Raw genomic sequence first — 72,089 nt, 5'->3', positions numbered from 1 at the left:
TGACATTTTAAGACATTAAAATCAATTAAATAACTTGTTGAAATTTTTCTATCCTTTGATAGTATCAACCAATTTGTTACTGTAAAAATTAAATTAGTTAATTTAATTTCCTTTTAAATTTTAAAATTTTATTTTATGTTTCCAGATTATTCTTAAGGAAATCAACTCAAAAAACTCATATTTAATAATTGTCTCAAAAACTTAATTTTCTTTTGATTATATAATCTTGGATCTTCTGCTAAGCTAAACGCAAAGAAAAACATTGCAATTAATTTAATGTTTGTTCCTCATTTGGGTAAAGAAGTGATGAAAATATTTTTAGGTTTTGTTTGGCATGGAAAATAAAATTAATTAATTGCAAGAATTTTTCTTTACTTTTAGCTTAGCATGGAAAATTCAATATTATATAATCAAAAGAAATTTTGGTTTCATAGATAACTATTACGAGTTATTTAAGTTTATTTTAATTTGGAAACATAAAATAAAATTTTAAAATTTAGAAGGAAATTAAATTAATTAATTTAATATTATATTAACAAACCACCTAACACTATCAAGGGATATTTTTTTAATAACTTATTTAATTGATTTTTTCGCTTAATCAAAGTACAACGGCCATATAACTAATACATGGCAAAAACAAAACAGCAGGAACAAGCAGTTCCAATCAATGAGCAAAACCCGAACACTGACAGAAAATAACAATCACTCCACCCTAAACCCCCCTTAATCCCGTCTGATAAACATACCTCAAAACTAAAAATAACCTGCTCTATATACCCAAAAAACCTCAACACTGCCAACAAAAAAAATCCTACTAACACCACACAATAAGCACAACAAGGTCACCACCATGACTTAAACATACCTTGCCTTTTCAGACCCGCACCCGCCAATGCCACTGCCATCTTATTCTCATTCTTGTCTGCTATCAAAAAGGATACAAAACCAATTAAAGACAACCTAGAATCAACTTCCTTAAAAAGAGAAGACAACAACCATGGTCTCAAACTTTTAATCACCAACCAGTTGATCACCTCTATTGAACCAACCTCTATGACTAAAGAACATTTACCCTTCCATCCCATCTCTAAAAAAAAATCCAAAGCAATGCTAACCGCCCTCCCCTCCACTTCAATTGAGACTTTTGCTGAGATCGGACCAGAAAATAAAGCTCTTGCCACGCCATCCGAATTTATTAGCACCCCTCCACACCCTGCTTCATCCTCCACTATCACACCACAAACGTTAAATTTAATCCCTCCATAATACAACGAACACCAAAACTTACCTCTCAAACCTGAATTTTTAATGTTACACCAACTTTTATATGGACAGACCCACCAGATTCTTTCATCCACTTTCCATTCCTCATACACAGATCTAAACCACATTAATGCCCGAGTCTTTGAAAGAAAAACCAAGTTGGACATTTCAGCCACTTTCTATCGAAAACGAGCTCATTTCTTGCTATCCACACAGACCAGCAAGCTACTAACACCGAGATCATCCATAAACTTGTGATCACACCTGTATAGGAGACATTCTTACAAAATGTGAAAAAATCAGAGAAACCTTCAAATGGTCTCCATTTCACCTCTCACCAATCCAGAATTTTCCACAAAAAAAAACTCGCAATGTAATTACAAAAAAAGAATAGATGCATCGCATTCTCCTGATCTCTATAACACCAAGGGCAACCGTCCCCCAAACGATTCAACTTAATGCCTCTTCTAATAAGGAACACCTTCGTAGGAAGACAATCAATATAAATCATCTATAGAAAACTTCTCACTCTAGGAGGCACCTTTAACTTCCAGATTTTATCTAAATCATTACACTGTCTACCTCCCCAGCCGTGAGTAATGGCAAATCCACCAACTTGTAATACTCTATGAATTCCCAAAATCCCTCGAACCTCTTAATAATCCTACACAATTACTTCTCTCACTTTTGTATCTAATTGCGTTAAAGTCACCACTCAAAATCTAGTGATTTGTAATCTTTTCTCTTATCTCAAGTATTTCCTCCTAAAAAATTCTCTGGTCCCTCAACTTATTAGGCCCATAAAACATTAATCAACACCCCTTCCCACTCTTCCTAACACCATAACCCCTCAACCACAATCTACCGATTAGAGCACATATCTTTTTACAAAATAAAACTTGCTTTGTCCCAGATGGTTATCAACCCACCTGGCCGGCCCACAGCAGCTGTAAATCTAAAATCAAAATTATCATCGCCCCACATTCTACTTATAATTTCCTTTGACACTTCTTTTAATTTTGATACCAGTAAAAACAAACATCCACCCTATGAAGTCTAACCAATCTGTTTACCATTGTTATCTTTATATCCGAACCCAGTCCCCTAACATTCCACGAAACAATTTTCATCTATTCCAGCCAAAATACATTCACAAATAGTTAATCTCAATAGAACCACTCACCAGAATTTGCTTTTAATTTTATGGTTCTGGGCCTCCTTTATTGTTGCTCTTCAAGTCTCATGATGTCCTCTATTATATCTCTTTCATCTCCCTTCACACTAAGTCCTAATTTTGATGTTTTGAAATTTAAATTTTCAATATTAAATGAACAAAAATTTGGAGCTTCTAGCAATGGGGTAAACAAGTACAATTTGACAATTTTTTAAAGCATTATTTTAGTTTCTACCTCTTTTTCACTTTAATCATTAAAGTTTTCTACCCCAATCAATACATAAAAAAAGGATAGTCTTTTGGATAGTTTTTAGGTGACTAAAATGAAAGCGACTTAGAAGTTGGATGACCAAAATGAAAGAGATCTAGAAGTTGGGTGACCCAAATGAAAGTGTAAACATGATATGGTTTGTATAGTCAACCGCCATTAAATATTTAATGATTGGGTTACTAAAATGAAAACGTCCCAAAAGTTATGTAACACCCTCAACCTAATCCAATTTTTCGGATCCAGATCTTGGGGATTACAACAAATACAAGCACAGGCTTTGTAACACCCCTAACCCTTTTCGACATCAAAATGGGATTACGGAGTATTACTAGTCACTACAGTTTATAACATGAATCAAATAAAATTAAACATTGTATAGTTTAGTAATATATCTTATTAACCCTTTTTTGGTACATTATAGGCTCATGGAATATGTTAAGAACAAACCGGAACCCAATCAAAATCTTATAAACTTTTTCGTAAGATTTTCCAAGACATTTTTAATGAATAGTATCACACGCCCATGTGGTTTAGAGACACGCCCGTGTTGTCACCCCGTGTGACTCCCACGGCTAAGACACGCTCGTGTCCTCTACCCTTATACTTCTCTATTTGTTTCTCATGAACAAACTAGTTTCACACCGCCAAGACACACGCCAGTGTGCTTAGCCCGTGTAGAATTATTTTGAATTTGAATCTAGTGTAGTTTTCACACGGCCAGGCACATGCTCGTGTATTGTGGTTGTGTACCCCAAACGGTTGAGACACACCCCCGTGTCTCTGCCCGTATGGTAAACCTGAGCATTCTATTTTACAAAATTTAGTTGCAAGGGACACACGGCCTAACAACATGCACGTGTGCAAGCCGTATGTCTCACACGGTCTTATCACATGCCCGTGTGCCAGGCCGTGTGGATTCAAAATGAGCCTTATAGTCTAAGTTTACCAACCCTGCAAACTTCAGTAACAAGCAAAATTTAAAACCAATCTTTCAACCAATCCAAAACATGATTAAATACATCTCTTTCACATTATAATCATCAAAATGTTACGATTGAACTCGAGTGTATTAGTAAGTGTTTAACCTAAAACTTCCAGACAATATACTTTGGTACTAATTAAATCACTTCAACTAGACTATATAAATGACCATATTGTAAACATAAACTTTACATTCATGGGTTAACCATTATCATTCTTACACTATTAACATTCACATTCAAAATGATTTCCAAAAGATAACATAGGTACATGCCATTTCTCAAAATAAGATACATCACCAAGTATTTGAGTTCAGGCTTGTCTTGGATGCTGAGTTGTTAGTCGCTTTCGTATTTAACCTGTGCACGGAAATAAACTGTACACTGAATATACACTTAGTGGTATTTCCATAAACCAATACTTAAATTTAAATCTATATTTAAACCATAGATTTTAATAAATAAACATATCATAAATATTCAATCAATTGTCTTTATTTTATAAAACATATATCATTAGAATCAAAACCACTAAGATTTTCAGTTTAGTCGGTATCATTCAATCTTCAGTACAATAGTTTACCCCTATTAATATAACTCAGACCTGGACGGATACACGGATCCAACCCACACATTAGTATAGCACATAGTGCTTCATCGGCCGAAGCTGAAAAATAACAGTACAGTACAGAGTACCTCGTCAGAATTTAATACGAAACAATAACAATAACAGTATGACACACGGGATGCCTTATCGACTCAAGGTCGAATATCTCTGAACACTTCCAATCCTATGGCATGTCAATTATATCCGACTAGCCCGACATTGTTAATAGGGTTTTTCAGTTCCTTTTTAATTTAAATTTCACGTTTCAAATCAGTACAATAAGTTAACAATACTTACCTCATTTTCATTTTTCATGTAATTTAAATAATAAATAATACAGTAAATAACTATTAAGTTCTGTTTATAGAAATACAAATCGTAGTTTTCGAATTACTCTTCGTCAACCTTCTTTTTTCCTTTTTTCGTCAATGTCTCAAGTACTACGTTAGCTACGAAAATTAAACAATTTATACTATTAATACATTAACAATTTACAATAACTAATTGAATTTTCTATTCAATTCAAACCTCAATTTCAATTTAATCCAAACTAATTCATTGATTTTTACTACTCAATTTACACTTCAAATCTATTCAATTTTCCTATCACATTCACCTTATCAATCAATGTTCATAGTAAAACCCTAATCTCAATTTGTTTCAATTTAGTCCCTCAATCATAAAACTTATAGCTTCCTTTACAATTTAATCCTTTAATCAATTCTAACTTGAAATTCATTCAATTAAATCCTTATTTCAACAATTTATTCAACATAACCCATGTCTAAAAATCATTTAACTTTCAAAATTTCCACTTACATCAAGTAATATTTGTCTCCAAGACTCCAAAAATATCAAAATTGCAAGAAAAATGACTAAATTGACTTACCAAATTAAGCTTCAAGCTTCAAAACCCTAATTTTCCCTTTTTCTTTTCTTCTTTCTTTTTCTTTCCTATTTTGTTCCACCTTCTCTATTCTCTTTCTTTTGTTTCTTTATTTTTTTATTTCTTTTATTTCTTTTAAATTTTATTATATTATATTATTATATTAATATATTATTATATTATACACTTAAGTATTAAGTATAAATATATGCATTTTATACATACACATGGAATAATATTTTCCATACATTTGGCACTATTCCCTTTTATTGGCTATTTGCTAATTTAGTCCCTTTAATTTTCTTTAGTCTATAATTAAATTTTTATATTATATTCAATCTAGTCCTTACACTAAATTAACCTTAATTCAAGCTAATTCACTTAACTAAAATCTAATTAATCACTCAACTAGCTTCATAAATTTTTCTAATAAATATTTACGAACCCAATTTTCTAAAATAGTAAGCCGGAAATACGATTTCTGATACCTGTAAATTTCAGGTCATTACAGACTTAGTCTACATATACAAATTACAATCAATTATAACTTATTTACTTACAAAATTTCTAACTTGAATACATGAGCATGTACAAGAAGCGAATGCAACTACAATACATGATAACTAAAATACAACAATATTTAATTTGAAGTCTTAATCTATTACAGACATCCCAAAGTATGGATTTCTCAATGACGATTCATACTTGAATGCGCCGCCAAACTTGCTATGTATGAATAATAACCTAATACGCCATTTCCTTTAGCGTAATCCTAACATCGTTCCTCTTGGCGTACTCACATTCAACCTAAAACAAAGCATACAATTCATGTAAGCTCATAAGAACTTATTGAGAGAAATGTCCTTTACCTATGCAATAGCTGCTCATTGTTACTGATGAATCGTTATGACAATCTCAATGTTCTTGTCCTTCAACTTGTCTCTGGCGAATGCTTTTCTCAAATCTTGTTCTCCATTCATTATAGATTAACATGCCTTACTCTGAAATTATTACTTACTCATCAACATCTCCAATACATCACTTACATTCTTCAATATGACCTTTCATAAATTTTTATCCATTACTTTTCTAGAGGTCCTTACAACCAAAACACCGTTACTCTTGCATGCATAACTCTAAGCCATTTTTTTATCACAATTTGTGAATGGTCATGTACACAAATAGCAGATACCTCCTTCAAATATCAAATTTGGAATCCTTACTCAGAAAGCACTTTTCTTAAGTTAACCCATCACCTCTCTATATCTATAAAGTTAACCCATCACCTCTCTATATCTATTTAATTCATTATTCATAATTAAATCATGGTCTTGTTTATTTCTTTACCATAGCCTATAAAGACACCATTCCTTATTGATCATTCTTATCACACTTGCGAACCATATTGAACGCGCCAAAACAATTTAATATAGAGTCTGCCAAAAGAACCATTCCTTTAATGTACACACCATTGAGAGTCTTACTATGATATGTCACAATGACACTATTTTCATAATTCGCCATGTAAGTCGTTCTTTCAAAGTGCGTCACAAGGGCTTATCTCTTAGATTATTGGAAGGTTCGCTACAGAGACTATCCCTTCATCATTCACCACAAAGGCGTTTCTCAAGATTCGCCACGAGGGCATTTTATTTCTTGACATGTTTGTAATAAGTATTTTCCTAGACTCATATTTTTGTGAAGTTTGCCCATCATCATCCTAGAACACACAGAAATCCGCATTGGGTAACAACCATCATTTAGTCCCTTAAAAAGAGTGCCATGACCATAGACTTTTCCTTTTAGATTTTGTGCTTGAAGTCCCAATGGGCCCCTTTAGAAAATACAACGAAGACAAATACAAACTCTTAACAGAATGTATTACATAGCATACGTCTGAGACATATATACATGATCATACATCCCATCACATTATTTGAACTCATCATATCTTTACCAAATGTATATATCATCCTCAACAAACAAACACACAACCACAAATATCCTTAAATAACCTCTTATATAGTCACATACATATCATACTATAACTTGTTAAATTCATACAAACTATACATGCAAACCCCAGAAAATATTCAAACTATACTTTTTTTTGTTTCTATTTCATAACCCGGTGAATTACCATGGAAATATCTTGTATGAAAAATATACATGCATGAGTTAGTATAGAGACTCACTTGACACCCACAATTAGTAGCTTGAACTTCAGACCCAACAAGGAACTAAAACAACCATTGCTTGTAAAACAAAAGAACACCATTAAAACTCATTCATAACCTTTACCATCATCACAAACCTAAATAACCCTTATATGAAGCCTTACTTCTTTATCTTACTATTGATAAACCGTAAATTATACATATTTTTACCCCATGTTTAATGCATTTTATGGATTATTTCTCATTAGAATTGGTGAATTTGATGCTCCTAATGCTTAAATTTCATGTTTTATACTTAGGAGAGCATAGGGGAGTGAAAGGAACGAGAAACGGGCCAAAAACAGAGAAAATGGGCTAAAGTACGAACTCAACACGGTCTGGACTTCTTCATACGGGTGACCCACACGGTCGTGTCAATTTGGCAAAATCAAAGCACGATTCACACGGGCAGACCACACAGCCATGTCAATTTGGCAGGCTCGAACATGGCCTGAAGTAAGCGTACACAGGCGTGTCACACGGGTATGTCCCTGTCGAGCCCAAGTTGAGTCCAATTCAAAAAAGGCTAATTTTGAGGGCTTTTAGGCATTCCAAAGTCTATAAATACCTAAAGGAGGAAGAAAAGGGAGACGGAGAAGGGGGAGTAAGGAATTACTCCAAGGAAGCCAATTGATCCATCTCGGAAGTCGGATTCATCATCAAGACTGAAGATCTCTCCTCAATTTCCCTTCAGGAGTTTTAGGTTTTCTTTATGTTTTTTATTCTTTATTCTTCTAAGATGTTTTCTTATTTAGTTATGAACTAAAATCCCTAAATACCTAAGGGGAATGAAACCTAAGATGAATCTTGTTATTATTTTCTGAATTGTATGATAAATATTTAACTTATTCTTAATTATGTGTTCTTAATTCTTGTTTTGATATCCTAGGATACTGATTCAAGACATTCTCTTATTCAGTGGAGGAATAGACCCTGTCTAAGAGTACTTTTGTCATGTTTAAGCGGAGTTGATTGCGCGCCTAAACATAGGGTGGCAAGATTTTGCCGGATTAGGGTGAAACCTAATAAGGGGATCCATAGATCGAGTTAATGCAACCCTAGAGTGTTAATTAGAGGAAATTCTGGTTATTCAATTTAGGGATTAGACGTTGTTAGTCTTGAATAGGGATAATAACATAACTTAGGGATCTCTACGGAACAAGTTGAATGAATAAATCGTCCGATTCAGAGCCAGAATAACAAGTAAAGTCTAGGTGGATTTTTTCTTAGGTATTGTCTTAAGTCAATCGATTCTTCCCAAAAGCAATTCCCCAATTCTTTTCTCTATGCGTTCTTAATTTAGATAATTAGTTAATTAAAACAAAAACCTCTTTATTCTTAAGCTAGATAATAAAAAGGCATTCATTACTGGTACTTTTAGTTCCTTTGGATTCGACAATCCGGTCTTGCTAAAACTATACTACTGTTCGATAGGTACACTTGCCTACATCACGATAATAGTTAGTTCAAGAACGGGTAATTATAAATATTTAAAACCTATCACAAAATCACGCGATCAATTATTCTCAAACTTATTCCGACCTAATCTTTTATAACTTTAACATAGAGTAGTTATTAACAAAGATTCTTATCTGTAACTTTAACTTAGAGAGAAGGTAATACTTTAGGTTTTTCTTAAGATTTTGATAGTAGTGCTTCTTGAAGAAGAAAGAAGAAAACTCCCTCATTCTTTAACTTGATTATCCATTAATGTAATCCAAGTCTTTATTGGGACTTGACAAATTTCACATCATTACTGAATTGTTTTATCCAAGGTCTACAACTTTTAAGAAACCTAATTCAGTATCCTCTTATCTATTAATTATCCTGGTTCACATTCAGTTGGTTTCTAATCAGCTTACCTTGCACTTAACTTGTATAGTATTATAGTAAAAGGGCGTACTATACTTCTGATGTGAACTCATACCCTTTATATTGCTTTACTTGGCTACTATCTTATTCTAACTAACATAGAAATCTAACATAGAACCTTTGTTAACTTAAACACATAACTGTATACGCCTACTCTATATGCCAAAAGATGTACTTGGGCGAATACTACTTCGCCAATTATACTACATTAAGACTATATGCCAAACCTTGTACCCGCCAGAACTGGGGTGTTACAAGTTAAGTACTAAAACTGCAAAGATTTCAATTTGGATGAACAAAATGAACGAGTCTAAAAATTTGGTTAACCAACTAAGTAGTTTACCTTTATTATATTACAAGGTTTAGCACTCAAAACTGATGTGGACAACTTACTTAATTAACACATGAACAATTTACTTTTACATTAAATTATTATATTTTTTAAACGATTTTAAATAAATAAAACTAAAATTTATTTGAACTTTATCTAAACATATTTCATAGAATTTCATAGAATCAAAATTGATAAATGTAGGCTAAAGGGATATATAAGCCCCTAAACTTAAACGAAGAAATCAATTAAGCTTGTAACCTCCCCAACCCAACCTAGGCATTAAACTGAAATTCGAAAGATTACATTGGCCACCTAAATGGCTTAGTAGAACTATCAGAGTTTTAAAAGTAGTTGTTTAAAACATTTGTTTTAATTTCTAAAGAAAACTTAGTGTGTTTCAAAAGATTACGATTTAGTTTCAAAAACCTGTTGATGTACCACCAGTATTTAAAAAAATTAGTTTGTGGACAAGCTGCCACTTGTCATGGATGCACAACGTATTTGTAAATAAAAGATGTCAGTAATTTATGGATAAACAACTAGTAATATGGAGATAAACTGCCACTTGTTGTATGTGTACAATATATTTACAGATAAAAGTTGTCATTAACTTGTGTATGAACCACCACTGTTGCAGATTATTAAACTGCTAGTACTTCCTCTGTATAATCGTCCCACCCTATGTAGTGCAATATGACATGCTTGAAACACTATCATGTAAAAATGGTAGATATGTTTAACATGTTTTCAGCTCAACATTAGCATTAGAAATGCTTATCATGTATTCAGTTCAACAGTAATAGTAGGCAAGCTTAATATGTATTTGGTAAAACAGTGGTGTGAATAACAATAACAGTTCATCAGAAATACAATGACAATAAACATGTATCGTTCACATATCAAACATTATAACAATAGTATTTCAGTTATCAATTCATAGATTCTAGCATATTCATAATATCAGGGACTCAATCAAGTGAATAAAATCTCTAAAAGTAATTTGAGGATATATAGGGGCTAAACTGAACAGTTCATAAAATTCTAGGCAAAATTGTAAATAGGGGTCACACTTATACGGACGTGTGGCTAGGTTATGTAATATATTTTTTCCATTTGAAAAAAGCAAAAATTAACCTACAAAAGAGGTACGGTTGTGTGGCAGGCCATGTGGAAGAGTTGTGGTCGCGTGGTTCATGTACTAGCCTAGGATTTGCAGGGAACATGGTCGTGTGGAGGGTCGTGTGGTCCACACGCCTATGTGGGAGACCATGTGACCCTATTCATATACATGATCACCATTAGTTCACTTGGGATAGAACACACACCTTTCGCTGAGGGTCTGATCAATGTACCCTACATTCAATTCTGGTCCAATGGATCAAGATTTGTAAAGAATTTATCAAGATTTCAAATGGATCGATTGATCGAATTAAAGATTAACATTTAGGGATTCGGACGATGGAGTTACTAAATCAAATCATAGGAATGAAATGTACTTATCGACTCTTGACAAGAAAAGGAATGTTATTGATGAAGAATACTAATATGGTAGGAAAACAATTGAACGAGAAATGATTTTCATTTGAGAAAGCAAAAATAGTTTTTAGCAAAACGGTGAAAAATATGATACAAAGGAGAAGAAAGAAAAGAAAGAGGAGAAATAGAACAGATGGAAACAAAATTCTAAGTAGGGTTGAAAAAAGAGTAAAATCCTAGTTTAATTAGAAAACAATGGTTAAATAGTCTAAGGTTTGAAACCCTAGGGCGACAAGGGTAAATATCCCAAAGTTTTGGGCCAAAATAAAAAAAAGAATAGGGAAGAGTGTGGCTAAACTTGGATAAATGGGAAAGATACTAACATTTTAACCATTATGCCTAAAGCCTATCTCTTGTCTCAATTTTAATCCCAGGAATATATATTTCAGTGTGATTTTTATCCTAGGTTGTTTAAAATAAAAAGAAGAGAAATGGGAGAAGGGTAGCTCTAACCTAAGACCTCTAAAGAGGTTACAATCTACTTAACCATAAGGCCTAATTCATTTCTTGGTTAATTATTTTACCCCCATAGTTTGGGGCATTATAACTCTCCCCTTTATAAAGAAATTTTGTCCTCGAGATTTACTTGATTCGAACAGATGAGGATACTGTTAATGAAAAGTATCTTTTAGTTCCCATATCACCTCCACCATGCCATGGTTCTACCACAAAAGCTTAACAAGTGGGATTCATTTCCTTCTCTGAAATTTTTCTTCATGATCTAGAATTTCTACGAGTTCCTCCTCAAAGGACAAATCTGATCTTAACTTGATTTTCTCGATTGCAACAATATGGGAAGGGTCAGATCAATATTTTCTCAATATAGAGACGTGGAATACATCATGGATGCAGTCTAATTCAGGAGGCAATTCTAATTGGTATGCAACTGGGCCGAATCTCTTAAGAACTTTGTATGGTTCGATGAACCTAAGACTTAACTTGTCCTTTGTCTGAACCTTAACAGTTTCCACCATGAGGACACTTTCAGGAAAACTTGATCTTCGACACTATATTCAATGTATTTTATTTTTAAGTTTACATATGACTTATGCCAATCTAAAGCCACTTTTAGTCTATCTTGGATTAATTTAATTTTCCCCTCAGACTCTTGTACCACTTCTGGAGCCAAAATTTTCTTTTCACCAAATTTGATCAAACATAGTGGTGTTCGACACTTGCGACCATGCAAGACTTCATAAGGTTCCATTTGAATGTTTGATTGGAAGCTATTATTATAGGAAAATTCTACTAAAGGTAAATGTTCCTCTCGATTACCACGAAATTCGATAGTGCAACCCCTTAACATATATTCCAATATTTGAATGAACTGCTCGAACTGTCTATCATTTGCAGATGGAAAGTAGTGCTAAAATCCAAGCAAGTATCCAGTGCCTCATATAGCTTCTTCCGAAATTGAGATGTGAAATAGGGATCTCGATCTAAAATAATTGGTACGGGTACCTTATGCAACCTTACAATCTCCAAAATATATAACTTACCCAGGTTTTATAAAGAACAATTCATGCGGATAGTTAAGAAATGAGCTGACCTAGTTAGTCGGTCTACTATTACCCATATTGAATATTTCTTAATAAGTGTTAAGGGTAACCTACTAACAAAGTCCATCGTTATTCGCTCTCACTTCCACTACGGTATTTTAATTGATTATAATAGATCGAAAGGGAACTAGTGTTCAGCTTTCACTTGTTGACACGTTAGACACTTAGCTACAAATCTAGTCACCTCACGTTACACTTAGCTACAAATCCAGTCACCTCACGTTTTAGTCCAGGCTACCAATATAGTTCATTTAAATCTCGGTACATCTTATTTTCTCTAGGATGCATGACATATGGGCTAGCATGTGCTTTCCAAAGTATGGTCTATTTTAGAACCTTATCGTTTGACACATAATACCTCCCATGGAAGCACCAAATACCATAATTGTTGAACCCAAAATCTTCAATTTTTTCGTCCTCTACTTACTTAATCCTTAGCAACAATGACACATCTAAGTTCTTTAGCCTTAATCTCACTAGCCAATGTGGGTTTCACTTTTAATTTAGCTAGTAAACCTCCATCATACACTAGACTTAACATGAAAAACATTGTTGTTAGGTCGGTCATCTGTTTTCTAGTTAAAGCATCCACCACTACATTGGCTTTTCCAGGGTGGTGTTCAATTACACAAACATAGTCCTTTAACAATTCTATCCACCTTCGTTGCCTCAGGTTCAACTTTTTTTCGGTGAGAAGATACTTGAGACTCTTTGATCAATATGGATATAGAACTTCTCACCATACAAGTAGTGTCTTAAGATTTTCAAAACAAACATCATTGTTACCAATTCCAAGTCACGAGTCTGATAGTTGTACTCATATTACTTCAACTGCCTTGATGTATAGACAACTACTTCTCCTCCTTACATCAACATACATCTAAGTCCAGTTTAGGACGCATCGTTGTATGCCACATACTCTTTTCTTGATTTAGGCTGAATCAATAGGAAAGCTTGAGTTAACATAGCCTTTAGCTTTTCAAAGATAGCTTGTTGATTTTTTTCCATTTAAACATAACATTCTTTCTCAAGAACTTAGCTGGTGTAGTGGAGTTTAGAGAGACCCCTTTAACAAATCTACTATAGTACCTGACTAAACTAAGGAAACTTCAGATTTCAAAAACATTTTTCGGTTGTTTCCATTCTAGGATGGCCTTTATATTTTTCTGATCCACATAGATACTCTCTAGAATACCAAATGTCCTAGAAACATAACTTCCTTAAGCTAAATTTCGCATTTACACAGTTTGACATACAGTTTCTTTTCGCGGAGGATTTGCAAAATTTTCTTCATGTTTAGTTTCAGTTTTTGAATAAACTAAGATGTCATCGATGAACACAACGATGAACTAATCAAGGAAAGGATGGAACATTTGGTTCATTAAATTCATGAACACGGTAGGAGCATTGGTTAATCCGGAAGGCATTATTAGAAATTCATAGTAAACATACCGAGTCCTAAATACAGTTTTGGGCACATCTGGGTCCTTTACCTTTAGGTGATGATACCCTGACCTTAACTTTACCATAGAAAATATTGTTTCACCTCAAAATTGATTGAAAAAGTCATCGATCCTATGCAAAGGATATTTATTCTTAATGGCTAGTTTATTCCATTGTTGATAATCAATGCACAGCCTTAAGGATCCATCTTTATTTTTGACAAACAGGATAGAAACTCCCCATAGAGAAACACTAGTTCTAATAAACCCACAATCCAAAAGCTCTTAAAGTTGTATTTTTAATTCCTGAAGCTCTTTAGCTGTCATGTGATAGGGAACAATGGACACTGAGGCAGTTCCTGACAACAATTCAATTCTGAATTCTACCTCAAGATCTGGAGGTAACCTTGGTAGCTCATTAGGAAACACATTTGGGAATTCCCTAAATATTTGGATACTATCTATGATAGAGCTATTTGCATTTACATATAACACATAGGCAAAATAAACCTTACATCTCTTTCGAACTAACTTCTCGGCAACTATAGTGAAGATTACATTGGATAAATAGTTTCATCGCTTCCCAACCATAACAATCTCACTACCCTGAACCGTTTTTAAGGTACTCTCTTAGACGCACAATCTAGGAAAACTTGGTGTTCCACTAACCAATCCATACCCAGAATTAAATAAAACTCCCCAAAAGGTAATTACATAAAGTCCGCAAAAAACACTACACTCTGAACCTCCAAAAGACATTTCCTATAAATCTTATTTACAATAACTGATTGTCCTAAAGGGCTTACTATGGTAACATCAATAGTGGTTCTCTCTTTCCAACACCTACTTTATCAGGCATATTATAAACAACATATGAATGGATAAATCCTATGTCTATTAGGGAAAAATATGAGACAGAATTAATGGTAAAAATATCTGTGATGACATCAAACGCATCATTATCCTTACGGCCTCTAACGACATAAGCAAAGGCAGAGCATCTAGCCTCAAGTCAGTTGGCTTAAATTGCTACATTATTTACGACCCTATTTTGACCTCGGCCCCTTGAAGGCAACTGACCCAATCTTTGGTTTTGGGCATGATTCCGTGCCGAAGCTTCCGTTGATTCGGCTTGATAAGGATAATTTTTGATCTTGTGTTTAATCAACCTACACCTCAGGCAAACACTTAAATTTTTCTAGCACTAGCTCAAATGATATTTTCCAAAATACGTACAGCTGGGAATTTTACCTCTAGAATTGGTTACAACAACCCTTTGCTGCGGTCTACCTTCCCTAGCTTGTTTTACGAGACGAGAGTTTGAACCAATAGAACCAGAATCTCTCTTAATCAAGACCTTAATTTTCTTCCATTTTTCACGTTCCACCTGTTTGATCTCCTTTACAATTTTGGCTTTCTCCACTAGGGTCTCAAACACCCATTCCTGGTGTCGAGCAACTTCAACTTTGATATCGAAATGCAACCCATTATCAAACCACTAGCCTAGGGTTTGTAGGGCACATGGTCGTATGGTCCACCCACATGGCCCTATTCCTATACATGATCACCATCGACTCACTTAGGATAGAACTCACCGGGGGCCTGAGCGATGTACCTCACGCTCGGTTTTGGTCCAACTCACCTAAAGTAGGTCCTTGAAATGACATTTACACATGAATTAATGGTTGATTTCAAGATTTGACGAGATTTGTGAAGAATTTATCAAGATTTCAAATGAATCGATTGATCGAATTAAAGATTAAAGTTCAGGGATTTGAATGGTGGAGTTACTAAATCGAATCATAAGAACGAGATGTACTTATCGATTCTTGGCAAGAAAATGAATGTTATTGAAAATGAATACTAATATGGTAGGAAAACAATTGAACGAAGAACAATTTTGATTCAAGAGAGAAAATTTAATTTTCAACAAAATGGTGAAAAATATGATGCAAAGAAGAAGAAAGAAAAGAAACAGAGGAGAAATAGAAAAGATGGAAATAAAATTCTAAATGGGATTGAAAAGATAGCAAAACCCTAGTCTAATTAGAAAAGAATGGTTAAATAGTCTAGGGTTTGAAACCTTAGGGTGACAAGGGTAAATATCTTAAAGTTTTGGGCTAAAATAAAAAAAAACGGAAGGGGAAGAGTGTCGCTCGTACTTGGATCAAAGAGAAGGATACTAATATTTTAACCATTAGGCCTAAGGCCTATTTCTTGTCTGGTTTTAAATCCCAACAATATATATTTCACAGTGGTTTTTATCCTAAGTTGCTGAAAATAAAATAAACAGTATAGGAGAAAGGTAGCTCAAACCTAAGACCTCTAGAGAGGGCATTATCTACTTAACCATCAAGCCTAATCCATTTATTGGTTAATTACTTCAATTAACCCCCAATATTTTTGGGCGTGACAAAGCTTATCTGCGAAAAATTCACTCAATTTAGCAACCTTTTGTTTGACTAAGAATCTTGTGTTTCTCTCTATAAATGGAGACTATTGGCAAGGTCAAAGCATACATTCTTGAATGAGTTACTTTGTTGAAATTTAGTAAAATATTCTTTTAAAACATATTTTTCAAAGAGAACTTTTATCAAGTTTCTGGCCTATAGAAAGAATTTGATTTTCCTATTAGAATACATATATTTTTCACTGTGTTATCAGTTCATGAATTTAGAGCCCATTTTCTAAGGAAATCGAGGATTCAAGAATAGAAGAGAAGATTGTATTGATAGAAAGATAAAAAAAATGACAAGCTTGCTTAACCCCAAAAGATATGTACTAATTTAGCAAAGTGTTTATTGCTTGATACGTGATATTCACGACAGGTTTTAAAAATTTATAATTAAGCGTTCTTGAAACTAACTATTATCACGATGAAAGCAAGTGTACTTATCGAACAGTAGTATAGCTTTAGCAAGACCGGATTGTCGAACCAAAAGGAACCAAGAGTACTAGTAATTACTTTCTTTTTATTATCTAGCCTAAAAATTAAGGGATTTCTTTATCTAAATTAATTAACTAAACTAAGAGTGCACAGAGAGAAATTGGGGAAAAGCTTTTGAGAAAAATCGATTGATTAAGACAATACCCAAGGAAAAATCCACCTAGACTTCACTTATTATTTGACTCTGAATCAGACGATTTATTCATTTGACTTGATGCGTAGAAATCCCTAAGTTAATAACGTCTAACCCTAGGTTGATTAATTGAAATCTCTTTCTAATTAACACCTAGTGTTGCATTAACTCGATCTATGTATCCCCTTATTAGGTTTCACCCTAATCTGGCAAAATCTTATCACCCTATCTCTAGGTGTGCAATCAACTCCGATTAATTATGATAAATTTACTCTTAGACAGGGTCTATTCCTCCTCTGCATAAAGGCATTAACTTGAATCAATATTCTGGAATATTAAAACAAGAATGAAGAACACATAATTAAGAACAAGTCAAATATTTATCATACAATTCAGATGATAATAACAAGATTCGTCTTAGGTTTCATTCCCTTTAGGTATTTAGGGGGTTTAGTTCATAATTATAGAAGAAAACATCGCAGAAGAATAATGAATATGAAACATAAAGAAAACCTAAAACCCCTGAATGGAAATTGAAAGGAGATCTTCAATCTTGATGATGAATTTGGCTTCTGAGATAGACCAATCGGCTTCCTTTAAGTAATTCCTTGCCTCCTACTCTATGTCCCCCTTCCTAAGTGCCTCATCGGGTGTTTAAATAGGCTTTAGAATGCGTAAAAGCCTTCAAAATTGGCCTTTTTCGAATAGGGTTATACTTGGGCTCGGCAGGGACACGCCCGTGTATGATTACTCCAGCCCGTGGTCGAGGCTGTTGAATAGGCACGAGGGTGTAGTCTACCCGTGCAAGTCGTGCTTCGATCCTGCCAAAGGGACACGGCCGTGTGATACGCCTGTGTTAGAATTTCAGGCCGTGTTGATTTCTTATGTAGGTATATTTTCTCTGTTTTTGGCCCGTTTCTCACTCTTTTTACTCTTCTATGCTCACCTAAGTATAAAACGTGAAATTAAAGAATTAGAAACATCAAATTCACCAAATCTAATGAAAAACCATCCATAATGTGCTAAGCATGGGATAAAAATATGTATAAATTATGGTTTATCAAATACCCCCATACTTAAGCGTTTGCTTGTCCTCAAGCAAAATCCTCAACTCACAATCAAAATAAATTCTTCTTAATTTATAATCCCAATCAATAATATCTCAACATAATCCATAAGTAATCATACATTGAAAATTCAACTAAAAGTACATCAAAGTTTCAGACATTCCAAGTTGAGCATTTTATCATGAAAACATAAGTGTCCCCCCTCATCTAAGTAATGACATTTGATCAAAATATCACAGAGTTTAACATCCTCACTACAGATTCACTTAAATCACTCAAGGTGTTTAAGGACATCAAATAAAGCACCCATTAGTCAATATGAAAAGTTATTACCATAGGCTTACATGAAAATCAAATCTCCACCACTATATATTGAGATGATACATCAATCAAAAAGGTCTTTAGAGGGTTGTAACGTGGCTTTGGTTAGGGGGTGTGGTCCCAAGCTGAAAGAAAAGGTTAGAATCGAGATTGAATTGAAGAAATCACCTAACTACAAAAATAACTAATTATCAGTTGAATACAAGTAAGCCTCTTCTCAGAATATGGAATTAACACTCAAGCTCAAAAATGACGAATTACTACTAATATGTATGTAAGTATTGTTTTTTTTACTTGAATCAAATAACATAGAACATAATTGTTGCAACGAAGAATAAAATATAGCTAAGCAATTAATTCAAATCAAATCTCGATAAAAATAGGGATCAAATTAAGGGATTTCAACAATAATGGGTTATAGGTTAATATTGAGGCTAAATTAATTGATGGCTTGTTAGGCTCAAAGGGGTTCACTAAGGGTTAATTATGAAGGTAGGCTTTTGTGGAGTGAGTGGGTTAAACCTAAGTGCCTTTACCATCTTGACATATCAAATCAAATGGTGTGGTCTTGACATGCATATTCAAGCAAGTTCTAGAATAACAAATCAATACTGACGCACTCATAATAAAAGTGAGCATGAAAGAAATAAAATATGCTCTAAAGGCTCAAGACCTCATAAAAATTATGGCTTTTTTATGTTTAAACTTGTGAATTTCAACTCACGATAATACCTAAACTTAGGGAAACAACCTAAAAGTTTATAATTCTTCAAAAATCAACTTATCATGCTTGATTCCCTAATGTCTTAAAGTTTAAACAATCAATGCATAAATGCCTATGTTTTGATTCAAGACATATCAATTAAAATCATAAATTAATTAAAATTAATTCTAATAGTGATATGAGTGATTCAAGTGAGAATAAGACAAAATTCAGGGATTTCTAATGATGATATGAAAGACCCCCCACACTTAAGATGGACATTGCCCTCAATGTATAAAGATAGATATATTGAAAAATATAGTTAAATAATCATAAGATAGGGAGAGAAGTGAAACTTCCTGAATGATGAATGAACTCCTTGATTTAGAGTTGTGGAGAATAATAGGACAAGGCAATGATGAGAGTGGAGGAGGATACTCTAGTGGTGGTAGAGGTTCATTAGTCCATAAGTCCTGCGCCAAAAGAATATTATATCTGGTGGTAGCTATGGTCATGGTCGAGCAGGACATGGTAGTCGTAGAGAACTTTTACCAGTGGAGTTTTTAGTTCCTATGCGATGATGAGATTTGGAGCTCTTTATAACAGTGATAGAATCAGGAACTTTTTAGGAAATATAAGGAAGCATAATTACTCGTAATGAAATAGCCGAAATTATAAATTATTCAATAAAAATTATAAAAACTAAAATTAAAATAATAATAAAGGAAAATGAAATAAAAAGTACTTAAATAAGATAAATAAAGATAAAAGTGAAAATAAAAATAATAAATAAAAAGTTTTTAAATATCATCATCTCCAGATGGTTCACGAGGTGGTGGTGGCGATGAGATGTGAAGGTGCTGACAAATCTGATGAAGTATAGCATCAATGTGATCAAAATGCTGAAAACACTGCTACTCAAATCGAGTAAGGCGCTCAGAGATGTTAGAGTATAAAGCCGCTGCATGAACTGGACGATGGATGGGTGGTGGCTGAGACAGCGAGTCCTCATGACGTGGAGAGGCATCATCAATAATGTCCTCTAGGTCCTCCTCCTCGGTGGACTGGACGAGGCGGTACTGAGAATGGTAGGTGCTACGTCGTTTCTTGATCATCCTCATGTTTAGCATGCTCGAGATGCCTAGTGGGGACATCTGGCATATGAGAGTGAGGGAGGATGATTGTGCCACTATGTTGAGGAGCCCGAAGTTTCGTGCCAATCGAGTCACATAGGGCCCGATAGAGATGACCCCTCTTCTATGTCATTCTATCTGATGGCGGATGGCGAGGGCGGTGAAGTAGGCAAGGTCAAAGACGTGTCCGTTTGCCATGCTCCATAGGAAATAGGCGTCGTGAGTGTTGACGACGCTGGTGCTCTCTCATCGTCCCGTCAAAGTGTGGGACAAGAAGGCGTATAGGTATCGCAGGGATCGGACGAGGGCCGATGCCTTAGAGCGGCTAGGATCATAGGGGGCCGAGGCAAGGACGAGGTCCTTCCAACACTTTGAGTGAGAGTAGTAGATATGGCGTTGGAGGGTGTTGAGTTCATTATCGTTCATGAACTCCTCCGTGTACAGCCCTAGTGCAATCCCGAACTCGAGTACGCTCAACTGGCGCACTAGACCACCAAGGCAGAACTAGACCGTTCCAGGATCGTCGAAGTTTGTCATGATGACCTGGAGATGGAAGGTTTAGCATAGTTCCATTATGAGCTCAAGGTATGTCGGCTGGATAATCTCAAAGAAGAGCCCCTACAGTTCAGTCGTCAGGAGGGCTCAGATCGCATCAGCCATTTGAATTTGTTCAAGTGCGGCCCAATCAATGCAGCGGACCACACCCAGGGGTCAGGCCCGTAATATCTGAAATAACTCCTCTTGGGGTCCCAAGGGGAACTTGAGGAAAGGGTGCCTAATCTCCGCGGTAGGACCCGAGGATGATGCTGCTCCTTTCTTTTTCTTCGAGGCGAGGACAGCAGTTTTCTTACCACGTGAGGATGACATTGTATACCTGCATTGAAAAGTTGAAGTTCAACCAATACGCCCCCAAAATAGCATGAAAACACAAAACTAAATAGGAATATTTCATGGGACTCGCGTATTAGATGAAGAGAACAAAATTAAAACAACTAAAGTAAATATATCAAGTTATTAAAATAGGACTATGAGAATAATATGACGGAAATAACTAATGTATGAATGCATGTGGGTAAGCATAAAATCTATGAAAACGAGAAATATGGATGAATGAAGTATGAAAAATAGCAATATTCTTTAATGACAAGCATGAGTATTATTATTCTACTATGAATATTCACTTAAGATAGTTAAATGGATCAACGAAATCATGAAATAGGCAAAATATTTAAAGAAAATAGAGAGAAAAGAGTAAACAAACGCAAAAGAGAGAAGCTTAGGTCGTCAAAAACAGTGTTGTAGGCGGCACACAAGGGTACCAAGTAGGGCGTGTGGAGTTGCAGCGGCTAGGGTTAGGGATTTTTAGGGAGGGAGATGATGAATAATGAGGGGTTTATATAGATTTTGGGGCACACGACCGTGGGGCATGTCAGTGTGCTCTAATTTTTTCCAGTGTGTTTCGCGATTTTTAAATTTAGGCGCGTCTGACATTCACCCCACGCCCGTGTTCCTTAGGCGTGTGGGTGCACACGGCAATGTTGCACGGTCGTGTCTTACTTTGTTCGCTTCTCCCACACCCGTGTATGATAGCCTACGCCCGTGTTAGTTTGACAGTGTCGACCACAAATGAATGGCACAGGCGTGTCGCACGCCTATGTTAATTTCTCAGTTTCAACCACGGTTTCAAGGTACGGGCATGTCTCACGCCCATGTTATTTTGGTAGTTTCGCCCACAGCCATGTTGCACGGCCGTGGCAACTTATCGCATCCCGTGTTGGGGAAAAAATTTTGCCCTATTCTCACACGGCCGTATCGCACGGTCGTGTCTCCTCTTATGGTGTAAGCACGGCCTAAAGCACACCTGTGTTCCTAGCCGTGTGGATGGGAAAACCCTATGTTTCAATACTCAGTTAGTAGGTTAGATGTGAAAAACTAGAATTTAAATAAATCATTACTGTTAGTGCTCGGGTTGCCTCCCGAGAAGCGCTTATTTATAGTCTAAGCTTGACTTACCTCTCTGGTGTCTGATCATGGTGGGTCGAGGAGTTTACACTCCTCATCCCTGCCATCAACTTTATCAATATAAGGTTTAAGACGAGTATTGTTTACCTTAAAAGTTTCGAATTTGGGGTGAATTACCTCGACTGTACCATATGGGAAAATACTGAGTACTGTGAGAGGAATTTCTTCATTAGGTTCAGAAGTGGTAATGCAAGGATCTGTTGCATCTAGTAGTACTTTGTCTCCAACCTTAAGTTGATTTGGTGATGTATTAAGCTCATCCTGGCTCGGTTTTGCTTTATCGGGTGTTCTCAGTTTCTGTGTCCGCCATTAATCTAGCTCCTCGATTTGTAGCCTTCGTTCTTCATAGATAGGTCCTTTGTTGTTGCTTGAACATGGCTCGTGTAGGTTCTTCAAATTTATTTCCTGCAAAGTAAGTTGAACCACATGGTCAGTTTTAGTAGAATGATTTATACAACCACCTTCAATTTTTGATGTGTTACTCGAATTATGAGCTTGAAGGGTGATTGTTTCGTCTCCCACACGACGAGTGAGTTCACCTGTGCCAATATCAATTATTGTTCTAGCGGTTGCTAAAAAGGGCCTCCCTAAAATTAAAGGAACGTTACTATCCTCTTCTATTTCTAGAACAATGAAATCAACTTGGAATATAAATTTGTCAATTTTAATGAATACATCTTCAATAATCCCCCTAGGAAATCTTATTGTTTTATCGGCTAATTGAATACTCATCCTAGTTTGTTTAGGTTTCCTAAGACCTAGTTGTTTAAACATTTTGTAAGACATGACATTGATACTAGCCCCTAAATCAGCCAAAGCATTATTAACATCTAGGTTACCAATTAAACAGGGAATCGTAAAACTCCTTGGATCTTTTAATTTGTTGGCCAGCTTATTCTGTAGTATGGCTAAGCAAACCGCATTTAGTTTCACATGGGACGTTTCATCCAACTTCCGCTTATTTGTTAAAAGCTCCTTTAAGAATTTGACTGCGTTTGGAATCTGCGGAAGAGCTTCAATAAACAGTAAGTTAATATGTAACTTCTTTAATAATTTAAGGAATTTATCAAATTCTTCTTCTGTGCGGTCTTTCCTTGTCGCATTTGGGTATAGCACACGAGGTTTGTACTCTTTACTTACCAGTTTCTGGTCATTGTGGTCTACCTTATCCTTACATTTACTTACCACAGTTTTTTGCCTCTGTTCTAGTTCAGGTGCAACTAACTCTTCCTCATCTTGAATGGTAATTGCATTGATTTGCTCCCTTGGGTTAGATTCAGTGTTACTCGGTAGGCTACCTTGTGGTTGTTCAAATATGAATTTACCGAGCTGACCTATCTAAGTTTTGAGCCATTGGATCGACGCTTATTGATTTTTAAATGCTGCTCGGTATTCTAAAAATGAGTTTCTGACACTAAGATGAATTTTGTTAGCATCTCCTCAAGGTTCGGCTTTTTCTGTTGTTGGTAGGTTGGTTGTTGGAAGCCTGGAGGTAGTGGTGGTCGCTGATTTCCTCGGCCTTCCCATGAGAAATTTGGGTGGTTCCTCCAACCTGCATTGTAAGTATTACTATAAGGATTATTTTGAGATCGATGATTATTACCCATGTAATTTAACTGCTCGTTCTCCATGTTGTGGCCATAGGGTGGGTAATCTGAATTGCTTGATCCACCTCTACTTGCTTCGCACTGTATTACTAGGTGAACCTGTGAAGAACTAAGAAAACCATCAATTTTCTTATTCAAGAGTTCTACCTGATTAGAGAGCATGGTGATCGAAGCAATGTTATAAACAACAGCTGTTTTTGTTGGCTTTGTCCTCATGACTTGCCACTGATAATTATTCAGTGACATCTCTTCTATAAATTCATAAACATCATCAGGTGTTTTATTATTGATAGTCTCACCAGCGGCTGCGTCAATCATCTGTCGAGTCGAAGGATTCAGGCCATTGTGAAATGTTCGAACCTATAGCCAGAGTGGTAAACCATGGTGAGGGAACCTTCTCAACAAATCCTTGTATCTCTCCCATGCATCGTAGAGTGTTTCTAAATCCATCTGCACAAAAGAGGAGATATCATTACCTAATTTGTTATTTTAGCCGGCAAAAAATATTTTAATAAAAAACTTTTCGGTCATTTGTTCCTAAGTAGTGATTGACCCTCGTGGTAACGAGTTCAACCGTTGTTTAGCCTTATTCCTTAACAAAAAGGGAAACAACCGAAGGCGAATGGCATCATCAGAAACGCTATTGATTTTAAAAGTGTCACAAAACTTTAAGAAATTTGCCAAGTGAGCGTTGGGATCCTCGTCCTACAAACCATCAAACTGAACAAACTGTTGGATCATTTGAATGGTGTTAAGTTTTAGTTCAAAATTATTGGCAGCAACAGCAAGCCTAACTATGCTCGACTCAGTTCCTGTTAAAGAAGGTTTAGCATAATCATACATAGTACGTGAAGCAGGATTCTGATTAGCAGCAATCGCAGGAGGTAATGAATTTTCCTGGTTGTCGGCCATCTCCTCGGTTATGGTTGAAGTATCGTCCTCTTGCTCTTCTTCTGTGTATCATAAGCTTCGCCTTACTTCTCTTCGGTTTCTGGTAATTGTGCAATCAATCTCACTATCAAACAATAATGGTCTCGACGGGTTTCTTCTAGTCATACACTATAAAAACCTGCCAAGAATGAATAAAAGAAAAACTAGAAAAGAAAATAAAAATTTTAATTGCAAATAAAGTAAAATGACTAAAGTAATAAGAATTGAGTGTTCCTAAAATCCTAGTTCCCTGGAAACGGCGCCAAAAACTTGATACGTGATATTCGTGACAGGTTTTAAAAATTTATAATTAAGCGTTCTTGAAACTAACTATTATCACGATGAAGGCAAGTGTACCTATCGAACAGTAGTATAGCTTTAGCAAGACCGGATTGTCGAAACCCAAAGGAACCAAGAGTACTAGTAATTACTTTCTTTTTATTATCTAGCCTAAAAATTAAGGGATTTCTTTATCTAAATTAATTAACTAAACTAAGAGTGCACAGAGAGAAATTGGGGAAAAGCTTTTGGGAAAGTTCGATTGATTAAGACAATACCCAAGGAAAAAACCACCTAGACTTCACTTATTATTTGACTCTGAATTAGACAATTTATTCATTTGACTTGATCCATAGAAATCCCTAAGTTAATAACGCCTAACCCTAGGTTGATTAATTGAAATCTCTTTCTAATTAACACCTAGTGTTACATTAACTCGATCTATGGATCCCCTTATTAGGTTTCACCCTAATCCGGCAAAATCTTATCACCCTATCTCTAGGCGTGCAATTAACTCCGCTTAATTATGACAAATTTACTCTTAGACAAGGTCTATTCCTCCTCTGAATAAGAGCATTAACTTGAATCAATATCCTGGAATATTAAAACAAGAATTAAGAACACATAATTAAGAATAAGTCAAATATTTATCATACAATTCAGATAATAATAACAAGATCCGTCTTAGGTTTCATTCCCCTTAGGTATTTAGGGGGTTTAGTTCATAATTATAGAAGAAAACATCTCAGAAGAATAATGAATACAAAACATAAAGAAAACCTAAAACCTCTAAATGGAAATTGAAGGGAGATCTTCAATCTTGATGATGAATCTGGCTTCTGATATGGACTAATCGGCTTCCCTTGAGTAATTCCTTGCCTCCTACTCTGCATCCCCCTTCCTAAGTGTCTCATCGGGTGTTTAAATAGGCTTTAGAATGCCTAAGAGCCCTCAAAATTGGCCTTTTTCCAAACGAGGTTATACTTGGGCTCGGCAGGGACAAGTTCGTGTGCGAATACTCCAGCTCGTGGTCGAGGCTGTTGAATAGGCATGGGCGTGTAGTCTACCCGTGTAAGTCATGCTTCGATCCTGCCAAAGGGACACGGCCGTGTGACATGCCCGTGTGAGGAATTCCAGGCCGTGTTGATTTCCCATGTGGGTCCATTTTCTCCGATTTCGGCCAGTTTCTCGCTCTTTTTACTCTCCTATACTCACCTAAGTATAAAACATGAAATTAAAGAATTAGGAGCATCAAATTCACCAAATCTAAGGAGAAACCATCCATAAATGTGCTAAGCATGGGATAAAAATATGTATAAATTACGGTTTATCATTGCTATAAATAATACAAAGACTCAATTTTAGGAAAAAAGTAATTTTCCGTTGTGCAACAAAAAATCATTTTCTAAACTGAATTTTTTCAACAAAAAATCATTTTTTTCAACTGTTAATTGGTCCAAAATCAAAATCGAATTTACCAATTGATTTGCTTGAATTGGCTCAATTTGGTCGGTAAAGTTCATTTTAATCGCTAACTATAGTAAATGAAATAGTATTACATGATATAGTAATATAATATGTAACTATTACTAAAACTTTAAATACATATACATATATATATAACTATTGTTATATTATTGATTATAATAAAAGATATAGTATTACATAATATTATAATGTTTAATCATTAATCCATATATATAAACTAATATAAAATATATTATATGATATAGTATTATATAATATAATAGGAAGGCTAACTTTCAAGTGTGTGAATATTATTTGGGCTTGGGTTTAGTATAATATATTTGGAGTTTGAAAAAAAATTTTGGAATATGAGTATTATGTTTATAAATTTAATAAAAAGGATAAAAATTATTTAATTGTCAATATAGTATAATAATAAACAATAAAAGATATTTTTTTAGGTAATATACGTATCATATAATACATTTTACATACAATTAGCAATTTAATTATTTTATATAAAGAACTCTATTAAATATCTATAATTTATGTTTTTTATAAAACAAATCTGAATTTTGTTGTGATCTATAAAAGCAAAGTGAATTATTAAATTCGAAATTAAAATATTAATAACTTAAAAAATTCAAAATTATTTGAATTTATTAGAGCTTGCACGACTTGATCCAAGCTCGAATTAAAAAAAATTGAGTTCAAAAAAAATTTGAATCTAAAAATGTTCAAGCTTGAGAAAATCCTAACAAAATACTTCCACCACAAGACCGGTTCCTATGGAATCCCGTCATATCTGTTTGTATTTCAAATTTCTTTTCTTTTGTTTTCTATCTTGATGTACTCCAGATATATAAGAGTTAGTTTCAGGCTTCAAATGTGTATATATATCATTGAAATGAGAAATGAAAGGTGAAGAATTCCATTCTTCTGTCATGGTATCAATGCATTAACTTTCTTTTCCCATCATGAACACCAACAACTCTACACCCACTATCCACAATACAAATGAACCTCACAACACCTTGATTACTATCAATGTTACAACCCAAACTCCATTTAAACTTACATCTACCAATTATGTTTCATGGAAACTACAGTTTCAAACCTTCTTTGTCAGATATGATCTTTTGGGATATATTGATGGATCAAAACCTTGCCCACCCGCTACGATCACCCAAAACCAAGTTACTATGTCGAATCACGCCTATACAATATGGATTCGACAAGATCAATTAATTTTGAATACGATCATTGGTTCCTTATCTCCTACAATAATTTCATTCATATCATGAGCCAAAACTGCATGAGAAGCATGGACAACCTTAGCCACCACTTATGCAAAGTCATCCCAATGAGGAATCAAGCAAATGAAAACTCACTTCAAGAATCTTACTGTAACCTCCCAATCCAGGCCCAATTGTTATGGTTGAATTCAAAAGCTACCTTGGCCACTGGATTGGCCTAGAAAAACTTTCGTAGTTTTCAAACATACTTTTTTAAACCATATAAGTAACTAGTGAAATCGAATATTTAACTTGCTTTCGCAATAACATGAAAATTTAGAAATCGATGATTTCGATATTTTATTTGTAAAAGTTTGATCACTATTCAAAAATGTTATAATTCCAATCATATTTCAAAATTATTTGCCTTTTTATGCAAAACTAGAGAACTTGGCTATTCGACTTTATTTGGGAAAACACGTTAACTCCAGAAAATCAAATGTCATTAGAAATCTCATTTGTAAACATTAGTAATTTTGAAAACTAAGTCTAATTTTATTAAAGACTCATTTCTCAGAATTGCAGTGGAAAAAATGTAATATTGACAGATTTTTATAAAAATCACAATGAAAAAATTTGCTAAAACCATATTTTGTTAAAAATCAATATTTTATGTAAATTCAATAAAAGATCAATAGACAATTTAAAACCTCAAAAACTAAGTCATATCTTTGTCTAAAACTTCTTTTCGTTGTGCGGCGAAAAAGAATGTTTTTGCCAAGTTTTAATAAAAACTAAGTTTCATGCATAATCTTATCAAACACTAATTTATGCAGTTTTTAAAACTTAATATCATGCAATCAAGTCATGCGAAATAGAATAAAAATCCCCAAAGTAATATCCCATGCCACAGTCCATAAACAAACTTATTATAATCCTAAAATAAGTATTAAACTTAATTTAAAATACTTATGTATAAAAACGTCCGAGAAACTCCTCTAATAGCTGTATCCAAGTCCTAGCCTCGTAGGTTATCTGAAAAGTGGGAAAACTTTAAAGGGATGAACTTTTAAAGCCTAGTGTGAATTCAACATAAAAGAGAAAAAAATTTAAGCCATACATTTCATGAATATAGCAACACTTATATTCAACATCATCTCACATATATTAAGGTGCATGAGAATGTCAATACAGAGCTTTTTTAGAAATCAATGCAAGTTTTTAAAAATCATTCGTACCCATCTCCATTACACACTATAAAGAGTTCCCCAGAACTTGTCCATCCAATAATGCATCACATTATGGCCAAGCCACTTAATATCGCAGTCAAGCTACATCGTTGTGGTCAAGTCACTCAATAACGTTTGTGGCCAAGCCACTCAATATCGCAGTCAAGTTGCATCATTATGGTCAAGCCACTCAATAACGTTGTAGACAAGCCACTCAATAGCATTGTGGCCAAGCTGCTCAATAACGTTGTGGCCAAGTCATTCAATATTTTAGTAAAACTACCAAAGTCTTATTCCCCTCATAATCATCCCAACCCTATGCATGTGATATGGCATATGAACAATATTTTCAGTGGCGTGCTTAACATGCGTCGAATTTATAATTAATACAGTTGACATGCTTAACATGCAAACCATGTCTCAATTATCAGAACAATGCTATTATTTATATATTTCATGCATAACCAATATTGCCATAAAATCACATAACATAAGAGTTAGTATACACAATTTTACAACAATCATCAAGTCATATCAATTATAATATACATTAACAAAATAATCAGTTCAAACTACTTACTTGTATTCTCCCCCTTATTATGGATTTAGCATCTCTTTATGAATACATAAGGTATTCTTAATATTTCACATTATGGGACTCCTATCAAGTTTTCAATCTTAAATAAATATATATCTAATATTTGGCAATAAGCCCATATGCAAATTTTCTAATAAGTTCAATCCACACCTGATGATTAGCCTTTGCACTAGATCTAAACTCCAATCTTCAGTGATGGGACAAAAAGACAAATCTTCCACTTGATCTGATTTAAAAGATGATTTATTAAAAAAATAAAATTATTAGTCTTGACCATGAATTCAATCTCTAACTCATAAGAGTTTGAGTAGAAAACTTACTCTTATTTCCTTTTTGTGAAGAAATCTGATTGATTTTTTGTGGGTGTAGAGAATCTGAATAATCAAATCAACTTGTCAAAAATAATCACATAAAAATCAGCCCCTATTCACGGTTATAAGTAATGGATAAATTGATATGGGTTTTCCCCATAGATACTTACGTTACTAAGATTAAGTTGGAGAGATCAACAATCGCTAGAATAATCATTCGAAAAAGGAGATTTATCTAATGAGGAGTTCAACATCCAAAATAAAAAGAATAGGTTAGAAATAGAAATAATCTATGAACTTAAGAGAAGATTAGTAGATCAATTATCACTAAAGAAGTGAAGAGAAGATAAAAATTTGTGAAAAATTGTGACTAATGACGGTGGTGGTGCGGTAGTGATACAGGGATGGTGAAGTAGTGGTTTGGTGATGAAGAATGATATAAAGTGGTGGTGAAAATAATTGAAATTAGCGGTGAAAATGAGGAGGTTTAGAGGCTAAAATAGAACAAAAAAGGGAGAACGGGAGGAGCAAGGAGAAGGAACGGCCAAGGGGGAGGAGGAGAAAACAAATTGAAAGAAAAATGTGAATGGCGATTATCTTAGGTGGGATGGATGGTTCAGGCTTGGTAAATGGGAGAAAATGGAAGCTTTGGGAGACAATGGCATGAAAAGTGGATCATGGGGAACATGTGGAGTGAAAAAAGGAAAGAATCTTCCCTTGCATGGTAACTAGGAGTGGACAGTAATGGAAACTTTGACTAAGGTTTTATGAGCCAAAAATTTTAGTAAATAAAATGAGGATGTAGGGAATTGATCGTAGGACCTAATGGAATCTAATTATGCTCCTAACCACTAGGCCAACTCACTTGCTCGTTAACATTTATTTAAAAACATGGTGTGACATTTATTATGGTTTGAAGCAAAATTGCACCAAATAGAAAATAATGTGAGGGAAGGAATTCGAGCTCATGTCTTCAAGAACAACTCCACCACTACTTAATCACTAGACTTGATACATGTTATCAAATATGCAAAGGTCATCTTAAAAAATTTAGGTGTGACCACTATCGATTCATTAACCCAATTTCTACAAACCCAGTTTTTGGGATGTGACACTTACTAAGGGCTCTCTTAGCATTACAAAATTCCTTCAAACCATTAAGGCCAAATCAAATGAACTTGCCATTCTCGATGTGTTAGTCAATGATGAATACCTCATTGAGAAGGTCCTAGACAATTTGGTAAAGCTGAAAGAGAGTTGGTTCATGCAGTTTAAGCCAGAGACAATTTAATCTCTTTTGAAGAATTACATGAAAAACCTATAAATTTTGAAACCTCTGTCTAGGGTACCAAAAGTGATCCCTTATATTTTTCTGGTTCTGCTTATCCAACAAATCAAACCAACAACAAGGACCACTGTAACATTCACAATATGCCTCAGAGTTTGGTACAGTGAAGTATCGAGTTATAATTTAGTTGGAAATTCTTGAAATAGAATAAATAGAAATTTTAAGTATTAAATTATGAAGTATTTAATCTTGATAGGAAATTAGAAAATACTCCATAAGTAGGAAAATTTTAAATAGAAGTATTGACTTAATTAGAAGGGTATAGAAATTGTTGTGGTCAAAGTAGGAAAAATAAAAAGTTTGGAGATACATAGTGGTGGTATAAAGGAAGGGAGGATTAAGAAAAAGTTTACCAAAAGTTAAGTACGAGTCATGCTAGGAATTATGAAAGATGAAGAAGGATACAATTGTAGTTAGCCAAATAGATATTTTTAGACATAATGATAATGGGTCAATATATAAAGATGGATGGCTAAGGGTCTCATTAACAATTTGACAAGTTTAATTATTTTAAAGGAAATATGTAGAAAGATGAAGAAAAACATCCATCTTTCTCTCCAAACCGTCATTTTTATCCCTTCTTTTCTAAACATTTACTTTTATCCCAAACATGTCCTTCCAACATTGTTGAGCAAAATCAAGCTCAAAATCTTCCATTTTTTTATGTTTCTTAAGTAAAGACACTAGATAAAGCTAATAGATACCTTAGTTTTGTGAGGGGAGCTTCCATAGAGGAGTTGAAGAAGAGAGAAAGGTAGGGTTTAGTTGTAATATCAAGTATTTAAGGTAAGAAAAGATAAAATCTTTCATAACATACATGTTAATTTTATTAAATAGCATGGGAAAAGTTATTTAGTTGTTGTTTTAACTTGATAATATTATGTACTTTGTTATGTATTTAAGAAAAAGAGAAGAAGGTTGAAGAGCCAATTAAAGGAAAAGGAAAAGAGAAGTCAAAAAAGTGAGAAGAGAAAAAAAAACTTCATTTCAACTTTTGTTGTAAGTACTACAAGATTTTAATTTATTTTTTTAAATGTTTACGTTGTAATATGAAAATTATCTAGGATAGAAATGTAAATTGTATATATAAATAGATATTAAATAAATGATTAAATTATGAAATTATGAGATTTGTAAAGAGAAATATAGGTGAAGAACATGAAATTGTATATTTGTTTGAATATTGAGTAATGATGTTGTGAAAGAAATATGTGTGAAAAAGGTGTTATACTTGGATTTATGAAATGGGGACTAAATTGTGAAAGATGGAAAAAAATGTGAAATCTTTTCCTAAATACTTATCTAAAGTATATAAATGTATGAAACTCAACTTTTGTGCCCAAGTAGATAGAATTAGAACTATTAGGATATTAGTCGCATGCCATTAAGGATCCTCAGCGCTCTTTCTATTTTCTAGCATGTTTGTGCTCTCTGGTTAGCACGTTTGTGTTCTCTGTATAGCACCTTGGTGCTCTCCATTTACTTGTGCATATAGTTGCACCATTATACTTGATTTGTATATCTTAAATTGTTCTAAATGGTCTACTGTGGGGAAATGTATGAAATGAAAGTAATACAAGTATTTAAAGTATCAAGGTAAGTATGAAAATTATTCAAGGTAAGTACTTTTTTTAGAAATAAATGTCTAGTTATAATGATATTTAGGTATGGAAGTACGATGCAGATTTGTAACATATTATACATATTTTATGTTCATTTATTCTTATAGTGCTTAATAAGCTTTCATCGGCTTAACGCGTTTATTTTCAACGCGTAGGTGCAGTTAGATTGGATGAGTTTGATTGGGGTAGTTAGTTGCTCATCTCATCACATCCTCAAGCTCAAGAAAATAGGTATTTTGATTTGATGTAGAAATGGCATGTACATAGTTTTTTTTTTAGTTAAGGATTTAAGTATGATAGGCCATGTTTCAAAATTTGTAATTTTTGAAGGATTTAAATGAAATTTTAGTATGTTAATGTTGTATGGTAATATAGAAGTGTTTGAGTGTCTTTTATACTGAAATTAGAGTTTTAAATGGAATGAAATTGAGTTTTCATGTAGGGACTAAGTTGCAAGAATTTTTAAAAGTTTTCAAAATTTTCAAACTATAAGGGACACGAGTTCAGAAAGTTACACGGCCTAACCACAAAGTCATGTAGCATACACGGGCTGGTGGCATGACTATGTGTCTTTTGGGAAAAGTTTTCCTTGGAACCACATGATTCCAGTTTGTTACACGGGTTATCAACCCGACCGTGTGGCTCACACAGGCCATATGCACGGTCGTCTGACTATTGGAGGTAGTGTTTAAATAAACCATACGTTTTAGAGACTTACACAGCTTAGAGACATGGTTGAGTGCCTTGTATTTCTTAAAATTTTGTTTTTGACTTCAAAATGTAGTTGTAAATGCAATGATGACCTAAGATATATTTATCAGTTTCATAATTAATATCAATAATGTAATTTGAGCTAAGTAACTTGTAATAATTAAGTTTTTATCAGTGAAATACTATGTAACAGTCCGGTTTTAGCTAAATCAGAATAGTGGTTTTGGAACCACAAGTCTGAGGTCGTAAAATTATTTTAATATTATTTTTGGTGTCTACAGCATGTGAATATATGTGTGTGAAAAATTCGTGAGCTAATTTTATCGTTTAATAGCTCAATTTGAGAAAAAGACCCTGTCTGGTTTATGAATCATCGTGAGCTAATTTCTATGCCAATGTCCTTAATTTCTGAAATTTTTGATGATTTTGTAAAATGCCATTGATGAATCCATGAGTTTTATGATGTTTGATGACGAATTATGCAAGCTTGGTGTTTGATATACATGTTTTATAAAGTGATTTTTGACAAAAATGTTAATAAGGGATTAAATTGAGAAAAATGTAAATTGAGGTGTTAAATTATGAAATAAATAAAAAATATGGGCTACTAGGGACCTATACAGAATTCAGCCAAGCATGGGTTTTGTCAAATATGGTGAATTTTGTGTATTTATGAAATAGGGACTAAATTGAATAAAGTGTAACTTTAGGGGCTAAAGTGAAAAAATGCCCAAATATGTGTTTGTGGATGAAATTGAACGTGTTGATGAATAAAAGGGTTAGTTTTGAATGTATATAGATCAAGAACAAAAGAAATCGGATTTAGATCCGGGGAAAACGAAAGTTATCGAATAGTCGACCCCGTCTGTTACTTCCGACTACGAGGTAAGTTCATATGTAAATAAATGTCTTTCTATTGAATTATATGTAATTACTTGTCATCGAAATCCTATGAATGTTGAAAGAGCAAATACGAGCAAGAATAGATAAAATTACAACATCCAAAAGTCTTGAACGAACTTTAGGAATAGTATAGGATATGAATGTCATGACATTAGGTTATCGTGATGTGATTACATGTAAGACCATGTTTGGGACATTGGCATTGTTTTGAGATTATGTGTAAGACCATGTTTGGGACATTGGCATTGTTAATTGATTTCGTGTAAGACCCTGTCTGGGATAGTGGCATCGATGTGTGATAACATGTAAGACCATATCTGGGATATGGCATTGTACGAGCTTATGTGATTTTTGAGTATCCTTAATAATTTCGAATGGTTCAATGGGCAAAGACAAGTTCAGAAAGTATGTATTAATGAGTTAAATGACTCAGGCACGTACGAGATTCATACAAGTATTGGAAAGTGAAGTAATTGATAAGTTTACATGAGAAAATGCATATGTACTCATTGAGAAAGGTTTGTGTAACTATATGTGTTTACTTGTACTTGGTCTATTGATAGAAATGTTGTGATTCATATGATAGCTTTATTTGTATATGGCTCACTAAGCTTTTAAAGCATATTTGGTGTGTTCTTTCCATGTTTTATAGATTATCAAAGCTATCTCGGACATCAGGGATCATCAGGAACCAACATCACACTATCGACTAATTCGTTGGTACTTTTAGAGCTTTGTATATATGGTATATGGCATGTATAGGCTAGTGTCATTTTGTTATGTTTTGAGCTATGATGTTAGCCATGTGATTTGGCTTGTAAATGATTATGTGTATAGCCATTTAAGTTCGCTTGAATTGTGTTTGATAAGTGATATGTATGTGATGTATATAATGCCTTATATGTTGGCTTATTTTTTATGTTTGCCATAGTTATTGATATAGCCAAATAGTTGTTATTTGGTTGTTTAATAAATGATGTATTAGTGCTTGAAAGATTAGCATCTTGTGGTTTGATTTTGAGATAGAGATATAATGCAATTTGTGTCATGAAATAGGTGATATTTTGATGAGTAAATGCAATTAATAGTCATGTGAGATTGATGATTTTGGCATATTGATTTGGTATGTTTTGAATATGGAATTAAGTAGTTGATATGGTTGAATATAGATGGCATGATATATGTATGAATTGCCATGTTTTGGCTACCTATTTATGTGTTGAATTAGTACCAATTTGTTTGCTAAGTGTACTAGTGGTTAGGGTGGCAAATTGGCTTATCAAATGGCCTATTTTTGTCCACACGGGCAGAGACACGGGTGTGCGTCTCAACCGTGTGCGACACACTGCTATGTTACACGGCCGTGTGTCCCCTAGGGTACCTTACGAATTAAAGTTGGTATATCCTACAGTTTTGACACGCCCTAGACACACGGGTGTGTCGTTTCGCTGTGTGTGTCATACGGGCTAGTACATGGGCGTGTGGTCGGCCGTGTGACCCAAGTCAGTAACCCTCTTAGATTTCACACGGCCTGGCACACGGGCATGCCCTCGGTCGTGTGGTACAAGTCAGTATGTATGCCCTATTTTCAGACGGCCTGTGACACAGACGTGTCTGATAGTCGTGTGAGGCACATGGCTTGTTCACACGGGCGTATGACCCTTAAAAACTTGAAAATTTTCTATGTTTCTCAAAGTTTGTAAATGTTATCGGTTTAGTCCCGAACCTCTTCAAAGCATGTTTTAAGGTCTGATAGACCTATATTATGGACATTGTAAATGATTTGAATGGACTATGATTATGAATGCTTAAATGTATGAGAATGATGTGTATTGGTTGGTAATGTCTCGTAACCCTATTTTGGCGACAGATACGGGTTAGGGGTGTTACATACTAAGTTGGTCATTTTACTATTACTTGGTCCAGTAACCAGGTCGGGTATAAGGGTGTTACACCGTAATTTTTCAAACTCTGGCACTACTGCAGGACACATCAACAACTGGAGATCACCTACAACAACTAGCATTAACAATATAGGTTGGCACCCATCACCCAGTTCTTCTACTTGCTCTGTTGCATTACTCAGGCCTAAAACCCCATGGACTGAGTGTTATTCTCTGTGACCTTATCTTGACATTGCCAAATTTGTCAAATTCAGGGACATATAGCCAAAAGTTTCCCGTCCTTTTATCTGGTTCAAGTTGAGTCATCTAACAACTCCAATGCTCAAACAATAATCTCTCCATGGCAACCAATAGCTCATTTTTCTACCAATATTTCTGTTACATCAACATGGCTTTTGGGCAGTGGTACTTCTAACCATGTCACTTTTAACTTCAACAATCTACCATTTCATGCACCATACCGAGGCCTCTAACGACATTATGATTGGAGATGGCACTACACTTCTAATCATTCATATTAGTTCCACATCTATCCAAACTCCCAATGCTCAATTTACCTTAAATAACGTTCTTTGTAGTCCACATATGAAAAAGAACTTGATTTCAATTTCCCAATTTTGCATCTCAAACAATGTTTCCATTGAATCCTTGCCTTATTCTTTTCTTATGAATGAACTTCACACGAGGGCAACACTTTTGATAGGTCAAACTAAGGATGGTGTATATAAGTGGCCAACCTCTTCCTCATCTTCTTCACCCTTTGCTTTTTCCAGTGTCAAAACCACTTTGACAAAGTGGCATTATCCATTAGGACACCCTGCATTTCCTATCTTACAACATGTTGTCTCTAGGTTCAACTTATATTTATCTTCCTTGGTCTCACCTTTTTCATGTAATGTATGTCATTGGAAAAAGAGTTATAAGCTTTCATTATCTACGTCTACTTTAGTTTCCAATTGACCACTTCAAATAGTTTTTTTCTAATATTTGGACCTTACCAGTTATTTCCTATGACAGCTTTAAATATTATGTTATTTTTATTTATCATATTACCAGAAGTATATTTGGTTTTAACCCATCAAACAAAAATCAGAACTGAAAAAGATTTTCATCATATTTAAAGCACTCGTAGAAAACCATTTTGATAAAAAAAAATCAAAACAGTGTATTCAGAAAATGGTGATGAATATACTACTCTTGGTAATCTGCGAATGGTATATCTCATTTTACTACTCCAACCCATACTCCCGAGTACAATGGCTTCTCCGAGCGGTGTCATCTCCATATTGTGGAATCATGTCTCATTTTACTTTTCCATGTATCTATTCTATTAACTTTTTGGCCTAATTCTTTTGCCAATGCAATATATTTGATCAATTGCATGCCAACCCTGACACTGCAATATTTTTCTCCTTATGAAAGAATATTTGATGCTTCTTTTAATTATTCCAAACTCAAAGTCTTTGGTTGTATGTAATATACTTGGCTTTACCCATATGAACACACAAACCATGCATTTTTCTTAAGTACTCTCTCATTCAAAGTGCTTATTTTTGTTATAATCCATCCACAACCAAAATCTATGCTTCTAGACATGTGAAGTTTATTGAGATTGTCTTACCGTTTACAACATTACTTACTCAAACTCCTCATCTAGATTCCACCACTGTTTCCACTTGGATTCTACCATTAATACAAGACGACATCCCACCATCATGCATATCTCCATTCGAAGTCGGTACCCAACAGCCCCAATGCGAAGCTCCAACACAATCTCTACTCGTGACAAACTAAACAGCCACTTCCCACCACTTCATAAATGGCTCAAATCCAATTCATCCCACTGACTTCCACTACAAACCCCTTACCACCCGTCTCTTAACCTACCCAAAACACACCATGACCAAACCATCCAATGCAAACCAGAGCAAAAGCCAACATTCATAAACCTATTCAAAAATTAAACCTTCATACCCAATTATCCAAATCGCTTGACCTTGAACCTACAACAATAACTCAAGCTTTAAAAAAAACAAAATGGCATGGAGTGATGTTGGAAGAATATGATGCTCTTGTTTGAAATGGAACTTGGGAGCTAGTGCTATCTAATTCTAGTCAAAATGTAGTGGGTTGTAAGTGGATTTTTTGAATTAAACATAACTCTGATAGTTCCATTAACATGTACAAGGCACGATTAGTTGCAAAAGGGTTTCATCAATGTTTAGGAGTTTATTATCATTACACCTTTAGTTCGAAAATCAAACTAACCACCATCCGTCTTGTTCTTAGTCTTGCAGTAAGTTGTGGTTGGTCCCTTCGTTAGCTTGATGTCAACAACATCCTTTTATAAGGCCATCTCAATAAGAATATGTATATGAGTCAACTGTCAGGGTTCATTGATCGAGATTTTCCATCATATGTATATAAGCTTCGAAAAGATATCTATGGCCTAAAACGAGCACCTCGAGCTTGGTGTCAAAAACTCTGCAATTTCCTACTTTACTCAGGCTTCAAAAATTCACATGTTGATACATCTCTTTTCGTCTTCAAATATGATGGCCATTTATTGTATCTACTTTTTTATGTTGATAATTTAATTATCACTAGGGATAATGATGCAGTGGTAAATCAGTTTGTTCATTTCTTAGCAAGTTTATTTTCACTTAAGGACTTAGACATGCTTTCTTACTTGGTGTTGAAGTTCTTCCCAACAAGCATGGTTTTTTGCTTTCTCAACGACGTTACTTGTTGAACATTCTTACTCATGCACAGATGTTAGATGTTAAACCAGTTCTGTAACACCCCTAGCTCATCTTTGTTATCAGATTAGGGTTACAGAATATTACTAAACAATCAGAACATTTAAACATTATACCATTCAATATTATAAGCACATAATAAACCATTCATACACATGTATGCTGCCCTCAACTTGAGCCCTTGAGGCCCTAAAAATAACGTAGAAACAATTTGGGACCAATTTGAAATAGTTTGGAAAGTTTAGGAAAAATATGCAAAATTTGCATAATAAGGGTCACACGACTGTGTGGCCAGGTCGTGTGCCTCACACGGATGAGACACACGCCCGTGTTTCAAGCCATGTAGCAATCGAACTAAGGACACACGACCGTGTCTCAACCCGTGTCTTCACCCGTGTAACTCTTTGAATAAGGTCATACGCCCGTGTGCTAGGCCATGTAACTCTCTGAGTTGCCCCACACGTCTGTGTGTCACACAATGTGTTAGGCTATGTAACTCACTGACTTACACCTTAAAGAAATCATCGATGACACACGATAATGTCCCCAGACACATGGCTGAGTCACATTCCTGTGTCTCAGGCCGTGTAGACCTAAAATGAACCTTAAACAACAAGTTTACCATTTCAAGCTTACTTGGACTCTAAGTAATCCGTTTACCATCCAAAAGACCTATTCAAAGCGACATTAAACTGTCAAGACCATTTTTAAATCGAGTTTTGAAAAATGGGAATCGACTTTAAAAAAACAAAAATGGGAGTCGCCACCAATCTTTTTAGGTGTGATTGGATCACCTTTAAAATATTTTGTTTTAAAATCATCGGTTTTGGTCTGCGAAATCAAAAGAACGAGTTCGGGAGTCGGTTACGTACGAGGAAGGATTAGCACCCTCGTAACGCCCAAAAATTGGTACCTAATTGATTATCAAGTGTCTTTAAATGTCGGAAATTTTAAAGATTTTAAGATGTAATCCTCTTTAAAATATTTTGATTTTTGTGGGTTCACTTGTATCAAAGTATTGACACTAAGTTAGCCTTTTTAGAAATCCCTATCTCAAACGACAAAATGCTACATCCAGTAAGTTAGGACATATCGCTTTGCAGTTCCAAGATAGTCGCTTACGTTTTGAAAACCTTTAAAAACTTAGAAGGGTACCTGACTATTCAAACTTAACGAGAAAAGTCGCAACCCAATAAGTTAGGGCACTACTTTTTCGAAATTTTCAAACACCAAGCATTGCCTTTATATTTTTTAAAAATTTTGGAGCCTTGTCTTTTTAAAGATGATGCGTGGGGAATTGTATTGCATTATAAAATCATACATAGTAACATATTATTGTAGTAGGTAAATAATACGTGCATTTAAACAAAATGATGGCAATGATATAAAGAACGTGTATTAGATTCATACATATAAAATAGCAAATATTAATAATATGCATACAAAGATATATATAGCATGTATTGAGAATGAATAAACAAAATATACAAACATACAAGGTAATAATTAAATAATGCATGATATATAAGAAAGCAATAATTAAATAATATATGACATGCAAATAAAAATATAATATCAATGTACATGTTTACAAAATATAACATATAATAATAATTATAAAAATAATATTTAACACACCCATGACACATACAATATAAAAATATATAACAGATCTAATAAAAATAAAATTAATAATTGTTAACAAAATATACACATAATTAAAATGTGATATTAGTAATTCTAAAATAGTATTTAATATAATATGTGATATATAATAACAAAAATAGAATAATAATTATGCATATAAAATATATTGGTTTAAAAGTATGTAAAGGATTCAAAAATATCAGTTTAAAATGAAATAATACATAAACAAATAATTAATAGTTAGATATGTATATAATATGTGTTAAAAATATATTTTAATAATGATAATTTACAAATTTTAAATGATATATATGATATAAACATAAATAATATAATTGGTAATATATGAGATACATAACATATAAAAAAAAAAGTAATATAGAATAAAAAAATAAATCATAATAAATGTTATATAATAAAATATATAGGAAATAAGAAATATAACATAAAACAATGAAAGTTTATAAGTAAAAATGACATGTATAAATAATTAGTAAATATAATATATATGTGAAAATATAATAATAATATAAAAAATTGATGTAAAATAATAATAATTTGAGGAAAATAACAAATAATAATAATAAATATAATAATACTTGTAATAAAATAATTTTAATGTGTAATATAAAAGTAAGGTTAAAATAAAACAAATAACAATATATAAATATATATATATAGAATAAAAAAATAAATATAGGACTAAATTTAAAGTTCAGCCAAATTACGGGGCGAATTTAAAAGAACTAAAACTGAATTAAGGCCCTATTTAAAATGCGCGCAAAATCAAAAAGGCTCACTGGGCAAATTGCCCTATCCCCAAAACAGCGACGTTTTCCAGAATATAATTTAATAGCCATCGGGACTAAATTAAAACTAAAATAAAATATTGGGCCAAATCATAAATAAAATAAAGTTTGATTGTAAATACAAAAAGGGGCAGAAGGATCAATTAGGTAATTAACCTAATTCTCAAAAATGCGCGGATCCTCCCCGGGTAATCGGGTCAACGCGCGGATCCTGGGGTCTAAAACGTCGACGTTTCATAGGGGCTATATAAACCAAAGCTTTAGGCCGAAAATTATTTTACACCGGGTTTTTTTTAAAAAAAACTTAAAATTCTCTCTGAAATGAAAGGAGAGAGAGTGTGTGCTTAACTCCGGCCTCCGTCGAGCCGAGCCTTGGTCCTCGGCCTTACGCGCCCACGCGCCGTCACCAACTCCTCCCCATACAGTGGTTGGAGGTCCAAACCTCAATTTTTAACGCAAATAAAGGTTCGGCCTTTTACTTTTTCATTATTTACAGTTTACATGTACGTATATGTATTAAAAATTTCACCTTTGTATACTTAATCGATTGAGATGCTTGCTGTTTATATATGTGCGAGAACAAATCTTTCTGTTGAATCTCTAGTTTTATTGATTCTCTCTGTATTTTCAAAACATAAGTCATTTTTACAAGTGAAAAGAAAGGCTTTATAGCCTTGGTCCCTTACATATTCGGGGAAAGAAATCTAAGATTTCTTTCTATTTTGTGTCTTCTGTATCTTTGACTGATGTGCTATGATTTTCTTGCCATTTTCTGCTCTGCTTTTTCGCGTATCTGCTGTTTGTTTCCTTTTCTTGCAGGCAATCGAGCGAGGGATCCAGCAATGACCTTGTTGCGCGCTGATCATGGAGGTCGAATCACGGCGCTGATGAGAGAAGAGCAGACGCGTCCATTGAAATTGCTTCTGGAAGCTTCTGTTTGCAGCGTGAGGAGAAAGGCAGAAACCCTAGGGTTTCTTGCCTTGGTGTAACAAGCTGGGCCAATTGGGCTTTTTGAATTTGGGCTAGCTAGTTTAATTGGGTCACGGGTGTTTGTGGGTCTGCTGGGTAGTTTAGGCCTGTTGGGTAGCTACCGGGTAAATGGTTTTAGGCTGATTGGGTTACAAGTGTAACGGGCTTTGGGCTTATCAGGCTTTGAGGCTTGTTTATTTGTAAATGGACTTTAATGGACATTTTAAATAAATATTTATTTATTTATATTCTGCTTTCAGCCTGGTCAAATTTGGGCTCTTACATAAACAAGCTAAAAACATGCTAAATCAATCATCCTAAGTATCTAACTCATGTATCCTCATTGATACCACAAGTATATACAATTTTACAACAAAAAGAACTATCATTCAAAGTATGATAAATCACATCATCTAACACTCAACCAATATGCCTAACAAAGGCACCTCAATCACAATATTCCATTAACTACTTGCGCTAACACATCTTCCTTAGTTCACTTTTCATATTAAGTTAACTACTTGCGCTTAAGATCATACTTTAACATTTTACATATCAAAATAATAGTAATGACACACAAGCCTATTACTTGCCATAAAACCCGAAATGAAGGTTCTAAAAACTACTGAAAATGAGTGCATAGTGTGACTTGGGTGTCGATCTGACTGTCCTACCTTCAAAGTATCTACAAGAGTAAAATTAACACAAGTAAGCTCATTGAAGCTTAGTAAGTTCAGTGTACTAAAAAAACAAATCTTACCGAAGTAAGTACAACAAATCATTCAATAATAATACAACCATATGTGTTCCCTATCATCTACAATCTCAACGAAGTGAATTTCAAAATTTAATTCAAAGCCTAAATACATATCATAACCATCAAAATTTCTAAACAAGTTACATTATAGATAAATCTGATGAACTACTTAAAAATATGAGTACATCAATATTCCAACCGAAAACACGTCAGACAATCATAAGAGCTAATCCACCCGATAACATGCCAAATGCTCATAAGAGCCAATCCACCTGATAACATGCCAATTGCTTCGAATAGCTAGTCCAACCGAAAACACGCCAAAACAGAGAGTATAACATGAGAGTTCGCAACAAATGTTGAACCTCTGCCTACTCGGGAAATATATATATCACTCCACAACAACCTCTACTCCAATCCCCCATAACATGCCATATCTTGATTGTACTCTATTTCGCGTTCAATCCGATCCAAGTATTGAATTTCAATAACTTTGTGTTATTTATAATCAAATATATCTATTATATCACATTATATCATCAAACATTTCATATAAGTGTTAAGTTATAAACTGTACAAACTTACATGGACTGAATTGTAGTAGTTGTAGAAGTTTAGGGACTAATCTATGATTTTTCCTTTTTCAAGTATATCAACAAGGTCTTGATCTAGAATGTAAAATTTCTCAATTATTACTTTTCACCTTCTAATTCACTTTACATTTTATACCCTTTTATTTTTTAAAATTGCATAATTACCCCTAACTTTTACAACTTTTACAATTTAGTCCCTTAACCCGAAAATCATCAAATTAACCATTTTACTCAAGCCAACATTACAGCTGAATGGCTAAGACTTCTAAACAGTCCATAAAAGACCTCATATTCACCTTTAATCCCTGAAACTTTAACATTTTAACAATTAAATCCTTAAATAAAAAGCTAACTGAAATCACTTTATAAAACCATCAAAAATCATAACCAAAGCTTCAAACATATAGTTATCATCACAAACAACCAAAATTCATCAATGGCAACTTTCAAAATTTTTAATAGATTCAAAAACGAAGGTACAGGCCAGCTGGACCTAGTTGTAACGATCTCAAAAATATAAAATTATAAGAAACGGACTCAAAATCACTTACATGCAAAGCTTTATGTTTGGCCGAATTTGAAGCTCCAAAAATGGTGAATTCCCCTTTTGATTTTCGGTGGAAGAGCATGAAAAGATGATGGCTAATTTCTTTTTATTTTATTAATTTTTAGTGAATTTACTAAATTACAAATGTACCCTTAATTATAACCTTATAACTCAACAATTTAAAAGCCTATAATCGTGCATCAATAACCTTATGGACTAATTATTGCTTAAGTCCCTTTCATTTAATAATTAGACTATCAAATTAATAGAATTCAAGATTTATTAAATTTTACATTTTTTTCAATTTAGTCGTTTTTACTTAATTAAATATCTATTACTTACGCGCCTTGATATTGCCTTTGTGATTTATAAGTTGTCTCAGTTTATGCACAAACCAACCACTGAACACTAGGCCCTTCTTAAATGATTACTTAGATATCTTTGTGGCACTCCTCATCATGGTCTCCAGCTCTATCGTGACTATCTTACTTCCTTGCATGCATTCTCTAATCTTGATTAGGCTAGAAACGTCAATGACTTCTCATCCTCTAGTGCTTGCATCATCTATTTAGGTTGCAATCCCATCTCATAGAGCTCCAAAAAGCAACGAACCGTTGATCATTCCTCCATAGAGGCTGAATATTGATCTATTGCTAACACTTCTGCTGAAATGAATCGGGTTTGCTCTCTGTTAAATGATCTTGATCTTCAACCTTCTACATGCCTGGTATATAGGAGATTTCAAATTTCTTTGCTCTTGTTTTCTGTTTTGATGTACTGCTGATATATAAGAGTTAGTTTTGGGCTTCAAATGTGTATATATATCATTGAAATTATAAATGAAATGTGTCAAATTCTATTTTTCTATCAAATCCAACCCTTGAAAAACCTGAATTTGAAAAAATCTAAATTCAAAATAATTCAAGCTCAAACAAAACAAATAGAAAAAAAGCGGGACCCAATCCCACTCATTTGCCACCCAAATTGGCTATATTAAAAAATAATAAACTTTTAGACGAAATTCAAATTGAAAAAAAAAAACCTACGAAATTAGATAATTACTTATGTCATTCTGTTAACTTGTAGTCCGTAACCTAAAAGGCTGTAGTTGTAATAAACAGGATAATTTCCCTTCATATTATCCAACACCACGATTGATAAAGTTCTCAATTTCAAGTCGCCCACGTCCCAACCCAATCCCCTTTTCACTATACACTAACTTCCCTTGGCTCAATCACATGAAAACCAGATCCAAAGACGCAAATTCCTTGTGGAAATGGAAAGGAAACATGAAGAGGAAAAAGAAAGACAAGCAATTTCCAGTGTCAGAATTCCTCCGTGAAAGCCGCCAGAAAGTGGAGGAGAACGTACTAGGCCCAGGCGGCGGTGCTGGGATCGGTTGTGGCGTTGGAGTTGGTTTCGGCTTGGTTGGGGGAATTGGGTATGGTGGGTGGCCTTGGAACCATTTGAAGCTTGCGTTTGGGGTTGGAGCTGGTTGTGGTATTGGGTTTGGGTTCGGATTTGGACAGGGTATTGGTTATGGTTTTAGTTTAGAATCTTTGGAGTCCAACTTGTCTAAAGATAGTTCCGATTCCAACAGAAAATTTTTGATTTCTTAGGAAGCCGAACAATGTTGCTATGTTTCAATTGTGTTGAGTACTGAATGGATTTGTAATGGTTTTCAACAAGTGTTCTCGTGTTCTTTTCTTCTTCTTTTTTGTGAGAGCTGCATGCAGCCCAGGTGTTTGATATATTGTCAACATAACAGAGTTTACCCCTTTAAAATAAAATAATGTCAGAGCCAATGTCACTGAGTTTCATAATATGTTTTTCATCTATATAATACTTTCAAACAGAAGCAACTAGACCCTATAATAGTCATAACCAATGAAAACAAAACAGCACTTATCCAAGAATATCAATACTATAATGTATTTCCAGAAATCCTAAAAAAGGGAAAGAAAAAAAAATCAATTGAAAGGAGGAAAGAAACCCAAGTCTGAAGCATTCATCTGAGGGGGAAAACCAGGCATCTTTGGGTAATAAATGCATGGAAGAACAGGGTGAACGTTAGGGTCGTAGTAACCCATCGAGGAATTAGCATCCTTGTAAGGTGATTGTATCGAAGATGGATCAACATAATGAACCGGCAATGGAACATACGGAATACTACTACTATTTTCAAACTCAGGATAGCTAATAAAATTTTTCTTTGGCCAATATGTCTGAAAACTCTGGTGTTGTGGGATTTTAATCGGTTCTTGGTAGATAACAGCTTCCTTTCCCTTCCCCATGTTCTTCGGTGATCCAGCTCCTCCCTTAAGAACCTGTTTTGATTGAATTACGTTCATAACAGCAGCAATCTTTGCATCCAATTCGAAAATCAAGTTTCGAAGTTGATTCTCAGAGTAGTGATTGATCATATTCTTGTGATCCGATATATCAAATTTGTCACCAAATCTTCTCCTCTTACTTGCGGAAGAATCACAAGCTGTTTTGTCAATACGCTGCTGCTTGAACCACTCGATGATTTGTTCAGCTTCCACATTATTATGGGGCCAAATCTCAGCTTTTACTTTACCATGTTCATAGATGATGAGCAGTAGCTTGATATCACAAAGAATTGATAACTCCTTGGCCTTCTTTAACAAATTAGTCCTTCTCTTTTCGAAAACTCTCTTACGAGCCTTCTCATTCTCTATCAGCTTCATCTCAGTCCTACGTTTGCCCATCTGTTCTGATATGATAAACTGAATTTCACACAGATACATATATAAATAAAGCTTTATAATTTACTGACAATGTAACAAAGAGAGACTAACAATCAGTAAGGTCGGAAACAGAAAATAAAAAAATTAGCTTACTTTGCTTTCCTGTCGGAAACTTGAATGCAAGAGAGCGCTTAGGAGGGTGGGACAGAGGGCTTGTGAGAGGTATCTCTTGCGGCGGGGTTGTCTGTAGAGAGATGAGAGTAGGTCGGCAATATATGAAGGAAATCTTTAGAGGAAATTTGTTTTCGATTTGCAAATTTATTAGGATCTATATCTCTATTTATACTAATATAGTTTTCCTGATTTTTATATATATTTCTGGTCAAAACAAGACCTTGATATCATAGCTTAAAGATATCGATGCAATTATATAGATTAAGAATAATGTCAAATAAAAATTACTATAATAAAAAAATAATTATGAGTCTTTTAAGAATTTGTAAAACTAAATCTTTTCTTTGATATCATTGTCAGCTTTTGGGTTGATTGTTAGTTATTTTTAGTATTTTTTATTTTGTTTTTAATTTTAATCTACATTTATCTCAAATCTATGTTTAATGATTTTTGTTTTGTCTATACTTTGTTTTCTTTAAAAGTTGATGTAATTTTATTTTTAGTTTTTAGTTTCTAGTCTATTCTAGCATATATATGTTATTTTATAATATAAAGATGCCATCAGATTTATTAGTAACAATTCTCAATGAGTTTCATCACGATAAATTATAGTGATTGTGATAGATTTGAGATGATGAGAAGGATAAACTAATTAAGACTTGGCCTTTTGTGCATCATTAATACGGTGGATCTCTTAGAGATTTTGGTAGTTGGTTTTTGGTTAATAGGCATTCATCGTCAAGTTAATTTGATGATGGTGGGGATTAGAGTGCAAATTTCACCGATTTGATCAAGTTGATGCATCCTAATTTCTTTATGAATTATTACAATGTTGTAGTTACTATTAGTTTGTCTTTCTCTTTTCTTTTTCTTTTTTTTATATTGTTCTGCAGACATGACATTTGTGCATTAGTTTGAAAGGGGTTATAGGAAAAATTAGGCATTATGTAAAAAAAAACAATCTATACTCTATATAAAGCATGACACAGTTGATGTCAGAAGTCAATTAAGCACTAACTCTTTTGAGTTATGAAAAAAAGTATTCTTATTTTATAAAGTAAATTATATCATTTTGAGAATATTTTTATCATTTTATATCTTTTATATAGAAAATAGAAAAAATAAACACATTATAAGACTTAAACCCAAGTATTTACAACTTCCAACATTTGTTTTTTACCGTTCAACCAAATTCTTTGTTATTTATATTATTTTTTATTGATATATTTATTCATAATTATATTTTTCAACCACATTTTGAGTTTACAATAATATAGTTTTAATAAATAGGGTAACTATACAAATTGTGACATAACTATAAAAAAATTTCATTTTAGACACCCAAAATAAAAGGTTTATAATTTAGCCACCCACATTACATAATTCATTCATTTTGATCACTCTTGTTATGACTCTTTCTTTAACCATATGTAGCAGAACATTAAAATGAAAATGACCATACCTAGTTGGAACTAAGGATTAGAGCTAGAGATATGGTAGTTATTTACTAGCAAAGAGCTGCAAGCAATGGCCAAACAATAAATTTTGATAGCCTATAGTATGTTTCTTCATAATCAATCCCAAGACCTAAACATGCTTAGGTATTTTATCGAATTAAAAGCAATCAAATTTGGTGCTTCCATTAGCTTTGTAATGGTTAACCAAAATTATTATTATTTTTTTTTGTAAAAATGGTTTCCCTATGAGAAAATGGCCTCTCGTTCTCATGCATATAAATTCTGTATACATATAATGGCTTATATGAATAAACTAAATTAAAAGTAGGGGTTTCTTTAGTTGAATGTATAACACCCCAAAAATCTAAATGTTTGATTGTGGAACTCGATGGTAATTAAATTTTTGTATATATGGTTATGTGCTCTGTTTATATGTTTAAGGTCGGGGGTTTGATTCACGACTTTAGAAAGTTTTGCTATTTTGTTCTAAATTAACCTCTATCCTTGAATTGTCGACTTAAGTTTAATTCTGTGCGAATCTATATAAAAAATGAGCCTGTTGGTTTACTAGTTAAGCTTATGTATTCTACTTAGTCTTGTGTTCAAGTCTCGGTGCATGCGTTAAGGAATTTTTTTTTTGCTAATTGTTAGAATTTTGAAAGGTAGTTTTAAAATAGAAATTAAACGTTCTTTCTCTCTCCCTCCCTCTTTCGTTTTCTTTCCTTTTCCTTTTGCTTTACACTGTTTGCTCCTCTTTCTCTTTTTCCTTTTTATCCCTGCTTAAATTCTCGTTCTCATCTTGCTGTTGTTGTTGGGTAAGTTAGTTTCCGTTAATTTCGTAAGTTTTGGTGTTCAATTTTTGTTTATATTCGTCGTTGTATGTTTTGGTCAAAAACTCATTTTTTTTATTACATTTCTCGATTCTCCGTCTAAATGTTTAATTACTGCACATTAGGAGAAGGTCATGAGGAAGTCGTTCCACAAATGCTTTAGATTCAGGAATTGTTGCATCGTGCGAAGGTAATGGTTGTTTTCATGTTTGGGGTTTTTGTCGATATTTTGACTTAGTTGGTCGATGATAGTTGTTGCGAATTGGTTCGTAATGGTTATGTTTTGAACTTCTATTTGTCGCTTTTAGGATTCGGGATCAAAATCTCTTGCTTCTACATCGACTCGTTAGCAGGTGCGTATCGAAAACCTGACTTTTTGTGAATTTCGAACGCCAAAAAACATGGTTATTGACGCCACATGGCCGTATGGTAGGTCATGTAAATCACACAACCATGTGTCCAGCTGTGTAACTCATTATTCACGAATTAGATACACACGGACTGAGGACAATAGCGTGTGTCCAAGCTGTGCATGGGAATGTTTTGTGCAGGGTTCACACAAACCAAGGACACAGGCGAGTGTCCAGGTCGTGTAACACACTATTTGTCCATTAGGACCACATGGGCTTGTGTTAGGCCGTGTGAGGCATACGGGCGAACATACGGGCATGTGCTAGGCCATGTGAAACTACATGGGCCAATTAGTTAGGCCGTGTGAAACCACACGGACATGTGGACCAATATTTGGAATTTTTCCCTTGGACCACAAGTGTCTTTTGACACGAATGCAGGCCTTCTATGGGGTCCGTATTATCTGAATTAAACTGTATAAACTGCTATTCTATGATCTGATGAGTACTGAAAATCTGTATATGTATTGCGTGTGAAAATCGTTAATTATATTAATTTATTCAGTATGAGTATGATTTGTATCTAGATGGTCGTATAGACTTCTATGTTAACTGACATTTGAAATCAGCATTTACATTTGGGTGGGAATGTGTGTAAATGAGGAAGTGCTCTGTTCTGGATCAGTTGTTAAACCACCAGTATCTGTAATCTGATCTGGCAGCTAGCCTGCAATTACTGAAACGTGTCATATCAACACTATGTGGTGTGTATGGTTGGATGAGTATTAATTACTCATTTTGGTGTATTGTGTTGGTCGAAAATGGTGTGTAGAAGATGAAGGTAGGATAATTACATGTGTTCTGTATCTGACAATGAATTTGACTTATTATGTGTCTGGTATGTTAATTGAACAAATTGCCTTTGAGTTTGATTCAGAATCTAAACTTAGAACTTTATTGGTTTAATCACAGCTTTATTGAATATGTAATTATTTTCCTTATTGCATTGCTAATTCATTTTTGTCGGTTGATTGAATTAAAGGTAACATTCAGACTTGATCGGGTCGGCAGACCAGGAGCTCGGTCTTGTTATTTATTAGCTTTTATTATTATCTATATTAGTGGTTTATTTTCAATATATTCGAGGAATTCGACTTACTAATATGATGAACTCAGATTAAACTTTATGTGGTTAAATTCCTTTAATTTCTAGATGACTTTAAAAAGACTAAGTTTCAGGAGTTATGTTTTGAGAAATATTTGATGTAGCTCTCCAGACTTGGCTTTGTCATCTAGGCCAGGTATGGGGTGTTACAAAATGTCTGTAGTGGTTGAAAAATTATTAATCCTTGTTAATTTCATTTACTGATTCAGTCTTCTTGAAGTTTATTTCTATTCTCTTCATGACTTCAAATACTCAATAAATAAGTTGTACGACTTGCCCACCCTCAAGTGTGGCAAAATTTTAATCATCTACAATCAACACCATCCGAGGCTAAACAATCGTCATCACCAGCATTCAGCACATTTTTAAAGCTAGCACCAAAATGAAGCAGCTAAAGAGGTAGGACCTTCAATTATAAGAAGGGTGGGCCATCTAAGTCTTGGCATTTTGTGCATCATTGATGCGGTGAGTCTCTTGGGGCCTTTGGCAGTTGTTTCTTAGTTGATTGGTGTTCATCGTTAGGTTGATTTGATGATGGCGAGGTTAGAATGTAAATTTCAGTGATTTGATCAAGTAGATACATCTCTAGTTTCTTTCTGAATTATTCTAATGTTGTAGTTACTATCAGTTTGTCTTTTTTTTTTAAAGATTATTCTGCAGACATTTGTGCATAGTTTGTAGTGATTTATTTATCGTTTTTACTATGTGTCATATATTTTCATTCTTTTATTTCATGGTCCTATTAATAATAGTTATTGATTTTAAGAAAACATTTTTTTTAAATCTATATCGCTAGCTAATTGAGTTTTAGCTTAATTGGCATTATTACTATTAAAACAATTAAAAGGATATAGGTTGAAGTGCGATTAAGTATGTGTTTCTTTCGATTTAGGGGTTGAGAGAAGTTATAAGTAGAATTAGGCATTGTGTAAAAAAAACAATTATATACTATATATAAAGCATTTGACTTAGTTGATGTCACAAGTCAATTAAGTACTAACTCAATTGAGTAATGAAAAAAATATCCTTATTTTATAAAGTAAATTATATTATTTTGAGTATGTTTTTATTATTTTATATCTTTCACATAGAAAAATAAAAAAAAAGTTACACATTATGAGACTTAAAACCAAGTCTTTACAACTTTCAACATTTATATTCTACCCTTCAATCAAATCATTTGTTATTTATATTATTTTTTATAGATATATTTATTAATAATTCTTTTTTCACCCAAATTGAGTTTGCAATAACATAGTTTTAATAAATAGTGTAACTACACGTATGGTTACATAACTATAAAAATTTCTTATTTTAGGCACACATCTGACATGATATTTCTTTTACACATCAACTAATTATTGAATGCCACATGACACAATTTACCGTGTTATAAGTATTGCATATCATTTTAAAGAACAAAAATATAATTTTTTTTCAATACTAATTATTAACCAATATAAAAGAAAAAAATAATTAAATAATTGAAAACCCCATAAATCAAAACTGTCAGCTTCTTCCTCAAATTTCAACTTAGAATTGGGAAAAAAATTCATTTTATTACTTTCATCTTCATCTTCATCTCAACTCTTACAAAGACAGATCCAAAAACAATTTAATACATATACAAAGGGAGATTTTATGATAAACAATCAAAACAATTTTTTATGGATCTAACAGCAATAAAGAAATAATGATTGAAAAAGAATGAAACCTAGATGAGCGAAAGAGCGCCAGTAGTAGCAGCAACGCCCCACATGGCAGTGGCTTGAATGTCGGCGAGCTGTACACATTGCCCAGGCTTAAGGAACCTGAACAAGGCTCTTTCTCTAGCCATTCTTGACATCTCCAAATCTAAAAATGAAACCCTAAGCCAAATTCATTTGTCTTCCTTCCCAATTCCTTCCTCTTCATTGTTGTGTTAATCCCCAAATTCGATTTGAAAAAGAAACCCTAACCCAAATTACTTCGTCTTCCCTTCTCAAGTCCTCCCTTTTCGTCGTTGCATTTGAAACTGCCGCCGGAGGTTAACATTTGTAAATATCCCAAGTTTTTTAGGGTTATATCTCATTTAAATTAAATTAGAAGTTTGGATACTAAAATGATAATTTTTTAAATGAATAAAAATGACATGAATTTTACTTTTACATGGAAAATTAAAATTTAAAAGAAAATTTTATGTTAATTTGTCTTTATGATTTTAACTAGAGTGACCAAAATAACTAAACTGTATAACATAAGTATTTAAATTGTAAACTTTTTTATTTTGAGTGCTTAAAATAAAAATTTTTTATAGTTAAGTGATTATATGTATAATTTACCTTAATAAATAACTATTTTTAAAATATAGTTATTTACTTAAAAATATTTATACTTTTAAGTTTTAGTTTTTTTTAAGTATAGTTATTTTTAAAATGATTATTATTTCATTAAAAAAATAATATTATGTTTTTAAAAATTCTCTAACTATATATTTTTATTTTTAGATAAAATGTAATATTTATTTAGACTCTTTTATCCCAATATTAAACGTTTTTTTTATTATTAGTTTGGTTAAGAAACTTGACCATGATAGTTTCATTGATCAAAACCGTTAGAATGTTTATTTTATTTTGATGCGGTGAATTGTGGTGCATAAATAGTGTATAAGACTTATGCACAAATAATATTTGATTAATTATTTTTAAGTAAGTGTAAAATGTATTTGCAATCCAAAATGATGATGAAGTAGGTGGCTTTTTCAGGAAACAAAATGAGCTATAATAAATGGTTTTATTTAAAATATTATTTTTTACAAGGGTAAACTAGAGGTAGTCAATTAAGTTTTAATTTATTCCTATTTTCTTCACTCAATTCATAGTTCAACTTTTTAGTTTTTTAACGAAGTATCTAATCGGTTAATTGATCTAAATTATCATTAACCGAATTAACCGATCTTTTTAAACCTTTAACCGTCAACCGAATCAAAATTTTTTCAAAAAAATTAACTCAATCAAATTTTTTCTGTTAATTCAATTAGTTAACCGAATTAACTGAAATTTATATATATATATTTTATTTTTGGTTAAAACAAGTATAAAACATATTAAAAATTAACTAAATTAATTGACTGATTAATTTATACTTTCAAAAAATTAACCGAATAGACCAACCCCGACTAAATAGTTATATATTATAATATTATTTATTAAGTTCAATTAATTCGGTTAACCGATCGATTTCGAATTGAATTAATCGCTAACCGAATTTCTAAAAAATTATTAACCGACTCTTGCTCGAATTAATTCAGTTAACTGTTTGATTAATTAAATTCAGTCGGTTAACCGAATTAATTCAATTTTATTCGAAATTTGCACACCCCTGTCCTAACTCTCATAATGTGCCAAACGCAAATTCAACACGCTAGACAAGAAATTCATAACTAGAGTTGCCATTAACTAATTTTAGGCTAAATATAGTTACCCATCTACGAGTTAACTCATTTTAAAATCTACCTTAAGAAGGTAGGAGAAATAATAAAAGAACAAACTCAATCTACTTACAAGATCTAAATTTAAGAGTATAGTTACATAGGGAAGGATTAACATCCCTACAATACCTGTCCTAAGACAATACTGTTCTATCTTTATCACATTTTTATTAAGATTTTTGGCTTCTCATTAACGTAAATTGTTCTAAAACTAATGACTCCGTTATCCTAGTAATTATAGAAAAATTACCTAAATCTAATGTGATATCAAAATAATCTAAATTCTAAATAAATATCAAATTATTAACATTTAACCAAAATTAAAAAAAATTAGAACTAATATTTACAAGCCTTACAAAATTGAATAAAACTTAAATTACACATTAACAAATCAATTTAAAAAACAACAAATCCAAGGCAATTTCCATAATCGATCATAATAAAATAATTACACAGTAAAAATAAAAATAAATAGTGGTTTAAGTGTGGATTGCAGTTGTTATATTTGTAGAATTAGGGATGAGCTTGGACTCTCTAATGAAGATGTAGCTTGACTTCATAAAGCCAGTTATGGTACTATTAAATAAGCTATAATATGTTGTTTAATCAAATGACAGCAATCCAAAACCTAAGAACATAGAAAAAAGGGCACTCAACCCATCTTTGGACTTTTAACTCAAACGGGCTTTAATCATTGGGCCACACCAATGTACCCCTTTTTCAAAACATAACCAAAAATTCTTTTATTATTTCTACTTTTCTTTTCCTTTCCTTTTTTAGGCTGAAGAATCATATGTGGATATCTAAATACCCACCATTTCTATGCCATTTTTTTAAAAAAATTCATATTAAATTAAAATTAGCCCAAAATTAATTGAGGGCAAAAAATAAAATAAAATCATAATTTAAAATCAACGATTAAAAGTTAAATTATTTTAAATAAGGTGCTGTTTGATAAACTGAAAAAATTAGTGTTGAAAACGAATTCAAGTTATAATTTTTTTATATATTAATTAAAATTAATTATTGAATACAATTAGATTATTTGATAAATTTATATTTTAAATTATAAAAAATAAAATTCTACATTTTATCTTTAATTTTTAAACATTCCATTTTATTCTCAACAAAAATAAAATTTTAAATATAAAGTTTTTATAAAATAATATAATATTAAAATAAAGAAGATAAAATATAATTAATTGAAAATATTCTTCATTAAGTGATAAATAGCTCTTATCTACTTATTATTTTTTACACTTTTTATAAAACATTCTATCAAATTGTTTTTATTTTGGATTATCAAACATACATAAAAAAAATTAAATCATTGAAAATATTAGTTTTCAATTAATTCAATTTTTACAATGATCTATCGAACAAGGCCCAAAATTCCAAACAAAGTCCAATTCAAGTCTTTAAATTGTGTGAGAGAAATTCAAATTAGTCCCAATTTCAAAATCAAATTTTAATTTCGATTTCAAAACTAAGTTAATTTTAACTTAGCTTTAAAACTAGAATTAAAGAAAAATGATTTTGCTCAAAAATATCATATAGTCCATGTTTTTATGGATTTAAAGCTTCATAAATTCGAAATTGTACAACTTACACAAACTTAGGTGTCTACCTTGAGGGCCACGAAAAAAAAAATTAAGGATTAAATTTATTATTTAAAAACACTTAAATAAGGAAAAATTAGTGATTTTAAAAGTTATCAAAACTGATTAATATAAATAAAAAGAATTTGCATCACCATTCGAGGCGAAAATGTGAAATAAATCTTCTTAAAATAATTAAAAATTAATTAATTTTCTAATCGATAACAACATTCAATTAAGTATTTTGAATAACTAATTGTACTTAAATAAGAGTTGTTTTAGCATTGCTTTTGAAAAGTACTTTTAAGAAATTTAGTTTAAAATTTAAGTGTTTAGTATTGCTATCAAAAAATACTTTTGAAAAATAAAATGTCTATTTTAGACATGATATTATAAAGTAACAAATATACATCTAAATAATGTTCAAATTAGTTCCATTTATGATATTTTAGCAAGAATATAAAAAAAATTAGTATAATTTGTTGTTAATATTTTAATATATGAAATATAAATTTTAAATATTTTAAAGCAATTAATATTAATTATTTATAAAATTTAATTAGAATATATAAACTATATTTTAGATATTTAAATATAACCATTAAATATTTGTAATTAGATATTAACACATTTGTATTATTTTAAGAAATATTTTTTTAATTAATGATTTTATTTTAAAATGTAATTTGAATATATAACTCATATTAGATCTTAACATAACATAGAAAATATAAACCTGACAAATTAAAATATTATATGTATTTGGATTAAAGTTTCAAAATGGGGTAATATTTATAGACCAAATATAAGTATTAAAAATTTTACATTAGCATTTACAATTTAAAATGAATGAAAAATGAGATAAGAAAAATAAAACAATGAAAAAGTAATAATACTTTCAAAAGTGTTTTTTGCTCAAGAAAAGTAAAAGTGCTTTTGAATAAGGGTTTTGAAAAGTCATTCGTTTCGGTGAAAAATTATTTGTTTAGCACAATTTTTCTTCTAAAAGTATTTTTCAAACCAAAAGTTTTTTTTTAAGCATTGCTAAATAGAGCCTAAGCCACTTGAAACGTAACTTTTCCTCAAAGCCCTTGACAGGCCTTAAATGTTGATTTGACATGCTAACATATGACTGACGTGGATAAATAATGTTGTGATAGCTGATATAAAAAAATGATGACATGAAGGACTTAATTGATTTTTAAAATTTATTTTACGAGTTTTTTAGCATTTAAGTTGAAAGTTCTAAAATATTCTTAAACATTAAATATAAAATATAAAAATAAAAAATTATTGAATTTTTTCAAAAAATTTAAAATACTATAAAATGTATTAATGATTTTATATAATTTTCTATCATTTTTTGTATTTTTAAATCAATTTTTTTTATAATTTTTATGATATTTTAATATTTTTATATATGGTTTTTGTAGAATAGTATTAAAATTTTATAAAAAATAAAAAAATAAAAAATATTAAAATTTTAGAAACCGTTTAAAATTATAAAAAATAATTAAAAATTTAAAAATTTCAAGAAAATCATATAAAAATTATTTAAAAGATTTAAAATTTTAAAAAGTATTAAAGTTTATAAAAAAATTATAAAAATTTTAAAAATATTAAAAAAAGTATATATATATTTTTTGTTAATTTTTCAATTTGGAGTTTTTGGCTTCAATAGTGAAGGGACAGAGATGTTGAAGTGTGATTGTGATTGGACTTATGAGAAGTGTCAAGTGATGGGTTTGAATGATGATGACTTTAGTGCTTATGACTTAAATTGATGATGGGTAATGATTTTGGTAGAGGAAAATTGGTAAGGATAAGTTGAGATACGATGCGTGTGAGAGAAAAGAAAAAAGAACTAGTAAATTTTTTTATTTTTTAATAATTTTTATTTTCTAATTTTTACAATATTTTAATAATTTTTTATAATTTCAATTTTTTAATTTTTAATTATTTTTAATAACTTTTTAATTATATTTAAAACTTTCTATAATCTTTTTATAATTTTTATAATATATTTATAACATTCATAATTTTTATAATATATATTTAGTTAAATTTGTTAGAATGTTTTTAAATTTTTTAGGGTCTGTTTGTTTGGAAGTAAAATAATTTTCGGAAAAGCTTTTCAACCTTTTCCATTGTTTGTTTGGCTGAAAATATTTTCCCAAGGGAAAATCAATTACAAAACATGGGAAAAGAACCCTTTAATTTTGGAAAATTTCTTACTGTTTCTAATTTGGTAAGACATTTTCAAGAAAATTAGAAGCCAACACTGATTTTCTACTTCCCCTTCCCCTTCCCCCATCCTTGACACCTGATCTTCTGCTTGTCATCAACCAAAACTGATTCTCAACACCAGGCACCAGCGTTCATCAAAGCTGTTACCCATCTTCGTCTTTCGTTGTCAAAATCTGCACTGGCATTCATCTTCCTCTCTCGAAGGTAAGAACGAAAAAAATTGATATGGGGAAAGGGTGTTGTCTTTTCTAATGTTTAACTTTGGTTTGTCTTTTCTGATGAACCCATTTTTCTTCATTACAGATTCGATCACAGTGCTTATTGCTATTTCATTCCTCAATTCTCAATCCTTTTCTCCTGCTTGAAATTTACTCGGTTTTGATTTTTGTTCGAATTTTTTTTGCACTCTTTTCCCTTTTTACTGGTACTAAGGCGTGAAGACTGCTGAACAGAAGAAGAGGAACTTGCTTTGCTTTCTTGTGATCTATAAAAGCATCTCAGCAACTTTGCTCCAAGTCCGTGGTAGTCTTGATTTCTTTCTACGTTTCTCCTGTTTCTCAGTTGATTTTTTTTATGTTTCTCTTTCTCATCTTATTTCTTCTTTGTTCATAGAACTAGTTATAGTTTAGCTTTATTTTTGTTGGAAATTTATGAAACAAAGAAGATTCCAAGGGTAAATTTATTCATAAAATTACTTATAGTTCCACAACCATTTGGCCTTTTGTTTTGAACTGAAATGGTTATCATGTAAACGACCTGGCCTTTATTAGTTTTACTTCACAGTTGACATATTTAATCCACAACTGTGAAGTGTGTCAATTACTGAAAGCATTTGTGGATTGCAACGGATGGGTGCACTTTGTGAATATAAGATATTGTGTCTAGTTAAAAGCTGATCTTTGCGCACTTGAATCAAGTGCTTACCATACTCTTCATTTCATGAAGCTTATGGTACTGATGGAGCTAGAAATCGCTTGAGCCACTCTAAATCCCCAGGCCATTTACCTTATGGTGGCAACTCATTTAATTCCTACGATGGTCATAATCGAAACATGGGAGCTTATAGAACTGAGGGATGGGATACTGAGAGACGGGGATCTGATTTGCAATCTTACAATCAGTTTGACTACCATGCCTTCCCTCAAACGTTAGATGAGTTGGAGTTAGAATTTAAGAGAGAGGCAATGGAACTTGGAAGAATTCGTGATAAGGAAGAAGATGAAGAGAATTATAAGCATCGGGAGGTAAGATGTTTATCTTGTTTGACTATCGTGTGTGCTTTTGGTGCTAAATGGTTTCTTTGACAAGCCTATATCCTTCTGAGATAAGGTAAATTTTTTATAACTTAGTTATCAATGTTGGATTGTAGCTTTCTGTACTGTTAATTAACTACAATGAACACCATGAAGTTCAAAACTCTAAAGCCAAAAACAGATGTTTTTGTTCTTACTTTGTTTCTTTACTGAAATATCTTTTGGAGTGTTTTAGCATTTTCTTGATTTATCATGCAGGCAACCTAAGGGTAACTCCTGAGGTCACAAGGGATGTTTGCTTGTTGGCTAGAATGATGGCTGCCAATTTGTACTATTCCCAGATTGAGGATCTGATGTCTGAGGTATTAAGCTAGTCCATCGAACATGCTTTATAGAGCTTTTCTGAAAGGACCTATTTTAGGCAAATTCTTTTCGATGTCTTTGCAGTTGTCCATGTGGCGTTGCAGTGATGAGCTTCGTGTTCGTGCCGATGAACTTCATAGATCCTTAAGGAGAGATGCTAAACACTGCATCGGTATACACGCTAGTTTCTGTTTTGTGTTCATTTTATTCTGAATCTAGATTATGCACTTTCTACATGATTAAATAGCTTTGCAGAATGGACTGAAGTTCTTGTTATCAGAATATACTTTGAATTGAAGTATAAAGACTTTTTCTCCCTCGCCAATTCTCCATGAAGGGATAAGATTTTTCTTTAATGTATGTTATATAGCATGCTAAAAGATTGAATTTAGACTAAGTGACTTGGAAATGGTAGTATCTACATATATTTTGTTCAATGATCTGTTATGTTGGTTAAGTTCTAATTGATGTAACTCTTGATGCAGAGTTTTGGAAACAAATCCCTCCCTACCGTGTTATTCTTGGTGATGTTAGGGACAAGCTGTATCAAACACGTGAAAGGTCATGGCAATTATTATCTCATGGTATGTCTGAGATTCTGGAGGAAGCAACTTTCACCAACATTGAGCAGGTATCTTTTTTTTTTGTCCTATATCATGGTTTTATTATTAGTTTGGAATATCCTTACTTTTCACAAGTGAAATAGAGATTTCCATATGTCACTCTACACTTTTCAAGAGTCTGTTACAGGTATGCATCCAACAAGGGTATATTCATTTTTTTCCATGTACTTGAAGAATCCTTGGAGGGCCATAGTCATGCCTTGATATGCATCGGGCTTAGGTGTTGAACATAGGTTCTTTGACAAAAATGAAGAGTCGGAACAACACAGAGAATAGTAAATTTCCTCTTTTACTATATTGTTGTAATTAGGAATGGGAAAATCCCGACCAAAAATAATAATTATTGAATTAGGTTCTGAAAGACCATTCTACATCACTCTTAAGTAACTATTTTTGTTATGATCATAAATAGCATTTTATTACGTGTATATTTTTTCTATAGTAACCTCTTCTTAACTAACCCTGGCACTAATTAAGTTTTAAAATTTATGCAGTTCCTGGAACCTCTTGAACTTTGTTATATATCACTTTGCTCTTATGGTGACCGGCCAATTACTGGTGGAAGCCTTCTTAATTTCTTGAGGCAAGTGTCAACCTTTGGGCTCTCACTTGTCAGACTTGACATTAGGCAAGAGTCTGACCGTCATACAGATGTCTTAGATGCTATTACCAAACACTTGGAAATTGGTTCCTACTGAGAGTGGTCTGAAGAACAAATGCAGGAATGGCTATTATCTGAACTAAGTGGCAAGCGTCCACTGTTTGGTTCAGATCTTCCTAAAACAGAAGAAATTGTTGATGTTTTAGACACATTCAATGTCTTAGTAGAGCTCCCAGCAGATAACTTCGGAGCGTACATCATTTTAATGGCAACTGCACCTTCTGATGTTTTTGCTGTTGAGCTCTTGCAACGTGAATGCCATGTGAAGCAACCATTAAGAGTTGTTCCACTATTTGAGAAGCTTGCAGATTTGGAGGCTGCACCTGCTCCTTTGGCTCGGCTCTTCTCAGTAGATTGGTACAGAAATCAGATCAATGTAAAGCAAGAAGTTATGATTGGGTATTTAGATTCAGGTAAAGATGTTGGGCGTCTCTCTGCTGCCTGGAAATTATACAAAGCTCATGAGGAGCTTATAAAGGTTGCTAAGAAATTTGGAATGAAGCTAACAATGTTCCATGGTCGTGGTGGGACTGTTGGAAGAGGAGGTGGTCCAACTCATCTTGTTATATTATCTCAACCACCAGAAACTATTCACGGATCACTTCGTGTTACAGTTCAAGGTGAAGTTATTGAGCAATCGTTTGGGGAGGAGCACTTGTGCTTTAGAACACTCTCAGCGTTTTACAGCTGCCACACTTGAGTATGGTATGCATCTGCCAGTTTCACCAAAGCCTGAATGGCGTGCACTGATGTATGAAATGGCCATTTTTGCTACTTTAAAAGACTGATGTAGCATAAACTTTGTTATTGCTGAAGGATTTGGATACATATGGTTAGGGGTGTGCAAAATTCGGATAAAACTGAAAAAATTTGATTAACCGTCCGAATTCGGTTAATCGGTCGGTTAATCGAATTAATTCGGTTGGGGGTTAGTTAAATTTTTTTTAAGTTTTCGGTTAACGGTTAATTCTGTTTGAAACCGGTCGGTTAACCGGAAAAAATTAATAAAAAATTATAATATATAAATAGCTCACTATTCACTCAAACCCAATCCAACATAAACCCAAATACTCAATCTAATATATATTAACTCTAGTACCCAACCCAACTCAATCATAAAAATTACAAATAATTTAATAAATAAAAATAAAAATCTAAAACTAAAAATAAAAATAAAAAAATATAATTTTATACAAATAATTCGGTTAATTCGGGCAATTCGGGTAATTCGGGTAATTCGATTAATTTTATACTTATTTTAACCATAAATTAAAAAAAACATATAATTTTCGGTTAATTCGGTTAACCGACCGAATTAACCGAAAAATTTTCGGTTCGGTTAATTTTTTTGAAAATATTTTGGTTCGGTTAACGGTTAAAAATTTTAAAAGGTCGGTTAATTCGGTTAATATTATTTCGGGTCGATTAACCGACCGGTTAACCGATTGAACACCCCTACATACGGTTGGAGATGAAACGCATTCATTTTTCAGGGTTCTAGTGCTGAAAGCATTTAATATTAATTGTGGTTTGAAAATTAATTTATAATTATTCAATCATTGTTTAATTTTTTTATAACACAATTAGAAATAATTTATTTGATTTTGGTTATTTTTAATTTATTATATATTTAATTTAATTTATTATTTATAAATAAATCATTGCAACATATGTAAAAATAATTTAAAATATAAATTTATTAATATATATAAATTTATTAATATATGTAAAAACAGCTTTTCCGAAAAATATTTTCAGGAAATCTGCCAAACAACAGAAAATATTTTACACAGATTTATCCAAACACCAGAAAAGTAAATTATTTCCAGAAAAATAAATAATTTTCATAAAAACATTTTACTGACAAACAAACAGAACTTTAGTTTTAAAGGCAAAAATAGATCATAAAATAATTAAAAAATTAAATTAAACCTTCTAACATTATCACTTTTTCAAATCACCGGCCACATCAATTACATTCTCATTATTGGGATTTGATGGAAAAGTAAAATTACAATTTATGATTTGAAGGGCTTAATTGGATTTGGATTAAGGACTTAATTGCTTTTGTAATTTTACTATTCTTTTGTACTTTTTTATATTTAAATATATTTTTAAAAAAATTTAAATAATGATATTATCAAAGACATGTGGTAGAAAACAATTGACTAGAAGCTTCTAGTATCATTTTTATGCAAAAAGTACCAGAATAAATTGCATTTAGCATATTGCAAAAAATAAGTCTTAAATTATCAGTATACTTTTAATTTTATAAAAAAATAATTTTTGTTATTTATTTAATTTTTTGTCCCATTTAACCATTAATTATCAAATTATCTCAAAATAGATGAAAAATTAATATTTATTAACTTTGTTGACATGACATTTATATGATAGTTAATGTGTATCACATGTTAGTAATTAATTAATTTTTTAAAATTTTAAAATATTTTCACAATTTTTATAAGTTTTAATAATTTTTATTTTTTCGAACCTTTCAAATTTTTAAAAATTAATTATTTGCTTATGGATCCATGTGATAATCCATATGTATGTTACGTTAATAAAATTAATAGACGATAAATTTTCTATTAATTTTAGTGTGATTTAATAAATATAGCATGTTTAAGGGTTAAAAGAGACTTTTTTTTTAAATATATATATATTAAGATTGAAGGATGAAATAAATTATGATACCTAAATTATCAATCTCAAGCGTTACATTTCTATTCTTCCCTCATAAATGAATTAAATTAATATGTTGGTTACTTGTTAGTCAGTAAGCTTCTTCTGCATAAATGAGGCTATTAATGTGAAAGACCAACTGGAAACTATGAGAGCCTCTCATTTGAGATTTTTTTATTATCATTAATTGTTTATGTATGGTTTTTATAATTTGAAGTTATTTTAATTTTTAAAAATTAAATAATTAATTTATATATGATGAGATTTAAAAGTATTATTTATATTGATAAAGTTAAAATTTTATTACTGCTGATTGAGTCTCATCTCAATTGGTATAAGTATTATTGTTAATATAAGAGAATGTAAATTTGAACGTATTCAAGATTATTATCATCTTATTTATAGGTTAGGTAAGAATTTTAAGTAATTTTAAATATTATGTAAAAAAAATATAAATAGTTGACACTTGGGCGCAAAGATTTATTCTTGGTTTGTTTTTAAATTTTAATTTTAGTTTTACATTTTAATGTTATTTTAAATTATATATTATAAATTATTTTATATATATTTTCCAATCAATTTTTTTGTACGACTTACACATCATTAATAGGATTAAATCACTGCAACATACGTTACTAGCGGACACTTTTTACAATCGATCCTAAAACGTGGGCATGGGGTATTCGATCTATTTTAAAGATAAGTATTCGATCTATTTATATAATCTCAAGAGTTTTTAGTGTTTTTAAAACTTTATTTCTTTTATAGGCTTAACCCACTAAAACAATAGTTGAATAGGTTTTTCTCTATTTTTAAATATATTTTTATTTTTATGAAATTTTTAATAATTTATTTGATTGAACTGGATAAATTAAAAATTGGTGGTCTGATCGGTTCGACCATTATCCAATTCTAAAAATTTTAATCAAAACCATGAAACCCAAAATGCTCACAATTGTATAAAAAGCCTTAGATGAGAGGAAAACGAAAGAAAGAAAATATAAATTAAAAGAATATATGTAAAAAGAATAATATTTTTTGTCTATTTTTGTCATGTTGCAATTTTTAATTGGTCATCTTTTTTTTTTAAATACACTTAATGGTTTGGCTAACAATTAAACTAATAGAGGTATTAACTTGAGAAAAAAATAGTTTATATACCACTTGTGACCTAAAAAATGCTTAGATATCAAAATGTAAAAAGGAAAACATAGTTTAGGTACTAATTTATGGTTATACCTTTTTTAGATACACTTAATGGTTTGAATAATAGAGATATCAATTTGGAAAAAAAATAATTTAAGCATCACTTATGACAAAAATAAATATTGGATACTAAAATAAAAAAAAGGTATAATTTAAATATTTAAATTGTTATAAAAGCATATATTTATTTACTTTAAAGCAAGGATAATGTAATATAATAAAAGAAGTTTTGAGTTACCATTATGTCATTTAATTTTTTGTTTTGTTGATCCTATTTTAAAATAACTTGTTGACAATTTATTGTTATAGTGTAGATATATTTTATACATGCTCGTTAACTTAACGAATTGAAGGGCATCTCCATCCAAATATACACTCCGATAGCTAATTCAAACACCCATTTTAGATCCTTACTAGCTGCATGAGACGTACCAATATAAAGGTTACCAAACAATAACGCTGATCTTTTCCACTCTTATAAACATTATTAAGGGCAGCATCAAAATTACCGTACCTAGTGGTGAAACATCCCTCATTCGACTAAATCCCGGTCTTAAGCTAGTGTTTGGTCTTATGCATTCCAATTGTTCCTCACAAAGTGACAAGTATCTTGTGTTGATCTTTTCTTCCCATTGTGCAATTCATCATTTCTTCCCCATCTAGCTTAAGATAGTGGGCACAATAAGTACCATCCTTCAATTTCCTTCATCCTTACAGATTCTACTAACCCAATCTCCAACTTCACCAAGTTTCTCACACTCAACGTCCAATCCAAGTTGTTCCCACATATTGTTAATGCAATTACAATTTCGTAGTGCATGATGAATGCGTTTAACCGCACCACTACAGCTGGGTAGTTTTGGTGTTTTTCTATGTGATGCTTTTAAATGTAATTATCGAGAATCCGATTATTGATAAAATTATTGATAAAAGTTTTGACATAGTGCTAAAGGTGTTGATTATGTGAAATTCATGGTTTTAGTTAATTGATTACTTTTTTTTTTGCTAATCTAGGCTTTGGATTTTCTTTGCGTTGTTTCCGCATCAAAATTTCTTCAAGTGTGTACTGAAAACTCGAGTTTTTACAAATTTTGGATGCCAGGAAACATAATCGTGTGAGCTACATGACCGTGTAACTCACTGTCTACCAAGTAAGAGCCACATGGGCAAAGGACACAGGCGTGTGTCCAGACCGTGTGTGGCCATGTTAGTGTAGGATCACACGGGTCAAGGACATGAATGTGTGTCTAGGACATGTAACTCACTAATAACAAAATAAGATCACATGGGCCAAGGACACGGGCGTATGTCCAGACCATGTAACTCTCTGATTACAAAATAATGATCACATGGGCGGAGGACATGACCGTGTGTTAGGCCATGTAAGACACACGAGCATGTGCCAGGCCATGTGGGGTCGCATGGGGTAGCTACCCAGGCCGTGTGAGACCACATGAGTGGGTGGGTCAGATTGCAAAATTTCGCCATATTTCGAGCATCGCTCAAACTGAATACAAACCTTCTGTGAGGTCATTTGAACTGAATTTAACTGCATAAACTGATATTCTATGATTTGGAACTTAACTACTGATTATCAATGTGTGCATTGTGTTTGACTAAAATTACTAGAATTGATCTATTGTATACTAGTATGAGTATATTTAATATTCGTATAGAACTCTATATTAATTGTTATGTGAAGTATGTATATGCGTTGGATGAGAATTGAATCAGGAGGAAGTATTCTATTCTGAATCAGTGGTTAAATCCTTTGAATCCATATGCTAATCTGGCAGCTAGCCTATAATCTCTGAAACGTGTCGGATCGACTCCGAGTAGTGTGTAGAGTTGGATGAGTAATAAATACCCTATTTGGTGTGTTGGGTTGGTCGGAGATGGTGTGTAACGATTGGTATTAAGTAACTACATCTGCTTTGTTCTATTCTGCATCTGATTATGCCTTGATCTGTTATCCGTCTGTATGACTCTGATCTGTAACTGGATGAACTGTTTCCTGAAGCTTTTTTTTTATTGAAGCTTTGTTCTTCAAAGGGGACAATTTTGTTTCTTCTTTCAGGTCAAATTTGAATCTTTCTCGAGTCGAACAACTTTAATATGATCTTGGTCTGATCCCTTATCACTCAGTTGTTCAGCAACAATTGAGCTAGGTATCGATTCCTTGGACCCTTAAGGCAAAATTGAACTATGACTTAATTGTTTCAAGACCTATAAGCAAGGTATTGAAACCTTGAACTAGGGGATCAAAATTTTAAGTTAAAAACACTCCAGACAGATACTAAAACACTTCTTACAAAGAAATCATCAAACACACTTGAAAATGGGCATTAAAAACATGCAGACCATATCAAAGCACATACTAATTCAAATTGGTGAATATTATAATTTAATATCATTAATATTACTTATTCTACAAAATTGATTGATTGATACGCGTTGATTTTTTTTTTACGATAAATTAAGGACATAATAGTTGTTCCAATAGCTACTTCAACAGTAACAATAATTATAACAAAAATTGAGAAAATATTTCCTTTTAATTGCCAACTATAAAAGAATTCAGAAAATATTACAGAATTTATGTTAATCACATTTAATATAAGTTCAAGACACATAATAACCCTAACCATATTTCGGCTCATGATCAATCCATAAGTACGGGTAGAGAAAATAGGCACCCAAAAAACAAGTAAATGTTCAAGCATCATTAGACAAGTCCATGTCAATTTTGATTCATTATTAATATGAATAATAATTCAATAGATTTGATTGACTAGAATTTAACCAAAAAAAAAAAGAATCTATTGAAAATATATTGAATAAACGAATTTCTATTTTGTACATGAGTAATATTCAAATAGAATTCAAAGAAAATTGATATGATAAGACAAAAAAATAGAAAAAGGTTTAATTTTAATTGCTTGCTATTCCTAGTTAGAAAGATTTATTATTAACAAGCCACAAAAATTGCACCTAGCAAAGCAACTAAAAGAATTATTGAAATGAATTCAAATGGAAGAAAAAAATCGGCTGTTAAATGAATTTCAATTTGTTGACTATTACTTATCAAATATTGTTGATAAACCGTAATTTATACATATTTTTATCCCATGCTTAGCTCATTTATGGATGATTTCTCCTTAGACTTGGTGAATTCAATGCTCCTAATTCTTTAATTTCATGTTTTATACTGAGGTGAGCATAGGAGAGTAAAAAAAGTGAGAAACGGGCTGAAAACGAAAAAAATGGACCCACATGAGAAATCAACACGGCCTGGAATTTCTCATACGGGAGTGTCACACGGACGTGTCCATTTGGCAAGTTCGAAGCACTACTTACACGGGTAGACTACACGCCCGTGCCTATTCAATAGCCTTGACCACGGGCTGGACTAATCGCACACGGGCATGTCACACGGGCGTGTCCCTGTCGAGTCCAAGTATAGTCCTATTCGAAAAAGGCCAATTTTTAGGGCTCTTAGGCATTTTAAAGCCTATTTAAACACCTAAGGAGGCACTTAGAAGGGGGACATGGAGTAAGAGGCAATGAATTACTCAAGGGAAGCCGATTGGTCCATCTCGGAAGTCAGATTCATCATCAAGACTGAAGATCTCCCTTCAATTTCCATTCAGGGGTTTTGGGTTTTCTTTATGTTTTGTATTCATTATTCTTCTGAGATGTTTTCTTTTATAATTATGAACTAAACCCCCTAAATACCTAAGGGGAATGAAACCTAAGACAGATCTTGTTATTATTATCTGAATTGTATAATAAATAATTGACTTGTTCTTAATTATGTGTTCTTAATTCTTGTTTTAATATTCCAGAATATTGATTCAAGTTAATGCTCTTATTCAGAGGAGGAAGAGACCCTGTCTAAAAGTAAATTTTTCATAATTAAACAGAGTTGATTGCACGCCTAGAGATAGGGTGATAAGATTTTGTCGGATTAGGGTGAAACCTAATAAGGGGATCCATAGATCGAGTTAATGCAACACTAGGGCATTAATTAGAAAGAGATTTCAATTAATCAACCTAGGGTTAGACGTTATTAGTCTCGAGAGAGATAATAATATAACTTAGGGATTTCTACGAATCAAGTCAAATGAATAAATCGTCTGGTTTAGAGTCAAATAACAAGTGAATCTAGGTAGATTTTTCCTTAGGTATTGTCTTAATCAATAGAGTTTTCCCAAAAGCTTTTTCCCAAATTTCTCTCTGTGCACCCTTAGTTTAGTTAAATAGTTTAAATAAACAAATCCCTTAATTTTTAGGCTAGATAATAAAAAGGAAGTAGTTACTAGTACTCTTGGTTCCTTTGGGTTCGACAATCCGGTCTTGCTAAAGCTATACTATTGTTCGATAGGTACACTTGCCTTCATTGTGATAATAGTTAGTTTCAAGAACGATTAATTATAAATTTTTAAAACCTATTGCGAATATCACGTATCAAGTTTTTGGCACCGCTACCGGGGAACTAGGATATTAGGAACACTCAATTTTTATTACTTTAGCCATTTTACTTTATTTGCAATTTAAATTTTTATTTTCTTTTCTAATTTTTTCTTTTATTCGTTCATGCCAGGTTTTTATAGTGTATGACTAGAAGAAACCCTTCGGGACCATTACTATTTGATTGTGAGATCAATCACACAATTCACAGAAACCGAAGAGAAATAAGGCGAAGCTTAAGATACACAGAGGAAGAGCAAGAGGACAATATTTCAACCACAACCGAAGAGATGGCTAAAAACCAAGAAAATCCGCTACCTCTTGCCATTGCTGCTAATCAGAGTCCTGCTCCACGTATTATGTATGATTATGCTAAACCTTCTTTAACAGGAACTGAATCAAGCATAGTTAGGCCTGCTGTTGCTGCCAATAATTTTGAACTGAAACCTAACACCATTCAAATGATCCAATAGTTTGTTCAGTTTGATGGTTTGCAGGACGAGGATCCCAACTCTTACTTGGCAATTTTTTTAGAATTTTGCGATACTTTTAAAATCAATGGCGTTTCTGATGATGCCATCCGCCTTCGGTTGTTTCCCTTTTCGTTGAGGAATAAGGCTAAACAGTGGTTGAACTTGTTACCACGAGGGTCAATCACTACTTGGGAACAAATAACCGAAAAGTTTTTATTAAAGTATTTTTCGCCAGCTAAAACAGCTAAATTACGTAATGATATCTCCTCTTTTGTGCAGATGGATTTAGAAACACTCTACGATGCATGGGAGAGATACAAGGACCTTTTGCGAAGATGCCCTTATCATGGGTTACCACTCGAGCTGCATGTTCAAACGTTTCATGATGGCTTGAATCCTTCGACTCAATAGATGATTGACACAGCCGCTGGCGGAACTATCAATAATAAGACACCTGAGGATGCTTATGAATTTATAGAAGAGATGTCACTGAATAATTATCAGTGGCAAGTCATGAGGACAAAGCCAACAAAAGCAGCCGACATTTTTAACGTCGATTCAGTCACCACGCTCTCCAATCAGGTAGAGCTTTTGAATAAAAAAATTGACGGTTTTCTTGATTCTTCATAAGTTTACCCAGTAATGTAGTGCGAAGCAAGTAGAGGTGGATCAAGCAATTCAAAATACCCACCGTATGGCCACAACATGGAGAACGAGCAGTTAAATTACATGGGTAATAATCCTCGATCTCAAAATAATCCTTATAATAATACTTACAATGCAAGTTGGAGGAACCACCCAAATTTCTCATGGGGAGGCCAAGGGAATCAGAGACCACCACTTCCAGGCTTCCAACAACCACCCTACCAACAAGAGAAAAAGCCGAACCTTGAGGAAATGCTAACAAAACTCATCTCGGTGTCAAAAACTCATTTTTAGAATATCGAGACTGTCACACCCATATAACCCGTATCCGTCGCCGGAGAGGGTTATGAAGAGTTACCAATCCAAAACACTACATTTGTACATTCACATTTACATAATTTCATTAGCAATTATATGCATAGTCAAACGCAATCAAAGATCGAAATTCAGACTTATACCGACATTCAAAAGTTTCCATATTCGCATGGCTTATATACAACAACATCTCAAAATATCATTCACTTAAGTCTATTCTATACATGCCATACTAGCTCCAAAACATAGTAGTACCAAAATGATAGATAATGTGACGAGTTGCTGACAATCCCTCCCCGAGCAGGTGACTGAAGTCAACAATCTATAAAACAGAGAAACGTAACAAACAGAGTAAGCTTTCATCAGGTTAGTAAGTTTTAAGTAATGCAAACAAATAAACTCAATTATACATCAATTATTCAATTTCTCAATAGGCCATTTTCTAAATATATTACCATTTGGCCGAATATACACAAGCACATAATGCACATTTAGCATTCTTATTTCACTTAATCTGAATTCATATAGCATAAATAAATAAACTACTTTCGCATACTTTCACACATTGACCGAATGTATCATGATCATAGATATAGATATAACATTTATTCACATATGTATCACATTATACACTTATGATTCAATTCAAATCATACTCACATATAAGTACATAATACGTACCTGGCCAACTTAACATATT

At 32.8% G+C, this 72,089-nt stretch overlaps 2 protein-coding genes, 2 non-coding genes and 1 pseudogene across 6 annotated transcripts; 3 read left to right on the top strand and 2 right to left on the bottom strand.

Moving 5' to 3' along the window:
• The first annotated feature begins 24,452 nt into the window (after nt 1-24,452).
• On the top strand, nt 24,453-24,559 carry LOC121211782 (small nucleolar RNA R71). The gene has a single exon (XR_005907000.1). It is a non-coding gene; the product is annotated as a small nucleolar RNA R71 (small nucleolar RNA).
• Nucleotides 24,560-45,932: 21,373 nt separating this feature from the next.
• LOC107920557 (protein TRIGALACTOSYLDIACYLGLYCEROL 5, chloroplastic) lies at nt 45,933-46,313 on the top strand. Its single transcript, XM_016850316.1, has one exon. It carries the CDS (start codon nt 45,933-45,935, stop codon nt 46,311-46,313), a length of 381 nt encoding a protein of 126 aa, XP_016705805.1.
• On the bottom strand, nt 46,249-47,743 carry LOC107927111 (MADS-box protein FLOWERING LOCUS C). 3 transcript variants are annotated; one of them, XM_041084091.1, is made up of 2 exons: nt 47,559-47,743; nt 46,249-47,431 (listed from the first exon to the last, which is right to left on the bottom strand). In XM_041084091.1, exon 2 carries the CDS (start codon nt 47,424-47,426, stop codon nt 46,665-46,667), a length of 762 nt encoding a protein of 253 aa, XP_040940025.1. In that variant the 5' UTR covers nt 47,427-47,431; nt 47,559-47,743; the 3' UTR covers nt 46,249-46,664. The 3 variants fall into 3 exon arrangements, with proteins under 3 accessions (XP_040940025.1, XP_040940026.1, XP_016713581.1); XM_041084092.1 differs by having other exon boundaries at nt 46,249-47,426; XM_016858092.2 differs by having other exon boundaries at nt 46,249-47,444; nt 47,559-47,741.
• Nucleotides 47,744-58,560: 10,817 nt separating this feature from the next.
• Nucleotides 58,561-62,421, top strand: LOC107927105 (phosphoenolpyruvate carboxylase-like; annotated as a pseudogene).
• An 8,254-nt stretch (nt 62,422-70,675) lies between these two features.
• Nucleotides 70,676-70,782, bottom strand: LOC121212011 (small nucleolar RNA R71). Its single transcript, XR_005907223.1, has one exon. It is a non-coding gene; the product is annotated as a small nucleolar RNA R71 (small nucleolar RNA).
• Between the last annotated feature and the right edge of the window lie 1,307 nt (nt 70,783-72,089).

This window comes from Gossypium hirsutum, chromosome A12 (assembly GCF_007990345.1).
Source record: "Gossypium hirsutum isolate 1008001.06 chromosome A12, Gossypium_hirsutum_v2.1, whole genome shotgun sequence".
In the NCBI taxonomy this organism is placed as follows: Eukaryota; Viridiplantae; Streptophyta; class Magnoliopsida; order Malvales; family Malvaceae; genus Gossypium; species Gossypium hirsutum.
The sequence above is the reverse complement of the archived record's forward strand: the minus strand, read 5'-3'. Positions and strand labels throughout refer to the sequence as shown.

What these genes read in the sequence shown, in the direction of transcription:
- LOC107927111 (XM_041084091.1), bottom strand. Translation starts at nt 47,426, where the DNA reads ATGGGCAAACGTAGGACTGAGATGAAGCTGATAGAGAATGAGAAGGCT.
- LOC107920557 (XM_016850316.1), top strand. Translation starts at nt 45,933, where the DNA reads ATGAAAACCAGATCCAAAGACGCAAATTCCTTGTGGAAATGGAAAGGA.